This window comes from Camelus dromedarius, chromosome 1 (assembly GCF_036321535.1).
Source record: "Camelus dromedarius isolate mCamDro1 chromosome 1, mCamDro1.pat, whole genome shotgun sequence".
NCBI classification, from domain to species: domain Eukaryota; kingdom Metazoa; phylum Chordata; class Mammalia; order Artiodactyla; family Camelidae; genus Camelus; species Camelus dromedarius.
The window spans coordinates 11,465,067-11,537,155 of record NC_087436.1 but is presented as its reverse complement, the minus strand read 5'-3'; the positions used below and the strand labels follow the sequence as shown (position 1 = coordinate 11,537,155).

The 72,089-nt window shown below is 39.7% G+C and overlaps 1 protein-coding gene across 2 annotated transcripts; it reads left to right on the top strand.

The window, feature by feature from the left end:
• The first annotated feature begins 43,237 nt into the window (after positions 1-43,237).
• Positions 43,238-65,070, top strand: TMEM192 (transmembrane protein 192). Of its 2 annotated transcripts, none has more exons than XM_031464125.2 (6): positions 43,238-43,410; positions 49,341-49,487; positions 55,180-55,444; positions 57,692-57,826; positions 63,026-63,128; positions 63,421-65,070. In XM_031464125.2, exons 1-6 carry the CDS (start codon positions 43,402-43,404, stop codon positions 63,557-63,559), a joined length of 798 nt encoding a protein of 265 aa, XP_031319985.2. In that variant the 5' UTR covers positions 43,238-43,401; the 3' UTR covers positions 63,560-65,070. The 2 variants fall into 2 exon arrangements, with proteins under 2 accessions (XP_031319985.2, XP_064343761.1); XM_064487691.1 differs by lacking the exon at positions 43,238-43,410 and adding an exon at positions 43,844-43,862.
• Positions 65,071-72,089: the final 7,019 nt, after the last annotated feature.

Below are 72,089 nucleotides of genomic sequence, written 5' to 3'. Positions count from 1 at the left end.
TGTATGTAAATTACATCTCAATAAAGCTATTATTTAAAAAAAAAGAATTACATGAGGGAAATGTATTGAAATGATACCACAGACAGGAAGTTTTTTAGTCCATGTTTTACTCCATATTTACTCCATTTTTTCCCTCTTTCCAAAGGCTAGCCTAGGAATTTTGAAGATCCCTGTTAAAAACTGAAAGAGGAACAAAAAACACATGAAATGTCTTGACAAACGCAGACTGAGACACGTATGAGGTTCCCAATCACCAACCATAGACTGAACAATAGTTTAATTTTCCTGATCTATAAAACTGTGCTAACAAAGGGCTTTTTATTTTAGGAGATATAAACTTAAAACACATTTGCAGGGGGAAGAGGGTGGGAAGGGATAAATTAGGAATTCAAGATTTGCAGATACTAATATATGTATAAAACAGATAAACAACAAGTTTATACTGTATAGCACAGGGAACTGTATTCAATGGTGTAACTTGTGAAGAAGAATATGGAAACGAATGTATGTTCGTGTATGAGTGAAGCATTGTGCTGTACACCAGAAATTGACACAACATTGTAAACTGACTATACTTCAATTAAAATATGTATATACAAAAAAAAATCCCACATCTGCACAAATCCAGCTGGCTTTCTGTGTCTTACTGCTATTATGACAAAGGTAATGACAAGTCTGCTGAATGTGGGTAGGTTAGCAGATGGAGGGGTGGGAAGGACGTACAAAAGGTAAAAGGGGGGTGGGACCATCAGACGTGTTTGCCGGGCTCCATGCCGTTCCTGGGAAGGCTACAGTCCCTGCCGTCCGACCTCAGAACCGTCCTGAGGCATCTGGTCCTCCCCACAAGCCCTGGCAGACCACATCAACTCATGAGAGTCACCAGTCAAGACCCAGGTTATCCTTCTACTGTTACTGTTGTCTAAAGGGTCCTGTTACTTTACACAGTCAGAGTCTAGGGAACGTTTAGGGAAATGTAATCAAGCCTGTGTTTAATACTTAACTCTGAATTTAGTAGGGTATGCTCATGAACACAGACTAATTTGGAAATTATAGCACTGTAGGGTGCAGTTGTGCTGATTTCACTTCTCACACAGGAAAAATTCTACCTCTGTGTTTGCCCTCACCTGCAATCAGTGTAGATTCAGCCATACGTCTTTGAGAAACTTGGATTTAATTTTTGAAATACCATTATGAAGGGTCATATTACCTAATAGTTGTTAGGGCTGGGTACCTGCCTTACAGGTCTGCTTTGAAACACACACACACACACACACACACACACACGGAAAGTGTTTGTTTTTTTATAAACAGTCCATACTATACTACTAATACGTCCACTACTAGTCATAGTCGTGGTATAATAATAATCATGTAGGGCTCAACCTGTCCTTGACCAATATACCTGGAATCAATTATTTAAACATAAAAGAGAGATAGGATTCCTGGTAATGAATCTAATAAAGGATAGCTGGAGCATTTATTGTGATAACAAGTCTCCAAGAGGGGGAAAATGTTATAAAATATAAATATTCACCAAGGATGAAGATGTCTGGACTGATCTATTACCACTTTCTTGCCAAGATTTTCCCATAAGGGCAATATTTAACAGATGTGATGCTGAAATATCATATCCCATTAGCCAGAAGTGGGTCCTATGGACACCCTGCCTGGAGGAGGTTGGCTGGGAAGATCAGGGCTGTGGTTCAAACTGGGTCAGCCAACAGCATCAGCTCCATCATCCCTCCCCTCAGTCCTACCTAATCCCCCTGAACCCAGTGAGGCTCAGTGACAGGGAGAAGCATGGAGATGTTTTGAGGCTCATAGAAAGGGAAGAGGGCCTGCTTCACAGATTACCTAGTAATCAGTTTTTACTTATAAAAGCATAATGATTTCAATAAATATTGGAGAGGGTGTGGAGAAAAGGGAACCCTCCTACACTGCTGGTGGGAATGTAGTTTGGTGTAGTCGTTATGGAAAACCATACAGAGATTCCTTAAAAAACTAAAAAATATAATTGCCATATGATCCAGAAATCCCACTCCTGGGCATATAGCTGGAGGAAACTCTAACTTAAAAAGATACATGCACCCCAATGTCCATAGCAGCACTATTTACAATAGCCAAGACATGGATGCAACCTATATGTCCATCAACAGATGAATGGATAAAGAAGATATAGAAGGAATGGAATACTACTCAGCCATAAAGAAGAATGAAACAATGCCATTTGCAGCAACATGGATGGACCTAGAGATTACCATACTAAGGGAAGTAAGTCAGACAGAGAAGCAAAAATGCCATATGTTATCACTTATATGTAGAATGTAAAAAAATGAACTAATTTACAAAACAAAAGCAGACTTACAGACATAGAAAACAAATTTATGGTTACCAGGTGGGAAGGGATAAATTGGGAGTTAGGGATTTGCAGATACCAACTACTATTTATAAAACAGATAAACAACAAGATCCTACTGTATAGCACAGGGAACTATATTCAATACCTTGTAATAATCATAATGAAATGAATAACTGAATCACTATGTTGTACACCAGAAACTAAAACAACATTGTAAATTGACTATACTTCAATTAAAAATAAATATACATATATATTTAATGAGAAAGGAAACAAATAAAAAAGCTTAATGGCTTCAAGAACAAAGGCAAGGATTTACACTACCTGATTTTAAGACTTACTATAATGCTAGAGTAATCAAGAGAGTTTGGTATGGGAATAAGGAGAGACATAGATATGAATTAATGGAATAGAATAGAAAGTCTAGAAATAGACCACACATATATGACCAAGTGACTATCAACAAAGTTGTCAAGGCCAATTAACTGAGAAAGAATTGTCTTTTCCACAAGCATTCCTGGAACAATTGGCCTTCTGTATGGGGGAAAAAAATGAACCATATACACACAAACAAATGTTAACCTGAATTAATGTAAAGGCTAAAATTTCTGGAAGAAAATAAGAGAAAATCTTTGTGATCTTGGGTTAGGCAAGGTCAAAGCACAAGCCATTAAAGAAAAAAAACTGATAAACTATATTTAATCATAATTTAAAATTTTGATGATTAAAAAACAGAGTTAAGAAAATAAAAAAGCAAGACAGAAATTCTGTTTCCTTTCTTGCTAGTGATCTGGGGATGGTGATCTGAAGAGGCTGGAGGGCTAATGAAGCACTCACTACACACTGTAGATGGGAGGTAGGTTCGTACACATTCTGAAGAGCAATCTAGCAGTGCTTAGTTAGATTAGTACATGTGTAATTGGTGGCCCAGCAGTCTCCGTCCTCTTGGAGTATATACCCCAAAGACGCTCTCATGTGGGTCTCCGAGGGAGCATATATAACTACTTTCATTGCAGAACTGATGGCAGTAGAGGTTGTTGGAAAGCCGTGTGAGTATCTGTCACTGGGGGAAGATTTCAGCAAACTGAGGTGGATGCATAACTTGAAGTAGAAGTAAGTTAGAAGTGAAGTAATGCAAATAAATACAACCACCATGCTGGAGGATAATTTGCCACATTCTTAGTAAAGTTGGAAATGGGCACAATCTTTATGATCCTTCAATGAAGTGAAGCAGTGAGAAGGAAGAGACCAGAGATACAAAAGCAATAGGGATTATCCCAACAACCATTGCTGACTATAAAGAGCAAGAAAAAGAATGAGATATAGTATACATACTGTTATATAAATTAAAAAATACATGCATGCATTATATGCCATAGCCAAGACATGGAAATAACCTAAATGTCCATCAACAGATGACTGGATAAAGAAGCTATTGTATATTTCTACAATGGAATACTACTAAGCCATAAAAAAGAATAAAATAATGCCATTTGCAGCAAAAAGGATGAACCTGGAGATCATCATTCTAAGTGAAGTAAGCCAGAAAGAGAAAGAAAAATACCATATGATATCACTCATCTGTGGAATCTTAGAAGAAGAAGAAGGACGAGGAGGAGGTGAAGGAGGAGGAGAAGGAGGAGAAGGAGAAGAAGAAGCTAATGAACTTATCTACAAAACAGAGACAGACTCACAGAAAGTAAATAATCTTACGGTTACTGGGGAACAAGGGGGTGGGAAGGGATAAACTGGGAGTTTGAGATTTGCAGATACTAACTACTACATATAAAATAGATAAACAAAAATTTTCTTTTGTATAGTAGGGGGAACTATAAACAATGTCTTGCAGTAACCTATAATGAAAAAGAATATGAAAATGAATATATGTGTGTATGTGTATGACTGAAACATTCATTGTGCTATACACCAGAAATTGACACATTATAAACTGACTATACTTCAATTAAAAAAATGCATGCATGCAAAACACAAGTTCATGCAAACATAAGGATATACTTTAAGCCCATTAGAAAGAGATGTGTTTGTGAGGAGGGGGTGGAGAATAGGTGTGGAAATGATGATAAAGAGGAATAAATAAAACAAGGAAGGGTCAAATGAAATAGCACATATGAAAACAGTGAATACTGTAGGAGAGGAAAAAGAATATTCCTTCTACCCTTCTAGGTTCTTGGCTGAGACCCCTCTGTAAGTAAAAAGGCAGATTAACAGGAGAAAAACAGAGGGGTGGGAAGTAGCTCAGTGGCAGAGCATATGCTTAGCACGCACCTCCATTAAAAAAAAAAAAAGACAAATAAAAATTTTTTTAAATGGAGAAAGACATATTTAATTACATAGTAGATACATCAGTTCCACAAAGATATGAGACTCATAGAAGTGAACAAAGCAGGAAGCTCTTACATATTTTAGACGAAGAAAAACTAAATTTGTTTTTTAAAAATTGACAAGAAAAAGGAGTTTGGCCTAGGATAGCAAAATGGGGAAGAAGTAACAGACAAGTTCATCTACACAGCCTTCCCAGCCCCAAATTCCCTGTCTCTGGTGGTGAGGATGCCTTCCACCCTCCTGGTACAGGGAGGGTACGTCTCACATGGGAGATTTATTTTCTTTCAAGACAGAAGGCAGGGAGTGGTTCAGAGTGACTTTCCTGCTTCTACCATTTTCGCAAGCTCTTTGAGCTTAAGATATTTAATTTACCAAAGTGCCATATTTGGGGGTAGTGTGTCCTGAACCCCAACAATGCATATTTAGTGTGCAGAGTAGGCCATTCAATAAATGCTGTTTTCCTTCCTTCCTACATTGTTTTGTGCACACTGAGGCATGAAAGAAGGATTTGAGGGTGAGAGAAAATTGGAAATCCCAAACATTTGGTAGGGGTGCAAATAAATACAATTACCAAGTTGAGAATAATTTGCCAAGTTCTTAGTAAAGTTGAAAATATGCATAATCTATATGACTCTTCAGTTTCATCTCTAGAGAGAATGTCCTAGAGAAATTCTTGCACACATGCATCAGAAGATGTGTTCAGGGATATTAATTACAACATTGCTTGTAATGGTGAAAAACTGGATACATCCCAAATGTTCACCAGCATGTAAATGGATGAGTTTTGAGGTTGTGGTACAAGAAATATTACATCTTTTATGTCTGGTTCTGGGCACAGAGGTCTTGAACCCTTAGAATTTCCTGAGTGATGAGTCTTTAGGAATTCATTAGGAGTCCTTTTGGAGCACACCTGAGTTCGTGCTATGACATTATTATCGAAGCAAACTTGGATCTGCTTGCCAGCGTGCAGTAAAGCCAATCTACTGACACCAGGTTGTACTGAAGGAAAGTACAGAATTTATTACAGGTGCCAAGCAAGGAGAACAGGGAAGCTAGTGCTTAAAAGGCCCTAACTCCCCAGTGGTTTTCAGAGAAAGGTTTTTAAAGGCAGGGTGAGGGAGGGGGCTGTGGGGTATGTGATCAGCTCGTGGACAGTCTTCTGATTGGTGGGTGGTAAGGTCATCAGGAGTCAACATCATCAACCTTCCGGTTCCAACCAGCCTGGGGTCTATGTGCTTGTGGGCTGCATGCAGTTAACTTCTTCCACCTGGTGGGGGTTTCAGTCTCTGCAAAACAGCTCAAAGGACATGGCTCAGGATAGTATCTACAGCCCTGGAGGAGGAACTAAAGATCTTTGACTTATTTTAATGGCTAAACTAGTATTATTTTGTCTTGCTTGACTGTTTTCCTTTGTTTCTGTATTTTCTCACTTCTCTGATTAAACGTACTCTTTGGAACTTGGGGAAGCCTAGGAGACTAAAGTTTTTCTACAGACAAGAGGCAGGTGGAGGACATGGTGGGGTGGGGGAGGTCTGTTCCAGGCAGGTCCTGCTCGGTTACAAAGTGACTTAGGATGGGGACCCTAAGTAGCCTCAAGATGGGTCTGGTCACCAGAAGACCAAGCGATTAAAGGGTGGGGGCTCTCAGACCCACCCACTGACCTAGGGGGAGGGAGGAGGTATTAGGGATTAAACTCTATAAAATTTTTGAACAAGGAGACTCAGAGAGCTTCTGGGTTGGTGAATTTATCACAAGGCTAAGAGGGTAATATGCCTTGAGAAGGCATGGAAGCAAATTTATATATATATATATCTCACACCAATTATAATCTTCACATCTGAAAAAAACTAACCCTGGTAGATTCTATTTTCTTTATTTTACAAAAAAGAAAACTACCACTTCAACCCTATAAGGATGGCTTTTTTTTTTTTTTAAGAGGAAGATAAATGTTGGTCAGGATGTGGAGAAAATAGAAACCTTGTGCCTTGCTGGTGGGAATGTAAAATGATGCAGCTGCTGTGGCAAAGAGTTTGGCAGTTCCTCAAAAAGTTAAACAGGGAAGTGTGACATGGCCCAGAAATTCCACTTCTAGGTGTATATCACAAAGAACTGAAAACAGGAACTCAAACATACACTTGTACGTGGATGCTCATGGTAGTGTTATTCACAATAGGCAAAAGGGGAAACAACTTAGATGTCCCTGTGAATGGATGCACAAAATGTGGTGCATACATACAATGGAATATTATTCATCTGTGATGAAGAATGAAATTCTGATATGACAATGCAGATGAAATCTGAAAATACCATGCTAAGTGAAATAAGCCAGACACAAAGGACACCTGCTTCATAATTTTACTTATATAAGGTTCCTAGAATAAACAAATTCTTAGAGACAGAAAGTCCAATAGAAGTCACCAGGGGAGATGGGACATTATTGTTTCACGGAGACAGAGCTTCTGTTTAGGGTGATGGGAAAGGTCTGGAAATGGATGACAATCATGGCTGCAGAATGTTCTGAATGTACTGAATACAATAGAATTGTATACTTAAAAATGGTTTAAATGGTACATTTTATGTTATATATAATTTACCACAGTAAAAAGAAATCGAGAGAGAGAGAGACAGAGACAGAGACCTGGAGGTTCCAGGAATATTAGGTGGCTTGCCTGAGGCTGCCTCATTCACAGATGCTAGACCTGGACTCAAGCTCCCTCCGACTGGCCCCACAGCGGAAGCCTCGTGCACCGCCCGCCCTTCCCCCTCCGCGCTCCAGTCCTCTCCCCAGGAGAACTGAAACAAGGCGGGGGCGCCTGCTTCCACCTCAGCTAAAACTGTGCGCATCCGGCATGCAGATTTTCGAGGTTCTGCACACGTCCGCAAATGACCTCAAAGGGCCACAAGTATGGATGTGGGGGTTCCAAACAAATTTTAGCAAGTAGGTGAATTCGCAAATGGAGAATCTGCAAATAACGTGTGTAGGGAAAATGGAGTTACTCAGGCTCCCCCGCCGGACGACGCGTGCCCAGTGACTCAGCAGTATTACCCCGCATGCGCGGGACCCACGTACCGTTATGTAATGATGACTTGCGCTGCACACGTGCCCTGGTTAGCCCACAGGTCATAGCTGGCTAGATGCCGGCTCTGTTTGCTTTGATATACAAGGCAGGTGGGACTTTCCACCACCACCATTGAAGCCTGTGTACTCCTTCGCAATAAAGGCATGTCAGAGATACCCACGGCTGAGAGTGCTCTTAAGTCTGCCCGAGTCCCGCGTGAACCTGCCAGGCCTTGAGCGCTTGCAATACAATGAGGATCAGCTCTATTTACAAAACTGTGCTTTTAAGCTTGCAAGGTTTTGGAAGTGACCTCCCAAGGAGAGGTACGTGTGTGGGTGAGGTGCACAGTGCCCTGCTGGCTTTACTTGGATGGAAAAGTCCTCAGCACATGGGGAAACATATCAAGCAATTATTTCCAGGCTTTCATATACCTGGGGAGTCACCCAGGAAGCTTGTGAAAATGCAGGTGCTGGGCCTTAGCTGGGGCTCAGGTGATCTAGGATTGAGCCCAGGAAGCTTCATCTTTAGAAGCAGGCTCAGGTGATTCTGACACATTTTGAAAAGAAAATCTATAGAAATTCTCAATCTGGGCCTGCCTCTTGTTTATACACTGCTGCCAAAACCCATCAGTAATACACCTGCAGTCAAACACAATTGAGATTGTTGGCTGAGTTCACTACAATCATGGAGACCACACACTATGGGGGAAGTATAGGGCCTCCCAGTGAAAAAGAGTTAGAAAGAACTTTCTATGAGAATTTGGCTTGTGTTACACGTTTGGGGGAAGGCTCAAAAAGTAGGCATGATGGGGAGGGATAAATTAGGAGTTTGGGATTAGCAGATCCACAATACTATATATAAATTACATAAACAACAAGGTCCTATTGTATAGCACAGGGAACTAAACTTAATATCCTGCAATAACGGAAAAGGATATATATACACATATATTCTTATATATATGACTACATATATATGTATATAACTCATTCATTTTGCTGTATGCCTAAAACTAACACATTGTAAATCAACTGTACTTCAATGAAAACATTTTTTTAAGCAGGCATTTGCCATGGATTGGGTGTTTGGGAAAGCAAGAGCAATTCTATGACTGGATGTCATAATCACTTTTACGTAGAAGGCAGGAGAATTGAAGCGGGGCTAAAGCTGCAATCAGTAAAGAACCAGCAATTACTCTGCTGGGAGAGAGGGCGTTTACCATGTTTACAACTCCATAGTGACCTTGTTTATGGCTGAGCTCAGACATAATTACACAATGGTCTTATTTCTGTTTCCCTTCATCAGGGACACGCAGTGAGCTCGCCCAAGGCTGGTGCTCCAGGCACAGGCGTGTAGTCAACAGCAGGGCCAGGTGCGAGGGTGTCCTCCTGAGGCTGATGGAAGGGTCAGACCCGCTCCCAGCTATGAAGGGTGGCTTCTCTGTTCTCACTGGTGGACATCAGTTTTTATCCTTTTCCCTCCTTCCATGGCCCTTTTCACCTTCCCTGGTCTCATTTTTGCCAGTCTTACCAGATTCAATTCCAGCTCTCCAGACACTGGGAGAACAGCTCTCCCTCACCAACCCTTTCACAATTAGCTTGTCGAATATACTCATAAAATTTTCCAAGCTTGAATGGACACCAATTGCTAGATTTCCCACGAATACATATACGCTTGTTAGGGAGAATACTCCCCCAGACTCCCACAATAAGATAAAAGAAATGGGATTCTTTTAAGTTCCAGTCCCAAGGGATGAAATTTTGTCTTTTGTATAGTTCTTGGCATATTGTAAATGTTAAGCAAGTATGAAATGGGGTACAGTGATGATCTTGGAGAGAAAAAGGAGGACGCAGTGGCATTAATAGAGTCACAGGTGTTTAATCTCATTTTAAACCGTTAGAAGAACTATAAGCACCTCTAACAAACTGCTCTCAATGGGCTGTAGTAAAAAGATGTGGATTTCATGATCATAAGGTCATTAAGAAAACCAAAACACGCAGTTTAGATATTTAGAAATACAGAATCTATTACTTTTAAAGAATCTTAGAGTGGCCAAATTTGATTTTCCATTGGTTCTAGGTCTGCCTTGAACAGCATGGTTGGGCTGATGGTGATGAAAATGGTAGGTAAAGATTTGTAAAATTGGAGTGTTGAATGGTATGATTAAATATATTTAATATATTATATATTTGAATATATTTAAATATACTGTAAATATGCTAATTATCACTAACTATAAGTGCCTAAATTCTCCATATGCTTTTACTGGCCAGGAAGTAGAAATGTCAAGTCAAACATTTTACCTTGTAAAAAATATTTAATTTGCTCATTAGAAATATTTGAGCATGATCAAAATCCGATTTTGATCATGTTCACATGTTAAGGCTAGGTACTCTCTTTTCTTTCTTTCTGCGGCTTTTACCTCTGGTAGTTATGAAGTACCACCGCTCATATATGTGGGGAACCTTCCTACTCCTCCATCAAAAAATCATAATAAAGTTTTGGAAATTATTATCCCTATAAACCAAGTATCTATCAAAATAACAGACTGTTTTTGTGCCTGAAGAAGAACAACTACTTTTATTGAAAAGAAAAAGTAAAGAATTGGGATGAAACTAGCCCAGGGGAAAAAGAGAAATCACATCAACGTGGCAAATGAAATAGTTCTGGATTCAGAGCAGCTCCTCAAATTCTAGATAGTCTTAGTTCTTCTCTGAAACAATACACTCTTTCAAAATTCTATCTTAAAAAAGTAATTTTTCCAAATATAGAATACCTTATTATCCCCTTACTATCCTTACTTCTTAATGTCTCTATATGTTGTCTTCAGACAATATCTATTTCCAAACAGAAAATGTCTGGAAAGAGAAATATCATAAGCATATAGAGAATCCTCTATTTTTTTGAGGCTAGATTTATTCCAATGTTTATAATCACATTAAAGCACATGGTTATTCTACAAAGGATTCAAGTAAAATATATGTGTTTTAAGATCTTTACTGGTGTGTTGACAAAATACCGATTCAATAAAACAGGAAACCCACATGAAACAGACCAGTAGTGTGCAGATGTAGGCATATTCTGGTTTGTTCCAAAAAACCAAAATCATGGTTGGATAAGAAAAACAACAAGTAAAATCGTAGACTTGCCTGTTTATGACATTTAAAATTGAAGTGTGTACCACATGTTTGCCAGTCTTTTTCATAAGCGTTGGGAGAGGGGTATACATAGATTCCTCTAGTCCCGTTTTACAGACATACAAAAAAAAATGAGACAGTCACCAAGCTCACACTGTGAGATAAAATGTAGGAGTCTAAGCGGGTCTGGAAATGACTGTGCAAAAAACACACTAGACTGGGCATGTTGCAAAGCACAGTTCTCCAGCCTCTGCTCAGTCTCCCAACCATACTTGCACTTGGTTTCTGTCCCTCCAAGCCTTTAAGGTCCCAAGCCTCTTAATTTTCATTCAACTTTGTTGTTGAAATATATGTGATTATATGACTCAGGCCTACAACTCTGGTTTTCCTGGCTTTTAAAGCCAGGTGAATTGTTTATGTAATAATTAAATATAGTAACTACAATGAGGTATAACCTCACACCAGTCAGAATGGCCATCATTCAAAAATCCACAAATGACAAATGCTGGAGAGGCTGTGGAGAAAAGGGAAGCCTCCTTCACTGCCTGTGGGAATGCAGTTTGGTGCAGCCATTATGGAAAATAGTATGGAGATTCCTCAAAAGACTAGGAATAGACTTACCATATGACCCAGGAATCCCGCTCCTGGGCACATATCCAGAAGGAACTCTACTTCAGGATGACACCTGCACCCCAATGTTCATAGCAGCATTATTTACAATAGCCAAGACATGAAACAGCCTAAATGTCCATCAACAGGTGACTGGATAAAGAAGATGTGGTATATTTATACAATGGAATACCACTCAGCCGTAAAAAATGACAACATAACACCATTTGCAGCAACATGGATGCTCCTGGAGAATGTCATTTTAAGTGAAGTAAACCAGAAAGAGAAAGAAAAATACCATATGAGATCGCTTATATGTGGAATCTAAAACAAACAAACAAACAAACAAAGCATAAATACAAAACAGAAATAGACTCACAGACATAGAATACAAACTTGTGGTTGCCAAGGGGGCAGGAGGTGGGAAGAGATAGACTGAGATTTCAAAATTGTAGAATAGATAAACAAGATTATACTGTATAGCACAGGGAAATATATACAAGATCTTATCGTAGCTCACAGAGAAAAAAATGTGACAGTGAATATATGTATGTTCAACTGAAAAATTGTGCTCTACACTGGAATTTGACACAACATTGTAAAATGATTATAAATCAGTAAAAAATGTTTAAAAAATTAAATATAGTAAAATCTCAATAAAGATGTGGTATATATGTATGTGTATATATATAATATATATATTATACATACATACATACACACACTAAAATATTATTCAGCCATAAAAAGATGAAATCCTTCCATTTGTGACAACATGGATGAACCTTGAGGACACTGTGCCAAGTGAAAAAAGTCAGACAGAGAAAGATAAATACGGTATCATCTCATTTATGTGTGGAATCTAAAAAACTAATAAATGAACAAACAAAAACAAAATAAATGAACAAACCAAACTAGAACAAACCAAACTAATACAAACACGTAGGTACAGAGAACAGAGTAGTGGTTTCCAGAGGGGAAGGAGAGGGTGAAGTGGGTGAAGTGGATTAACTGTACAGTGACTCATAGAAGCTACATTTTTCGGTGGTGAGCACTCTGTAGGGTGTACAGAAGTAGAAATATAATGTTGTACATGTGAAACGTATATAATGCTATAAATCAGTATTATCTCAGTTAAAAAAGTAGCCAAATTTCTGTTGAGTTTATTCAGTGAACAGCAACCAAGCATGATAGAAAAGTATAGCATACCCTCATTAGGAGAAGGAGAAGAATGAAAAGGTGCCTCAACTTCGAGACTGTATTGTTGAAATTTACATGTTCATAGATAACATGTATGTTTCTGAAATTAAGCTGATTTTTCTGCAACGCCTTTTGAGAGCAGACGTGTTACGAAATTGCACAATCACGAGAATGACATTTAGGTGTGTTCTCTTTCAGGGTTAACACCCAACAGTTTTATTCAGTCTGTTCATGTGCTTAATTGCCTTCTGTTATTATTTTTTAATGCAAGAAATACAGGCAGAGATCAGTGAATTGGAGCAATGATGTTTGGCTTGTACTCCTTCAAATGAGAACAGAGCCTCCTATTTGTGATGAAGTCTACTTTCACCTGCGCTTCCAGTAATCAGCCTCCGACCACCTGCGCAGGCAGAGTGGCGGCTCAGAACATTGTTCACGTAAACCAAGCCCGCCAAAATACTGTTTTCTAAAATACAAAATAGTTACTAATTACACTGATTGATTTTCTTTTTTTTTTTTCTTATTTTTAAATTTAATTTTTTATTGAAGTGTAGTTGATTTACAATGTTAGTTTCAGGTGTACAGCAGAGCGATTCAGTTATACATATTCGTACATGCATGTATTTTTTCAGGTTCTTTTCCATTATAGCTTATTATAAGAAATTGAATATAGTTCCCTGTGCTATACAGTAGGTCCTTATTGTTTATTTTACATATACTATACACTGATTGATTTTAAATATGTATTTTATCCACCAAGTGTTTATAAAAAATTACTTTTTTTAGGTATTTAATATTCATGAGATAATATGCGTCCGATCCTAGTTATAAAAATGAACGGTTAGAATTACATGGGAAAGACTGAATCAAATTGAACCGGGTCTTGTATTCGGAGAACGTTGCGGTGGACCACTGCCTTCATGTGGCACTGACGAATCGAGGTGTCCAGATGCTGAAGGCAGACTTCAAAGCAAGCATTCTCCTGTTCCGATTTTGATCATGTTCACATGTTAAGGCTAGGTACTCTCTTTTCTTTCTTTCTGCGGCTTTTACCTCTGGTAGTTATGAAGTACCACCGCTCCTCTCCGTACCTGGCCCCCATAGTCAGCCCATGGGCTGTGCAGACCAGCTCCCGAGGGGCTCGAAGAACGTGGTTCTATGCGGGCTTAGAACAATGCTGAGTGCCTCCTCGGCTTGTAGTTTTGCTTTCTCACTGTTTTTCCTCTATAGTTAAGTGCGTTTATTTCTGAAATACTACTCATGTATAAATACTGTCAGTTTCACTCCAATCATTTAACTTGTTCTACCACCAATTCCTGAATTTATTTATTTGACATAATTGCTAAATTTTATCTCCCTGTAAAAGAGGAACTATTTTGTTTGTTTTTTGGTTTTGGGGAAGGGCGGTTATTATGTTTATTTATTTATTTAAATGGAGGCACTGGGGATTGAACCAGGACCTCGTGCATGCTAGGCATGCACTCAGCCACTGAGCTATACCCTCTCCTGCAAAAAAGATCTATTTTGGATTTACAGTATATTTAAATTTTTTTCTCCTTATCTTTTAATTTAGATTTACTTTTCCATTCTCTAATATATTTTTCTCAGTTTAATCGTGTCTTAGCTTTCTGAATATGTGCTACTTCGGGTTTGGTGTACTAGGGTTAGGGTCAAATGTTGGCTTATCAATAAATGTAATTTTAACTAAAAAATATATATATATATATGAAATGTCTTAGCTAGTTTTCAATGTAGTTCACTCTATGTAGCATTGTCCCTCTTTCCATAGCATATTCTCTCTTTTTACATGTATCTTTGTACATTTTCATCCCTTTAAGAAATGAAGCTCACATTTGTAGTTTTAATGTGGAGGTTTAAAAAACTCACATAACTTGGGTTGTTCAGTCCTCAGCACTCTTTGTAGACAATACTAGAAAAATGACTGCATTGCAATGACCTCGTAGCTATGTGTTACCTTGGTTTTTTTAACTATCAACAGAGAGTCAAGGTCCTTCTACCAAACTTGGCTTATGAAATTGGAATTCAGCCCTAAAACCATTGTAATATAGATGAATATGCAAACAGTAACATGTATATAAATAAAAATCAGTTTAAAAGGAGAAAGTTACAGAAAGATTGTTTGAAAAGAAATAACTTGGGGAACCAATAGTTTTATGTGCTATTACTGTCTTTAATTAGGTGTCGATTCCACTCATCATACTGGCTGCCTTTGCAAGGTTTGTGCTTTTGTTCCTGAGGAAATCTCTTCTGGACCTGCATATGTTGGAAGCAATTCCAGAATGCCTGGGCTGATGATCAAAAACCAATTTAAAATAATTGTAAGAATTCAAACACTTGGGGAACAACATGGTAATTAGGACGCAGGGAAACTGATGGTGCTTAGTGCTTACCTCTCTTCCGGCTAGCCTCTATGTATTCAACAGCCAGGTGCTGAATGCAAATATCTTTGCTTTCTGGACAAAAGAAGAAAAAACACAAAGTTCCAGGCTTGTCTTGATTTTTCCTGCTTCAAGACACAGAATCAAACATTTTGAAAAGCTATGGTTCTTTTTACCTGGGAACAATATTGGAGAAAAAAGAAAAAACAAAATGGAGTACCAGAACATAGTGTTTACCCACTGCTGGAGGGGAGGAGGCTGCCATCAGAGAAGGCACTTCTCCAGTTACTGCGCTACCAGCAATAATCTCTCGTAAGGAACAAACGGTGAGTTCTTGTTGTTTTCAGTTTATCTCTGCTTGAGTCCCTTTTGTCCTGCTCTGTTAAGGGGGCTTATGTTTCCACTTTAGATAGAGTTCTTCTATTTTACATTCACTTTAACGTGCCATACTGTATACTTTCATACCAAACAGTATGTCTTAATTATGTGATGACCCCTAAAATGTCAAATTCTTAGAAAGTTTTAAACCAGAATGATTCCCTAACACCACCCACCCCCTTACCACCGCCCCCCCCACCAACCCAGGGGAGGTCAAGGGTTGGGAGGGGGAAGGGAGGTAAGACCACGGAATCTAGACAAGCCAGGAGGGAGCTAAGATGAGAGGAACCTGAGCTTGTGGTATGGCCCAGGGACTGGATGTCTCCAAGAGGTTGAAGAGTGGGGGTTACTTGAGTAACTGAGCTAAAAGGAAGTAGTAGAGTATTTGAAAATGAAATTTCAGAAGTGGGGATATTTTTGAGATTAATATCTTGATGGTGGTCACTGATTGTGACCATGGGAAGTGGTGCCAGGGATCAAGTAGTCACTAGAGATGTCTGGGAGCCTTTCAGTCTTACATTTTAAATTGTTTATTAATGATGGATAAAACAAAGTCGTTTATACACCAACGCTGATTTTTGTATTTGTCCTTGTATTTGATGACCTTACTAAATCTAATTGGCTCTACTCAGCCATAAAAACCGACAACATAACACCATTTGCAGCAACATGGATGCTCCTGGAGAATGTCATTCTAAGTGAAGTAAGCTAGAAAGAGAAAGAAAAATACCATATGAGATCGCTCATATGTGTAATCTAAAACAAAAACAAAAACAGAAAAACAAAGCATAAATACAAAACAGAAATAGACTCATAGGCATAGAATACAAACTTGTGGTTGCCAAGGGGGCGGAGGGTGGGAAGGGATAGACGGGATTTCAGAATTGTAGAATAGATAAACAAGATTATACTGTATAGCACAGGGAAATATATACAAGATCTTATCTTATGATAGCTCACAGAGGAAAAAATATGACAATGAATATATACATACATATATGTTCACGTATAACTTAAAAATTGTGCTCTATACTGGAATTTGACACAACATTGTAAAATGATTATAAATCAATTAAAAAAATCTAATTGGCTCTAATAGATTCTCTTGGATTGTTTAGGGAGATAATGATATTACTGACAAATAGTGACAGATTTGTCTCTGCCTGTCCAATAATCTTACTTACCTTATTCTTCTTGTCTTATTGAACTGGCTAGAATAGCCAGCAAAATGTTGAAGAGTACTAGTTATTATCAGGGCCCACCTTGTTCCCTAACTTTAACAGGACTACTTCTACTGTTTCATCACTAAATGTGGTGTTGCCTATGGCTTTCCCATGTATGCTCTTTATCAAATTAAGAAGTTTCCTTTTAGTCCCAGTGTATTAAGGTTTTTGTTTTATTTCTTGCTATGAAATTGGGAGTGTGTGTTACATTTTATCAAATGCTTTTTCATAATTTATGACGTTAAACATGTTTTCCTCCTGTAATTTCTTATTATAGTAGGTCTTACATTAAAAATGCAGATACTATTTCAATTCAATTTAATAAATATTTTTGAGTGCTCACTATATGTACAAATGTGTATGTATATACATATATGTATGTGTATATATATCCCTCTGTCTATCAAGTTATATTCTAATGAATCCATCTAACTTAGCAATTCTTCTAGGTATTTATGCTACAGATACATGCTTATATGTACCTAGGTTCAAGGGTATTTTACTGAAACAGTTTCCCACGTTAAAAAACATTCAACAATAGGCGGGTGATAAAGGAATGATGACATATTCATGAATAGAACACTGTATAATTATCAAAGAATGAGGTAAACACATGTGTACTGACACAAAATGTTCTGTAAGATTATTAACTTTAAAAAGAAGTGCATCGTTAAAACAGACACATGGGTCAATGGAATAGAGTAAAGAGCCCAAAAATAAACCCATGTTCTTATGGTCAGTTAATCCATGACAAGGGAGGCAAGAATATACAACGAAGAAAAGACAGTCTCTTCAGTAAGTGATGCTCAGAAAATTGGACAGCCACCTGTAAAACAGTGAAATTAGAACATTTTCTCATACCATATACAAAAATAAACTCTAATTGGATTAAGACCTAAATATAAGACATGACACAATAAAACTCCTAGAAGAGAATATAGGTAGAACAATCTTTGACATAAATCATAGCAATGCTTTTTGGATCTGTCTTCTAAAGCAAAGGAAACCAAAGCAAAAATAAACAAATGGAACCCAATTAAACCTAAAAAGTTTCGCACAGCAAAGGAAACCATCAACAAAATGAAAAGACAACCTACTGAATGAGAGAAAACATTTACAAATGATATGACTTATAAGGGGTTAATATCCAAAATATATAAACAGGTCATACAACTCAATATTAAAAAAAATCAATCAAAAATAGGCATAAAACCTGAATAGACATTTACAATTGCCGGGAAATGGAAGCAACCTAAGAGTCCATCACCAGACAAATGGATAAAGAAGATGTGGTATGTATGAATATACAGCAGACTACTACTCAGTCATTGAAAAGAATGAAATTTTGCCATTTGCAACAACATGGATGGACTCAGATAGCATTATGCTAAGTGAATAAGTCAGATACAGAAAGACAAATACTGTATGATATCATTTATATGTGGAATCTAAAAAATAAAACAAACTAGTGAATATAATAAAAAAAAAAAGAAACATACACAGATATAGAGAACAAACCAGTGGTTACAAGCGGGAAGAGGAAAGGAGGGTGGGCAAGGTAGGAGTAGGGGATTAAGAAGTACAAACTACTGTGTATAAAATAAATAAGCTCACAAGGATATAGTGCACAGCACAGGGAATGTAGACAATGTTTTACAATAATTATAAGTGGAATATAACCTTTAAAAATTGTGAATCACGGGCGGGGGAGGGTAAAGCTCAGTGGTAGAGCACGTGCTTAGCATGCATGAGGTCCTGGGTTCAATCCCCAGTACCTCCATTAAAATAAACAAGTAAATAAATAAACCTAATTACCTACCCCCAAAAACAAAAAAATAAATAAGATAAATACTTCTTAAAAATTGTGACTCACCCTTTTGTACACCTGAAACTTATATAATCTTGTACATCAACTCTACCTCAACTAGAAAAAAAATTAAAAAAGAAGTGTATCATAGATCTATTGTGCAGATGATGTGTATGTCCACGGCCTACATATATACAAAGAGAAGTGAAGGACACTGATGGTGAATGTTATGTGTCAACTTGACCAGGCTAAGGGATGACCAGGTAGCTGGTAAAACACTATTTCTAGGTGTGGCTGTCAGGGTGTCTCTGGAAGAGATTAGCATTCGAATCAGTGGATAGAGTGAAGAAGATCGCCCTCAGGAAGGTGAGTGGGCATCATCCAACCCATTGTGGGATGACTAGAACAACAAGGTGAGGGGAGGGTGAATTTGATCTCTCTGTTCAAGCTAAGACATCCACCTTCTCCTGTCCACAGACCTCAGTGCTCCTGGTTCTTGGACTTCTGGACTCAGACTGGAACTTACACCATCATCCCTGAGACCCCCATTCTCAGGCCTTCAGACTTGGACTGAAGGGCAGCACCAGCTTTCCTGTTCTCCAGTTTGCAGATGGCAGATTGTGGGACACCTTGGCATCCATAACCACAGGAACCAATTCCTATAATAAATCTCTTCTATCTATATCTCTAGCTCTGTCTATGTATATCCTGTGGGTTCTGTTTCTCTGGGGACCCCCAACTAAGACAGATACCCACCAAACTGTAACAGTGGCAGTTACCTCTATAGAGGGAACTAGGAAGGGGAGCAGGCGACTAAAAACCCAAAATACTACTCTACGAACTTCTGTATTGTTTGAACCTTTTGCAATGAGAATTTATTTGTGTATAATTTGAGCAGTTCTAAAAAGAGAGAGAGGGAAAAAAACAAAAGCATGAAACTGCTGTGAAACCAGCAAAATTTTGACAGATGGTCTGTCAGAACTACCAGGAAAAAAATGCAAGCCCTGGGAAAATAACAGAGAAAAAACATCAGGGAAACAGCCTTGGTTAATTAACACTAAGAAAGAGAAGGAAGTGAGGGGTAGAAAGATTATCTAAATAATTGGAATCGAAAAGCAAAGCAGGAGATCTGAGAGATCCTGCAGGGCTGTTGACTTGACCACAGCCCATTACATCTGTGATTTATGAAGATCATTTTGTCAAAATGAGAGCATCACACATCTTTCTTACAGGTCTATTTCAGAAAGTCTGGAAGGCATCATTTCATTTTAACACTCAAGAGGAAACCATCATGTGCCAAGAAAGATTTAAATATCTTCAGGGACAAGAGTATGGCTTGCCAGCTTTTAAGGAGCCAAAAATTTGCTTGTCATGCTGAACCAAGATGCTGAGCAGAAAACAGATTCTCAGCTAAAAGGCAGGAACCAAGCACAGTGACATCTGCAAGTCAGGTGTTTTTATTAAGGAGTTTTTTGGTGATTTTTTTTTTTTTTTTGAATAGAGGTAATAGGGATTGAACCCAGGACCTCACTCATGCTAAGCATGTGCTCCACCACTGAGTTATACCCTCCTCCCAGGAATTTGGGTTTTTTAAATTAACACTTTTAAATTTACAAAAAATTATTTGATACATGCTTCTCCGGTCAAAATCAGATCACATCAAAGAGGGGATGGCAGCAGCTTCCTGGAAATTTAGCTGTCCCTTTCACTGGGCTCCCTTGTTCTCCTACATTGCCTGGAGGTTGATAAAACACTTTCTCATACATTAACTCAGGGGTTCTCACAGCAAATGCAGGGCTGGTCCTTTTGATCTTATTTTATAAGTGGGAAACAGATGAAGGGAGTTGCTTCAACAAGGTCACATGAGTGAATGGCAGAGCTGGGATGCAAATCTCTGACTGCTGACTCCAGTGTTCGCCACAGTGACCTCTCAGATGGAGATAATTAATGTATTTGACCTTTCCTGGAGCCAGACTTATGAATTAGTACAAAAGAAGGAACTCAGATAGTTTGGGATGGAGCTAAAGAACTGGAGCAGAACGTGATATAAAATAAGCTTGGGGAACCGATGTAGAGAGGAGTGAATGAGCAGTGTTGATTTCGCTGGAGAGTTTTTTATTTGTCATGATTAGGCTTTTCCAAATGCCACTGCAGAACTTTGAAAGGGGAAATGCCATGATGAAAACTGTGTTAAAGGGAAATTATTTGAAGAATTCAGCCTAAGAGGAAATGGAAGAGTGGTGTATTAGAAACAAGGAGGGTGGGGCGATACAATAAAAGATGATGAGAATCAGAAATATAAAGCACAGAAAGTTTTTGAGACCCTGGAAAGAAGAGCCATTTGGACTGTGAATGAAGAATGAAGAAGGGGTCAAAAGATAAAGTCCAAGATTTGATACTAAGTATGCCGGGCTGGTAGTGATGCTAGGAACCAGTGGAGATGTTGACAACATGGGTAAAAATGACCCAGCCAATTACTGGCATGTAAGGTCTTAGGTGTCAATAATCAAGTGAAAATCTCTTATAAGGAGTTAGTAGTATAAATTTGGAGAAAAGTGAAAAGTGGGTGCTAGTTCTTTATATATGAAAGCCATTTATTTAGTTAGGTGGTCATGACAATTGGGAACCTAGAGAATTGCCCAGGCCTGAGAAACACTGGAGAGGTCCACCTAGTAGCAGCCAGAGAGGGCTCTCTGACCAGCAGGAGAGATGGAGCAGGTAGGGAAGGTTTTAGCAACAGAGCATTAACCAAAGTAGAAGGAAGAAATAGGAGTCATTTGTCTACCCGACAAGATCTGCAAGTCTGTGGAATACTGCCTAATGGAACATGCCTGGTAAACTTTGGATTCATAGCAGACATCCTTTTTGCTTTTGCTAACTTCTTTTTTTAAAAAAAAATTTTTGGATGTACTGGGGATTGAACCCAGGACCTTGCCCATGCTAAGTATGCTTGACCACGCTTGACCACTAAGCTGTACCCACCCCACTTATTAAATGGAGGCAAGTCCTAGGCTGAAAAGCACTCATTCTGGCTGTGAAGAGGCTATTGGAGAAAGGCAGGGTGTTGGAATTACTTCATTCTAAAGATGATTATAAAAGGGAGAAAAGACAAAGCCGAGGATCAAGTTTGAGAGACAGCTCACAACGAAAGAATAGGAGAAAGGTTAGTGAAGGAGAGAGAAGGAGAGAACAGGAGAAGGAAAGAAGAGAACAAAGTAGCCCAGATCTCAGGCTGAGGTAAACTGAGACAGAAGTGCTGTTAAATGAGCCAGCAGACCAAAAACGAGGAGAATATGCAAAAAAAAAAAAAAAAAAAAGATTTCAATTATTCAGTAATCAGGAAATCACTGGTAATGAGATTTTAGTGGGGATAAATGCCAAGTTGTTGGGAGGAAAGATAGTTAGTAAAGCCATAGGAAAACTGTAACCCAGCAAGACAGTAACATAATAATGTCATGACAATTGGTAGGAAAAAAAGATTGAATTTAATTGAAGAAACCTCAAATTAAATGCATAGCACCATGTTAGGTGCAAAAAACAAGTTTTAAGAAGAAACAGATGAAGTAAAGTGAGGGAAAGGTAGGAAACATGGTGGTCCCCAAAAGTCTGATGGGAAAAATCTGGGGCAAAGAAAAATTCAGGGTTCAAGTATGGCTTTAAAGGGGGATTGGTAATTACTAATCAGGTCCAAGATTGGCAATGCTGGTCACATGACACGTAAGTGTAAGTTTGGAGTTGGGGGCAGTGAGGTGAGGGAGAAGGGTCTTATGAGGGGTCTGCAGGAAGTGGTCAGCTATTGGGGACAGACCAGATCATTTCTAGTGACACGTTGCCTTTGAGTCAAAACAGACCTGGGTTTGAAATCTGGTCCCAACACCCTCTAGCTGTGTGTGAGCTTAGGGAAGTTGCTTAACTTTTTGGAGCTGTAATTTCCCCTCTAAATTAGCTGTCTCATAGTGTTATTGTAAGAGTTACATGAGATAATGCCTTGTAAAAGCAAGTGCCTGCCATTTGGTAAGTACTTAATAAATAGCCAGTATTGTTGGGGGAAAATAGGTTCTTGTTTCACCCAGGAAAGAATTCAAGAGCAAGGCGTGGTAAAGTGAAAGCAGGTTTATTTAGAGATGCACACTCCACAGACAGAGTGGGGTCTGTCTCTCTCAGAAGGGAGAGTGGCTTAGGAGATACACGCTCCATAGGCAGAATGTGGGCCATCTCAGAAAGGTGAGAGGAAGAGAAGCCGAGAGCTGTGGGATGTTTAGTTTAAAGTAAAAGCAGATACATACTCCATAGAGTGCAGGCTGTCTCAGAAGGCAAGAGAGAGTGACAGAGTGAGAGTGACCACGAGGTGCACAGTTGTTAGGTTTTGTGGGCTTGGTAATTTCATATGCTAATGAGCAGGATTATTCCAACTACTTTGGGGAAGGGGAGAGGATTTCCAGGAAATGCCCTCTCCCACTTTTTGATCCTTTATGACCAGCCTAGGCACTGTCATGGCCCTGTGGCTGTGCCATGTGGCTCAAGGACTACAGGAAGTCAAATCTTCTGCCATCTTGGTTCTAACCAGTGTGTCCTGTCCTCAATGGATGTGTCATTCCTTCAATGGTTGTGCCCTGTCCCCTTCCTTGCCACTTCAGTATTATTAATACTTAGTGCATAAGGACAGAAACGTGGGTGTGGGGCACAGGGTTGGATGGCATCTGAGGCACTAGGGCACTGTGGTTCTGAGGGAATGGGGTAAGGAAAGGCAGAAGTGGGGAAAACTTAGAACTCAACAGTCAGGCAGAGAAGACAGCCTTTGATACGTTCTAGAAGATACCATCAATAGTGCTATCAAAGAGGATCTGTACTACTGTATATAGCACAGGGAACTATATTCAATTTCTTGTAATAACATACAATGGAAAAGAATCTGAAAAGAAAAAATATATATGCATGTATATGTAAAACTGAATCACTTTGCTGTACACCAGAAACTAACACTGTAAATCAACTACACGTCAATAAAAAATGTAAAAAAAAAAGAGAACCCTTAGAAAGCAGCTGAACAGCATTTCAATTTTAATATATTTATTATAAAACTAATACATATGAGCTATACACAAAATTAGAAAATCCATAAAATATAAAGAATGAACTTTAAAAGTAAAATTCATACTTGACTTTGGGAGATAGCCATTATTAAAATGGTGGAGCAATTCCTTGCTTTTGTTTTCTGTATACATGTGTGTATGAATGTAACAAACTGAATCCTAGTTTTTTCACTTGACATTATATTATAGTTTTTGTCCAGACTCTAACCTATGGACATTCTTTACTGCATTTGTCAAATAGTACATTTATCATTTGTTCAACATCATGTGTTAGTAGTTCAATGCACTATTGAACATCTGAGAATTATCAATTTTCTCTAAATATGGAGAGAGATTAATATCTGTGCGTCAGTTAAAGCACTTGCATAATAGTCTATTGTGTTGGTAAGCCTTAGTTTACTTAGTCATTTAATCTCATACTTGATATTTTAACTTTTTTTCTCTCTCTTTGACATTTATTATTCAAAAAATGTCACACCGAACACATTTGAATGCATGTATTTGTGTGTGTGTTGGGGTGAAATTCCTTTAAAAAAAAAACCTTAAAAAAAAAAAAACTTGAAAGGGGGAGAAATAAAACAAACAAGGGGTAGGGTAGAGCTCAGTGGTAGAGTGTGTGCTTAGCTTGCCTGAGGTCCTGGTCCCAGTACCTCCTCTAAAAATAAATTAAAAAATAAACCTAATTACCTCCTCTCCCCCAAAAAACTAGAAAAAAGATTATAATAAAATAAATAAATACATAAATAAATAAACCTAATTACCCCAAAAAATCTTCTAAAAATTCCCTTAATACAGACAACCAGATTTACCTCTAGAAAGTCTGCCAATTTTCACCCCATCGTCAGATCCTGATGGTGTCTGTTTTATCACACCTCCATCAGTAAATGAACAGTGATCATTTTCTTAAATTCATTGGCAAATTGCTGACCAAAACAATGGTTTCTGCTTTCCTTTTCTTTTTTTTTTTTCACTAGTGAGGCTGTACATATAAATTTTTTATTGGCCATTTGTTTTTCATATAATGCTTTTTAAACCCTTTTGAAGGCAAAATGCCATTCACAGATCCTATTATCAAGTATTATTATCAGAATCCCAGAAATAACTGCTTTCTGCAACATCTTAAGAGGGTTTTGTTTTGTTTCCTTTCAAGCTATAGCCGGGTAACAGAAGCACTTGGTTTCAACTCCCAGCAGCTCTTCATTATTTAAATGCTGAGGTGGAAAGCTCTCGTGAATATCTGAGAGTGTGCCAGGAACAGAGGCTTCCTTATCTTCTCCTGAGTCAGTCTTCACTGCAGCTCACTGAAAGGCTAGGCTGAATAGACTCCACAGTTTTCTACCATGTAGGGTTAAGTGCCACCTCTTTCTTCAAGTTGGAAATAGACATTGGAGGTTAGAAGTGATGACTGTAATTCATTTTCAAACAAGGCGGTGGGTTTATTTCTTTTATTATGGCTAGTGGCAGTAAGGGTAGGGAACTGCAGAAATTTCAAACAGAAACAATCCTGTTTAGATAGAGGAGACCATAAAGATCACTGTAGTGAAAACTTTTTTTTTTGGAGCGGGGAGATAATTAGATTTATTTATTTAATGGGGGTCCTGGAGGTTGAACCCAGGACCGTGTGCGTGCTAACCATGCATTCTACCACTGAGCTATACCCTCCCCCACTAGTGAAACCCTATTTGATTTCCCAAATTTCTCTTCTTGAGGCAACTCTTTCCTGCTTTTCTTACCCTGAAGTCTATCTAAATTATCATCGACAGATTGGTTCTGCTGTGGACAGCTGTCCAAAACTTGGCCAATCCCAATCCTTGGGAATCAGAAAATTCTTTCACCAGGTGGATGGACCTCTAGGCTAATAAAAATTTGGAATGTTTTGGGAGCCAGGTTTTCTGCCATGTGGCTTGGGAAACAGAGAAAGTTGGTCAGCGAGTAGAGAAAAATGGTGCAAAATATTTCCCTTGCTGCAGGCAACCTAGCTCCAGTTCACTGGCAGGCATCCCCACCTCTTTATAATAAACTCTCTCAAGTTTTCCCTCTCTCTTTCTCTCCCTTTCTCCTTTCCTCCCTCTCCCTACCCCCATCTCTGTCTCCAGCTCTCTTCTTAGTGCTGGCCAGGGCTGGTTTCCACTTGCTGGTTTGCAGGCAAGAGAATTCTAAATAACACAACCACCCACATTCTTTTTTTTTTTTTTTTAAACCACCCTACCTGAGAATAAAGAGCATGCTGATTATTTTAAACTGGTGAGGAAAGGATGTATTTCCTCCCCTACTGCCCTTACTCCATCTGCTCTCTTTTCTTTAGCAAAACGCTTGCAAACCATTTACTATCATAGTGTTCTTGTAAATGTAATCAATTTAACTGTAAATGTGATCAGTTCAATTAGTAAATGTGATCAGTTTAATTGCAGGAAGATGTTATTGTATGATTGCCTTGGCTATTCCTCTTACTCAAAAGAATTCGAAATCTTCTAAAGGGCATTCCAATTAATCATTTTTCTAGGTATAATCTTATATTAAAGTAAAGGCATGTTTTGAGACATACTATTGAAATATTCCCCATTTGGGGTGATGAAAACATTCTGGAATTAGATAGCGGCAATGTCTACTGAAATAAATGTGCAGCCTAAAAGTTGAGCGTTACGTTTTATTTGGCGGGAGGACTCGAGCTGGGATGACAGCCTCTCAGATGGCTCTGAGGGACTGCTCTGAAGAGGTAGGGGAGGACCCAGGATATATAGGAGCTTTACAACAAAGACCAGGTAGTTTGAACAATGAAACATTACTTGTTATCTAAAGAAAACCAGACATCTCAAGTTAAAGAATTTAGTGCTTTTCTATGTATGGGAGGAGGCAAATATTTGGGTTCATTGGATTCATTCCTTTGACAAGCACCTAGCTATCTAGGGCCAGTATCCTGTACTTTCTTATTCTGAGTCCCCTCAGGGTGCACCATTGTGAGTGGCTGCAGTGGCCAGGCTGCAGGCTTGTCTTCACTGGGGGGTGGCAGCAGCTGCTGATGACTTGATGGCTTCAGCATTCTTTGTTTACTGATGTGGTTTGAAGTATTTTTCATTCTCAGTAAACTTGTAAACATGTATTTTTAATATCACTGAATTATCCACTTTAAATGGTGTTATGGTATGTGAATTAAATATCAATAAGAATTAAGAAAAACGAAAACAAACAATAGCAACAATAAAGTTGGCCACAGTGGATAATACATGTTTAAGTTAAACATAGTGTGCTGTACATTTTAAATATCTTTTCATTTTACTTGTCAATTATACCTCAATAAAACTGAAAAAAATCATGAAATAAATAAATAAATTAGAACATGATATAATAAAATTCGTTGATGATATAATACAGAAAAAAAAAAATCTCTCAACTACCATGCCAAAATGCCTCTAATTCTTTTATTGGAGAAACTGATCCAGGTACACAAAACATCTTGATGCAGAACCAAACGCTCTAGCCTTAGTGTTGATGAAAAAGACAATGATCATCATAGTTGAGACACACTAATTAAGGTCTCACATTTTAAGACTGTCTTTAGATATTCCAATATGTCAACCTCCTAACACAATGCCTAAGTGCTATTTCAAATAATAGCTCACCTGATTTATTTAGTACTGTTGACTGAAATAAACGCGCAGCCTTAAAGTTAAAAGTTATGTTTTATTTGGTGGGAGGACTCGAGCCGAGATGCTAACCTCTCAGATGGCTCTGAGGGGCTGCTCCGAAGAGGTAGGGGAGGAGCTAGGATATATAGGAGCTTTACAACAAAGACCAGGTAGTTGGAACAATAAAAGATACTTGTTATCTAAAGAAAACCAGGCATCTCAAGTTAAAGAATTTAGTGCTTTTCTATGTATGGGAGGGAGCAAACCTTTGGGCTCATTGAATTCATTCCTTTGACAAGCACCTAGCCATCTAGGGCCAGTATCCTGTCCTTTCTTATTCTGAGTCTGCTCAGTGTACACCATTATAAGTGGCTGCAGGGGCTGGGCTGCAGGCCTGTCCCCACTGGGGGGTGGCGGCAGCCGCTGGTGACTTGGTTTCAGCATTCTTTGTTTACTGATATGTTTGCAGTATTTTCACTCACATTGCAGTATTTTCGTTCACAGTACCCACTAAAGAGCCTCTTCATATGTGAAACGGAAACAACCATCTATCTTTAAGCACTTAGCCAGAAACACTACGTACTTATCCACTTGCTGAGAAAGATTACACTCTAAGAGGCCACTGTCCATCCTCCTAGTGGAGGAGCAGCACTGCTCAGTGGACTGGATGAGAACTGCACCTCTAAGTGCAGGTGTGGTCCCGGGAACTTGCAACCAGATGGCTCAGCTGTCGTGAAGCCAGTCAGTTCCATCTGCTGGACAGCTTACAGTTCCGAGTGCAACACAAGATGCAACCAGGGTATGCATGGAGCAAGGAGGAGGGAAAAGGGCTGAGCCCGAAGATGGCAGAAAGCCCCACACCTCCCCAGATCCCTACTAAATTCTACAGTCTGCAAACACCTGGTGTAAATTGGGTTCTTGCAGCAATCAGTGAAGGGAGAAAGGCCGGGAGGCCCCAGCTAACACTTGGGTCCCTACTGAAAGCCTCCTCTCCTCCAGCTGGCCCTCTCTTCCTGACCTTTGGAGGCGGGCATGGTGAACAGGTGATGGACCACGTCCTCAGCCACTCTGACCAGCCTCCACTTAATCTCTCTGCTTCTGTCTTACAAAACTGTGTTATCGACAAAGGGCAGGACCTCAAATTCTAGATGTCTGACTGCTCAGCAGCACAGAAACAAAGTTGTGAGGCAGGTGTGAGAAGTCTCATCCCATCTCGGGAGCAATGAATCGAAGTATCATTATGTGATTTGCCAAAACCACACTCTGAATTTAGCATTAGTGCCATCTGAGTTTCTGCCAAGGAAAAACATCCAATCAAGGTGATTGAGCAAAGTGCTTTTCTCCTGCTATGATCGTGCTGAACTTAATCAAAAAGCATTTGCAAAGGACTTAATGATGTGCGTTGCTGTGCTGGATACACACAGAGAGATCCCCGTGCCCCTGGCCCCCCTCCAGCAGTTCACAGGAAAGAGAAGTGGGAAGGGCGAGGGGGAGACAGGAAGGAAGCAACAGGTCAAAAGTTCCTCATTTGTGCCCAGTCCCATGTCGAGATTTCACATGTGATTTGATCCTTACGGCACCTTATGAGACAATATAATTTTGTCCGTTTTAGAGATGAGGAAAGTAAGGCTCTGAGGGAAAGTTGTAGAACTGGATTTCAAGCTGTGTTTTCTGACTCCCAGGCTCTTTCCTCGACATCGCAGTGCCTCTGAGAGGAGGGCAGACAGGCTGATGTGAGAAGTGTCCTTAGAGGAAAAGGACCCCTTAAATCAAGGAGACAGTGTCCCAGCATTTGGGGATGGAAGGCAGAAATGATGTATGGAATATAATTTGGAATCAAAGGAAGTATGTTTTGTAGACATCCTGAAAGACTTCTTTACTCACACATGAAAACTTGAGGCAAAAATGCTTTGCTTAATCTCTAAGTCTTGGGGTGCAGCATGGTGGGGGAGGTGCCTGAGAAGTGGCTGCCCCTTCCCCACACTTGCAGGCTATTAGGAGAGCCCAAAATTGCCCTTGGGATTTAACTCTTCTGGGCAGTGAATCTGCCACAGACCTAGGGGATTCTAAGAGTAGGAATGCAGGGCGTGTGCAGGATCCGCAGAAACCTGTCCAGGCGAGGTAGAGTGGAAAGCAAACTAACAAACTGGCTTCCCTGATGCTAAACCTGGTTGCTGATTCATTCAGACTGAGAAGTCCTGAAGCTTGCTTTTACTGCCTTACAGACTCTTCCCTTATGCTCTCTCCTCCTATACATGCTTTACTGAGAATACCTTTAATCCAGAGGCTATGCTCCAGGAAGGAGGTAACGGACTGATAATTTAAGAAGAATGGACAGACCCTCCAGAGTTCCTCCGTGACACCAGGAGGATTCATTAAGGTTAAGAGGAATGAAACACCCTGACTGTTATCACCTTTTCTGTTCCATCCAGTTTTTCTATGAATCTTCAAGACCACAACCCCAAGAGGGATTCACAGTCTTTAAGGCATTAGCCACTGTAACTCCCCTTTGCCTGGCAAAGCAATATAGCTGTTCTTTTCTGATTCTCCCAAAACTCTGCCTCTGAATCTTAATCTGGTTTTCCGGGTATAGAGGCCAGTTTTGCGGCAATACAGGAAACGGCTGCTGCTGGTGGCCCATTGCAGGAGGCCAGGCCAGGACCCTGTCACCATGCAGCTGGCCTCTCCCCACTGCTTTTCTGTACCTCTGCTCACCTGCCACCAGCATTCTTTTCTGTAATTCCACCATCCCTCTCTCTCCTCCTCCTCCTCCCCACATCTCTCCTTCTATCCCATCCTTCCTGAGCCTATGTATTCCCACCCCCCACCTTCCACTGGCATCCTGTTTTTACACCTTCTCCCTCATTTCTGTATGAGTTCAATTTAACCACCACTTGTTGCACGGTCAGTTCTGGGTTGGGTGTGTGGATTACACTTTACAGCATCTGAAGTTTAGGCAGGGGTCGGGGTGGCGAGGATTAGGCATAACCCTGAAACTCTTGGTGACTACAGATTATTATTATATTTGGAAGTCAGACCCCAAAACGGGGTGAACTGGGATCTAAAGAGATGAGAAAAGCTTTCATCTTTTTAACCTTCTACACTCTAAATGTCTGCTTTAAACGTCGCTAATTTCTCACTCACTAAAGGATAAGGGTCGATTTAAAATGTGTTAAAAAGTATGAGAAAAGGATAGAAATTCAGGCTGGTTACTTTCAAGTGTCTGGAGGAAAGCTGAGGTTAGGAAAAGAAGAGGAGCCATCGGTCAAGGAGCATTAAGGAGCAGGGGAGCATCAGTGCGTCTTCCTCCGCAGCTGGACCCTGATCAGGGCTGAGGAAGCCCTCGCTCTACCACTGCCCTTGTCTGCAGGCCTGGAGGATTCCTCCCCACGTTCTCATTATTATTTATTCTCCTTATTTCTTTATTCTTCTTAATTTCTTCAGCTACAATTTCCCATCTTTGATTCACTACATTTAATTCAAACCATGTTACAGGCATGCAGACTATGAGGTGGGTTTTTAAGTCATTTTCCCCCCATTTTATTTGTCTTGGCTACTTTGCAATGATGCATAGAGAAACAACTTCATCTTTTAAATATATATTCTATTTATATTGTTGGATATTTATGTCTAAACCTTTCCAAATTTATGTCTATTAGACTTACAAAGCATAATTCTTTTTCAAGCTATTTTTTATGGTAAAAATAACAGAACTGTTACAGAAAATGCACCAAGAGGCACAGGTGTATTTAAAGAAGGAAGTAGACAAATGTTCCTTTATTGCATTGTTTGAAACATCAAATAACTGAAATCAAGCTAAGTATCCATTATTTGAGGACATTATTATTTGAGGATATATATTACTTGAGGATGTATATAAGGACACATGTTATTTAAGTTAAATAAACTTTGATATTCATAATTAGTATCCTATTCAACAATTTTTTAAAAAAATGAAGTGCATCTATATACATTATCCAGAAAAACTCAGCTCTACAACATAGAAAAAATAATTATGATATAATTTTATTCATGAAAAATGTATGTGTAATAGAAAAACCAAATGCAAATGTATGTTATAAAAGTATACAGAAAAATGTCTGCAAGAATACACAAGCCAAACTGCTTATGGTATAGTCATGAATTACCTGTTTAATTAAATGTTTAAAAATTAAGTGTATCCCCTCCCAACAAAAAAAAGAAAAAAAAGAAGCTCAAAAACTATATTAAAAAAAATTAAAAGTGTAAACAGAAACAAAAAGAAAAAGAAAAAGAAAATAAAAAAGAAAAACCAAAAAAATTGAAAAAAGAAAAAAAAGAAGAAAACAACAACAAAAGCAAAATTAAGTGTAAACATTTCAAAGTGTGGAAAAATTTAACCTGGAAAGAAAACATTCTTCAACATCCTCAGCCCTACTCAGCAGAGGTAATCATGCTGGAAATATATATATACATATATATATATGACTGCAAATTAAAAATTTTTAACTTAGCCATATCATTCTGTAGCACATAAAGATCAGCACATACAGATCAACCCCTATGCTTTTTAATGGTAAGTTTCATTGGTGCAATATTTTATTTAATTAGTCATCTACTAATGATGTTCAATTGTTACTGTATTTAACGAAGAGAGGAGTTTAGAAGCAATGTTCCAACAAATGTCGATAAACAAATATCTTTCTCTTTTCTAGTATAACAGTAGGAAATAGCCCTAGAGTCAAAAGATGAATATTTAGACACAACATTGTAAAATGATTATAAGTCAATAAAAAATGTTATATTGTTAAAACAAAACAAACAAACAAAAAATATGAATATTTAAAAGTAGGATAAATTTTGATTCGGCAGGCTAGAAAGATTTGGCCAAATTGTTCTCGGAATGGTGCGATATTTCACATCACTCTAACTGTCTCTAACAGTGTGTGATCTCACCCATACTTTTCATCTTTGTCAATCTGATAAGTAAAATGGCCTCTTTTGTTGTTTTAATTTGCATTTTAAAATTTATGGGTGTGGGAGGGAGGGTGTAGCTAAGTGGTACAATTCATGCTTAGCATGCACGTGGTCCTGGGTTCAATCTCCAGTACCTTCATTAAAATAAAACAAATAAATTAATTAAATAAACCTAATTATCTCCCCCCAAGAAAACATTAGCTCTTTATCATGTGAGTTAGAATCATGCAATGATTCATAATTACACAGTGAGCAGTTTTGTGTGTGTATTCCAGACTTTTTTAAACTATATTTTTATTGTGATAACATATTTCTAACATGTCATTTGCCGTGTTCCTCATTTTTAAGTTTACAATTCAGTGGCATTAACTACTTTTGCAATGCTATGCAGCCATCACCATTATTTATTTCCCAAATTTTTCATTTCCCCAAACAAAAATCTTTACCCGTTAAACAATAAATAATTCCTCACTTCCTCCTTTCCCCAGGCCCTTTGTAACCTCTAATGTACTTTCTTTCTCTATAAACTTGCCTGTTCTAGATGTCTTGTGTAAGTGGAATCATATAATACTTGTCCTTTTGTATCTGGCTTATTTCTCTTAGCATAATATTTTCAAGGTTCATCCATGTTGTAGCATGTATCAGAACATCATTCCTTTTGATGGCTGGATAATATTCCATTGTGTGTAAGGACCACATTTTACTTATCCAAGTCATCTGTTGATGGACACTTGGGTTGTGAGTGAGGAGAGGTGCTGGAAGAGAGAGGCCTGGCCTTCACAACCCCACTTCTGCAGAGATAGCCTAGTGTCCCTGAGATACCCGAAGGGTTCAGGCCAGGTGGCAGGGGCTGGACTGGGCTGGACTGGCATGGGAATGGCGAGAAATGGAATTGTGAACAGAGGACTTGGTGGGTATTTGAGCATTGTGTGACTGCCTTGTGTTTATCCCCATGCACCTGAAAGGAACAGCTCAGCTCTGAAACTCTTGGTTCCATTTTTTTACATTTGTGGTGTTTTCAGAGTCTCATCTGCCAAAGGTCTTAATTTCAGTGGCAAGAAATTGTAATTCCAGCTAAAAATTACAGGAGATTTAAGTTCCCTGACTCCCTTCATGTGTAATATTTATCCTATGTGTACATAAACAGTTTAAATATATATGTACATGCACATATAATCATTATTTGCCTTTAAGCAGACTATTATTATTTCTTTTCATCCTATTTAATGATGTTTATATTTCCTATCCATAATTCCAAAATAAACATGGAGAACTGCAAAAAAAGAAAGAAAGAAAAAGAAAAAGGAATGTTTCACCTTTGTTTGTTTTGAGGGGAGGTAATTAGGTTTACTTATTTATTTATTTTTTAGTGGAGCTACTGGGGATTGAACCCAGGACCCTGTGCATGCTGAGCACATGCTCTACCACTGAGCTGGACCCTCCCCCCTCCACCTTTTGACTATTGTGAACAATGCTGCAAGGGACATTGTCAGACAAGCACCTGTCTGAGCGCCTGCTTTCAATCTGCTTGGGTGTATACCTGGAAGTGTAACTGCCGAGTCATGGCAACACTGTTTAGCTTTTTGAGGAACTGTCAAACTGTTGTCAGCTACATCGCTTTACATTTCTACCAGCAATGCATGGAGATTCCAATTTTCCCATATTGTTGCCAACATTTGAGATTTTCCATTTTTTCATAGTATAGTAGGAGTGACATGGTATTTCACTGTGGTTTTGATTTGCCTCTGCTGACTAATGATGTTGAGCACTTTTTCATGTGTTTGTCGGCTATTTGTATATCTTCCTCAGAGAAATGTCTGTTGAAGTCCTTCGCCCATTTTTTATTTGGGTTTTTGGTTGTGTGTGTGTGTTTTGTTTTTGTTTTTTTATTTTTTGCTGTTGTTGAGTTGTAGGAGTTCTTTATATATTCTGGATATTAAACCCTTATCAGATTCATGAGTGTCAAATATCTCTCATTCTGTGGATTGTCTTTTCACTTTCTTGATAGCACCTTTTGATGCACAGAAGTTTTTCATTTTAATGAAGTCCAATTTATCTTTTTTTGTTTGTGCTTTTGGTGTCATATTTAAAAGAACAACTGCCAAATGCAGAATCATGCAGATTTGACTCTATATTTTCTTCCAAAAGTTTTATAATTTTACCCCTTAAATTTAGATTTTAATCCATTTTGAGTAATTTCTTAATATGGTGTGGATATTCAGTTTTCCCAGCACAATGTGTTGAAGAGACCATTCTTTCATTGAATGATCTTGGCATCCTTGTAGAAAATCAAATTAGAGATGTGTGGGTTTATATCTGGGATTTCAGTTTTATTCTACTGGTCTGTATGTCTAGCCTTATGCTAGCATCACACTGTTTTGATTACTACAGTTTTGTAGCAAGTATTGAAATCAGGAAGGATGAGTCTTCCAAATTTGTTCTTTTTCAAGACTATTTTGTCTATGCTGGGTCTCTTGAAGTTCCATATGATTTTTAGGGTAAGTTTTTCCATTTCTGAAAAAAATATTGTCAGGATTTAGTGACTGAATTGAAACTATTTATCACTTTGGATAATATTATCATCTCAACAGTATTCTTGCAGTCAGTGAACATGGGATGTCTTTCCATTTATTTAGGTTTTCTTTAATTCTTTTCAGCAATGTTCTTTAGTTTTCAGTGACAAGTCTTGCAGCTCCTTGGTTAAATTTATTTCTAAGTATTTTCTTCTTTTTGATGCTAGTGTAAATGGAATTATTTTAATAATTTCTTTTATTTTGTAGTGTTTGTTGCCAGTATATAGAAATGGAACTAATTTTTGTGAGCTGATTGTGTATCCTGAAACTTTGCTGAATTTGTTTCTTAGCTCTAATGGTGGGGGATGGGATATAGCTCAGTGGTAGAGTGGGTGTTTGGCGTGCATGAGGTCCTGGGTTCCTGGGTTCAATCCTCCACTAAAAAAAGAAAACAAGCTCTAATGGTGTTTTTTGTGGACTCCCTAAGGTTTTCTAGATGTAATATCATGTTTTCTGTGAGTAGAGATAGTTTTACTACTTTCTTCCCTATCTGAATGCCTTTTATTCCTTTTCCTTAATTAATTTCTCAAGCTCTGTATACTTTCATAGCATATATTTGCATATCAAAAAAAATTTTTGTATTATATGTGTACTCTTTCCTCATGAAAAAAATTTATAGCATGATGATTATTTTGCAACCTGCTTTTATAACACACCAGATTATAGAGCTGCTTTTTTTGGCCAACATATACAGATCTATCTCATTTTATAAATTGTTGGATAGTACCCTAATTATAGACACCAAAGTTTATTTACCTATTCCACAAATAGTAGATATTTAGGTTATTTCTAGTTATTTGGAATTTGGCATTTATATTTTAACTTAACACTGTCTTTTTTTTTTTTCCCCATGCAGAAGTTTCAAATTTTTATGTAGTCAAATTCATTATACTTTTTTTCTCTGGTGCTTCTGGGTTTGGGGTTATGCATGGAAAGTCTTTCTTTACTGCAAGACTATATTAAAATGTTCTTTTTTCTAGAATGTGTGGTAATTTTTTTTTTTATGTTTAAATCTTTAAACCTCTAGGAATTTATTTTGGCTTAAAAATGTGAGAGCAATCCAGTTTCATTTTCTTCTAAATATCTGTCTGGTTTTACCAACATCATTCACTAAATAATCCATCAACCAGGGAGTACTTATATAAAAGAAATATAAAGTTCAAGTTGAAAAAGTACTAGGACATTTTTACTCCTAGAAGGGCTATATAGACAAAGGCTTGCATTCAGTGCATTCAAGGGCAAGTCTCCTGAGCGAAGGTGAAACTTATCAACCGAAACTGAATTAAAGCCAGATTAGGGAGCTACTCTTCAGCCTAGAGTGGGAGACTATGGCTTCTAATTTGAGTGCCTTGCTCCTTCCTTTTATTCCAAATATCCCTCCTTTCCTACTTTTTTTTCTGTGAAATACAACTCAGTCACCACCTCATCCATAATGAAATATTTCTTTATTCTCCAAAAGTTTCTGTGTTTTCTCCTGCTCTACTTCAAGCACACATCAGAACATCCAGGAACACTTTTCAACTGTCAACTCTGAGAATAAGAAGCTGAAAATATGAAAGGTTTGACAGGAGATACTGGAGAATTGGGCTGATGCTGGAGACCAGAACACTGTATTAGAGCATAAGTAGGAGAAAGCTGGGGTCTAATGGGCATATGTGAGTATAATGTACTCAGTCCATGTAGAAATTAAGCCAAAATACAAATCTGAGAGCAGCATTTACAAAGACTAGCCAGGAAGTAGGGAATAGAAACAGGAAACATAGGACTTACTGATTTTTTAGTTTCCCGCGGTGGCTATCAGTGCCCTACATTGAAGATTTTAGTTATTATCAATTGATGAATGAATGAGGGAGTGCTGAACATGAAGTTAGACTCCAGTTTCCCTGTGATTAGCAGGTGATCTTGGGAAAGTCATTCAAATGCTCTTACCAATTTTCTTCATTGTAGAATGCAAGCAATAATATTGCACAGCCCCACTTCTGAGGATTGTCATTAGGACCAAAATAGACATGTTGTTTCAAAATGTGTAAATGCGTTTCAGAAATTGACACAACATTGTAAACTGACAATACTTCAATAAAAAAGAATGCAAAAAAAATGTGTAAAGGCTTCATAAGTTGTCATGTTCACATCAATGTTGCACCTAGGATCCTTCTTAGAGAGAGGCAGGGCATGCGTATGTCCATGTACAAATTTACAGATTCTTTCTTTTCGTCTTCTGTTTTTCCTCCTTTTTAACATTCTAAGTAATTTAATTTTCACTTACTTTAAAGGATAAATTTATCTCTAGCTTATACTAACAAAGATGCTATAAACAGCAAATTACACATCCTGGTCTATCTCACTTCTTCTCAAACAACTTCAGAGACTGAAGCTGCAAGCTTTTCTAAATATTGGAAAATCAAAATAATCATTTTATAAGTTATTGGCAGACACTTTCAAATGTGTTTTATACCTCAGCACATAGAATTGGAATTGTGTTTCAGAAGAAAATTGTTACTTCTTAAATGTCTAGAACTTGATTAAATGAGATGTCACTGCAGAAAGCTGAAAGCCCCATCTTCTGGTTATTTCTGAAATAAGGAAATCCTCCGTGGAAATGCTAAGAGTAACCTGGCTGCATTGCAGAGCCTGGGACTTAACATTAGAGTAGAATCAAGAAGGGGCAGAAATCTGATGAGACTAGCTCTCAAATTACTAAGGAGTAGTCTTGATTTCCATGAAGTTTACAAAATTCATTTCATCCTGAGTTTCTGTAAATTTTTTTTTCTAAACTTTCAGAGAAATTTTGGTTTTGGTCTAAAACTTCACATGTTTGGTATCTATCCAAGGACAAATTATTTTTGGAAGTTTTAGCAAATTTGTTCTCCCACTCCCGAATTGGTCAGTGAAACCAAAATAAAATTTTTCTGCCTTCAAAAACAAGTGTGTTTTTTAAATGTCAGGAACAAGAACTCCCGGAGAACACAAATCAATAACATGGGAGGAAGTGCTGGATAATAAGTCTCAAATTTTGTGGATTCTGAGGAGCTCTGATAGAGCTTTCTAACCCAAATTTGAAATGTTTGGTTACATTTGGACTCTATTTGGTTACAACTGGATTCTATTTGTGTCTGATAGACACAAACATTTCTAGAATAAATAAATGGAAACTGGAATATTTCTAATTGCTTGTAATATCCTTAAATTTCTTTCTAGAAAAAACTTTCTAGAAAAAGTACACAGACCAAAAATAATTTGATGCACTAAAATAACTGTTGACTTACTTTTTTGACTATTCATTAAGAGGGAGATTTTCAGTGACACATCTCTGGATATCTAAGAGAGACTTAGCTATAAAGCATTCCAAAGCCAGAATTTGAAATATGTGCATTCCTGATAGAGGTACAGGGAAACTTAAGAGAATTGTAAAAAGATCTAGCTTGGACCAATTCAATCTAAAATTTGATTAAAAGGGCAAGTTAAAATCAGTATCAGTAGATGAAGAGATCCCTCTTTAAAGTCAATATTAAATATTAGACACCTATTGTTTACATGATACACATGTTAGGCTGAACAATATATAAAATAAAATATATATTTTATGACAAGACAAGAAAAATTAAAAAAATTTTCTCTGCCTTTGGCCTCCTCTCTCTCCTCTACTGTCCACTGTGTATCTGCATTACGCATCGACCAAACCTCCCCTTTGGCAGAAATACCTCCTTTACCATAAGAGCAACATTCTCTTAGCACCAACAAGATAACTCCTTAAAGGATAACATTCTTTCTTAATCTTGTAAGAAACCATTGTGACCCATGACCACTGCTCATTTGGTACACATAGACCTGGATTGTGTAAACTGTCAATAATACATAATTTACTGTACAGCCCTCTGTCTTAAAACCTTACATAACTGTGCTTTGACCTCTAGTGGGCGGGACAGTTCTCAGAACTTTCTGAGAGATTGTTCCCAGGTTATAATCCTCAAGTTGGCCTGAGTTAAAAGTTTCCATTTCTTTCTTAGATCGACTGATTAATTTTTCATCAACAAATGGAAGTTACAGTGAGTTAAAGACACACTTTATTTGATGTTGGGGAAAATGAGATATTTTAACACATTAATATCTGTGATAAGGGCTGAGCACTATGTTGGCAACTGTGCTGAGGGTGACAACACTCACAGGAGAGACGACGCCTCAGACCTGCACCTTCACCAGGTGAACCATTTGGCAGAAAGAAAGATTCTCTCCTCTTACCCCTGATAGGTAAACAAGTGCAATAATCTGTACCAAAAATATTTTAACCTTGCAAAAATGAAATGTCAGGCATTTTTACAAATATAATTTCTTTACAGGGCTATATTTATTTAGATTGCTTTGACTACCATTAGAGCATTATGCAGACATAAGATTTTAATCATCTTTCCTGATAATGACTAAGTTTTAATGCCCCATACATACTAACTGAGGCTTTGGTTCTATAAAAATATTTTTGGAGGGTGCATTTTGGACAGAATTCCACAGAACCGTATTCCTGCACCTCACCCGTGGTTTCTGATTATATTCATTGAGCATGGATATTGATGACTTTTAGTGGCAAGTGTATATTTCTCTTTATTTCTAACTTTTGAGCTGGACACAGTAAACATAACATAGCACCTACTCCTGCATGTCTAGGCCTAAACAAAATGGTTAAGTAAAGATAAATCTTGTTCTACTTCTCCCTTCTAAATATTCACTTTTAATTATCCATAGAGCACCCTTTTCACCCACTCAGTCTAATTCCCAGAAGTCAAGGTCCCCTATGGAAGCCCATCTCCTAGGCTGACAACCTCACTCGCCACCAACCTGCTCCTATAAAACCTCATGAAGTTCAGAAACCTATTTTTTGACAACATTGCTCCCGTCTGGTTTATACTGGGTAATCTCAGATTATTTCTACCCTAAACTAAGCAAACCCTTTAGCTTAACAAGTACACCATCATCTTTGTCCCCCCAATTTTTTTTTTTAATTTTAAAACAAAAACATGACTACTATTTGCTGAGTGCTTTGTAGGGACCACGCTGTACTTGTGTAAGGGTATTACCTGCATATTTCATTTTGTCAAAAATTTCTCTGAAACATAGGCAGAACACTCTGACATAAATTTCAGCAATATTTTTTTTTCAAACCAGATCCTAGAGTAATGGAAATAAAAGCAAAAATAAACAAATGGGGCCTAATTGAACTTAAAAGCTTTTGCACATCTAAGGCTACCATAAACAAAATGAAAAGACAACCTACAGAATGGGAGAAAATATTTGCAAATGATGTGACCAACAAGGGACTAATTTCCAAAATATACAAACAGCTCATAGAGTTTAATATAAAAAAAAATGCAATCCAATCAAAAAATGGGCAGAAGACCTAAATAGACATTTCTCCAAAGAAGACATCCAGATGGTCAACAGGAACATGAAAAGATGCTCAATATCAGTAATTATGAGAGAAATGCAAATCAAAACTACTATAGTATCACCTCACACCAGTAAAAATGGCTGTCATTAAAAAGTCTACAAGTGAGGAGGGTGTAGTTCAAGTGGTAGAGTGCATGCTTAGTATGCACAAGGTTCTAGGTTTAATCCTCAGTATCTCCTTTAAAAATAAATAGACCTAATTGCCTCCCCTCACCAAAAAATAAAAATAAAATATTTATTTTTTAAAAAGTCTACAAATGATAGATGCTGGAGAGGGTATGGAGAAAAAGGAACCCTCCTACACTGTTGGTGGGAATGTAAATTGGTGCAGCCACTATCGAGGACAGTATGGAATTTCCTTAGAAAACTAAAAATAGACTTATCATGTGATCCAGAAATCCCACTCCTGGGCATATATTGGGGGAAAATTATAATTCAAAAAGACACATGCACCTCAGTGTTCATAGGAGCACTATTTACAGTAGTCAAGACAGGGAAACAACCTAAATGTCCATTGACAGATGAGTGGATAAAGAAGATGTGGTATACACACACACACACACACACACACACACACACACACACACACACACACACAATGGGATATTACTCAGCCATAAAAAATAAAATAATGCCATTTGCAGCAACATGAATGGACTTAGAGATTATCATATTAAGCGAATTAAGTCAGACACAGAAAGACAAATAACATAATAAGATGTCGCTTATAGGTGGAATCTAAAAAAAAGATACAAATTTTATTTACAAACCAAAAATAGACTCACTGACATAGAAGACAAACTGTGGTTACCAGGGGGTGGGGGGAAAGGATAGATTAGGAGTTTGCAATTAATAGATACATGTTACTCTACATAAAGTAGATAAACAACAAGGACCTACTGTATAGCATAGGGAACTATATTCAATTTCTTATAATGAGCTGTAATGGAAAATAATCTGAAAAAAAATATGTATCTGTATGTAAAAATAAATAGAGAAAGCCAGGTGAGGAGGAGGGGAATTCTCTGAAATTGGAAATAGTAATAGTTTCATTTTTACAAATGAGGAAACTGAGCCCAAAGAACTTATATAAAGTGTCCAAGATCACAGCCTTAATGAGATGCAGAATTCAAAGCTCCATGACTAATTCCAGAGCCCTGGCTTAACCAGTTTACTGCACCTGTTAAAATACATGTCTTGACATAATAACTAAATGTCATGTGTGACCCTTGATTGGGTGGGAGATGGGGGGATTGTGGGGAGTGGGGGAAGCAGCAAAAAAGACATTTAGGGGACAATTTAGCAAATTCTTTTACCATGGATTTGTAAATATGTAATTACTATTAGTTTTCTTGTGATAATAATTTTGTAGTTAAGTAGGAAAATGTCCTTATTTTTAGGCAATGAAGTATCCAGGAATGAAGTTTCATTATGTCCTCAACCTTTCAGATGATTTAGTTAAAAAAATGTGTGACATGCACACAAGGGCGCGCCCTCACACAGAGCAACTGTTGGCATAATATTAACAACTGTTGAATCAATGTGGATGTTCATTCTACTAGTCTTTCTGTTGCTGGTAGATGTAACTGGTGTTCCAGGTTCTTTCCCATCCCAGAAAGAATTTAGAGACAAGACACAGTTGTTAACAGAAGTAAAGTGAGGATTTATTAAAGGATGGATAGTGCACACCCAAGGGGAAAGCGGGCAGGTAAGCGGCTGCCCTGAGTTTCTTTGGCAAGTTGGTTACATAGAGTGTAAAAATGAATGGGCAGAATATTCATTAGGGAAGGAAGGGTTTGGGATCGTATTTCCTGATTTTTATCCCAACTTCACCTTTCCAAAGAGAGGAGGGATTTTTGTCCTTATTTAGTCTGGATCAGAAGTGTCATGGCATCAGTGCATAATGGGTACTTCTTATCTGCAAGGCTAATTTTATTGTAATGAGCAGAAGGGTACATTTGGACACCTGCCTTTTCTCACCTTTATTTGCTGGCCTCCAGGCTGTGTATCACCCCCAAAGGTGTGACCACTTATCAGTCCAGAGGTTCCTGCTTTTCCTTCTCTGCTTAGGGACCCCTTGTGCTTACATGGTGTATAGTTTCCTGCATTTGGCCTGTGTCTCTCTTTCTGCCCAATTCTTGCCGTTTGGTCTGTGTCCTCTCCTTTCTCTGTTCATAACTAGCTAGATATCTGCCTGCTCTAACATTTCTACATTTCCATAGGTTTGAAAATTTTAAAAAGAAAATGTTGAGGGGAAATGCATGTTTAGACAAAGCTCTTAAGAAATAATTCATATAACCTCAGGATATTTTAAAGATTTAAAAATTTCATGAGATTTTAAAGATCAGGTGGAGTCTTACAGCATCTTCTCTTTTGCTGGTATTTAAACGATTTTATTTCACCAACGGTACGAACAAGATTACACCGTATACAATGTACAAATACGCATTAAAAGTATGGAAGTGTATGTATTCATGTATTCTAGTATCAGCATTACCTATGGGGATTAGTATTAACAGAAAATTTTACTTACATTTTCACAACGATCATGTATTTTCAGAAAATGTTATAAAAATGTAGTTCCATTTTTTAAAAGTCCTAAACATTTCTTATTGCCTCATGTCCCACTGGTGGAATCTGTAAATACTCATAGAAATTAGTCTTTCTTCTGTTCGTGTTTTGAGCGATAAATGGGAACCTAGGATTCTATCGCTGATTCTATGCATGGGGCAATGCTGCAAACAAAAATTAAGTAAGACGGAGAAAAGTTAATGTTTTACAAAGCAGCAAGTGGCTACTAAAAATATTTCAGTTCTTGGACTTGGAACGCATCCTTTAGTGCCAAAATCTCCGCCAACCTGGAACGCAAGGGGAGGTTGCGGGGTCTCCCAGAAACACAGACCGTCCTAGCCGCAGCGGAGGCCCTAGGCTGGTCTTCAGGAAGAGGCACGCCCCTTCCGCATAGACCAATCGGGAGCGAGGTGTCGGGGCCGCCCCCTCTGCATCGGCTAATAGAAGCGAGGCGGAGGGGCCAGGAAGGCCTCGGGCCGCGGGGCCCGTCCTCTGCGCCTCGGCTAATCGGCAGGGAGGGGCGGGCCCTGGGGCGGGTTCCGGAAGGCGGCGCGAGGCGCAGGTGCGGAGGCCGGGCTGCCCGGCTGCGGCCTCGGGCGGCGGGGCTGCGGCCTCCGGCGGCGGGCAGTATGGAGGACGTGAGTGCGCAGATGCAGATGGCGGGCGGCCGGCCCGGATCCCCAATTCCGGAGCTGGGCGCGCTGGGCGGAGACGGGGGTGGGGACAGCCTTGGCCCGAGGGGCGCCTCCTGCGCCGTGCTGCCGGGGCGCGGGGTCGTGGGAGGAAGCACCCGGGAGGCGGCGGGGTCCGCGCCGCGCCGGCCCTGGGGTTGTTTTCCTAGCGGAGGCCGGGCGGTCGCCTAGCCCCATGCGGGCGTTTGTCGGGTCCCGGAACTGGGGCGGCCCGCGGTTCGCATGTGGGGCGTCTGGCCGCTGGGACGCAGGACGTCCCGCTCTTCGTGGACCCGGGGCTTGGCCCTGAGGGCTATGAACTGGAGCGGCAGCGGCTTCCTGGGTAGACCTGTCCCTGTCATCGCCCGGAAACCCTCACTGGATATAAACAGTGTCGTGATGTTTTGAATCGAGTCATGGTAGGAATGAAGGGATTTTTAAATCTCCTTCCTTTAATGGATCCAAACCAAATTGCTAAGAAACCAGTGCCCTAGTTACAGTGGATATAGTGTATATGGGAGTGAAGGGTAGTTAGAAAAATCTTTGCTTAAGTGCATTAAAACATTGTTTAGAGGAAGCATGTGTTTGTGCTCAGAATTAACTGGGTTGCCCATTGACACGAAATAAATTCTTGCCTAGAAGAAATGCAATGTTGACAGTTATATTAAAGCACTAATTTGGGTTAATGAAGTAATAGAAATATTACTGTAATCTTAGCACTGAGTGAAGTGCATCGGGCAAGGCACATGAAACACAGTTCCAGTCCTACAAGACTTTAGATCCTTGTGCAAATAGTGACCAATTTCTAATGATAAAACTAAAGAATTTTATTTTTTCAGTTGAGAAAATGGAAAGTAACTGTAAGCCCTGAAAGTAGATTTAAGACTTGTACATATTTAAAGAAAAATGGATTTTTTTCTAAATTTTTAAGGGTGAGATTCAGGAGCTGACAATGTATGGAGAAAATGAGTATCTGAGAGGAACATGAGACTCTTGGAAAAATTTTTGGTTAGGGCTAAGCTGCCTCGGGTTCTTGGATCTGTAGCTTTTAGCTTTAGGATGAGTACAATCCTAGAAATTTGTTTCACCACACAATTGGAGAGTAATGTTTCACCAACAACTACATAACTAAATCACTTTAGATCTGAGTAAGTTGCTTGCTTTTGGTATTTTTGTGGGTATGATTTCTACCACGAAGTAAAAGGCTAAAAACCATGTCTTAGGCCCAGACACTTAAATGAGTTAAAAGAGGCAAAGGTTTTTTGTTAGGGTTCCTTGCTTGCAAGCGGGCAAACCAACTCAGGCTACTTTAAGGAAGAAAGAGATTTATTCCAAAGGATATAGGGTAGATGAACACCTAAGCCTCTGAAAGGACCCAAACAAGGGCAGCTCAGCAGATCCAGTGACTGGAATTCTTTCAGTGTCTGTGGTGGGATGGGGCTCCCTCAGTCACGGCCTCCCTCCCTTTGCTGCTCCCAGAGACAGTTGGATTGGCCCCGCCCTCTTTGGTTCCATGACCACCCCTAGGCCCGAGGAAGGTGAGGAGCATCAAAGGATGATCCCCTTGAGACATAATGCAGAGGTAGACATTGGGTCCCCAAAGGAGGCAGAAGTATTGTCATAAAAGAAGAGGGAAGAGATGGTGTGGGCCAAAAACAGACATCTATCTTCTCCAGGTAGCGATGTACTTATTAATCGTGGGAATGAAGAGATTGGCTCAGGGTCATCTTCCCTTCACCTGTCACTTGCAGATGGCGAGTTACAGAGAGTGACAGGGTGCAGGGTGCTGTTTGCATGGTTTTCCTACATTTCCTTTAGGATCCAGAGGACAGTGTATTTGATATAGCCACCAAATACATTGTATTTCTTGAAAAGTGAATAAGTGACATAGAGGAGAAACTGTATTGCTCCCAACCCCTTCAGTGCAGTCAGGGAAAACAAAAGGCCTGCTCATAAAGGAAACAATACAAGGCAGCATGACTAATGGTCCAAATTAATATTACAGGTATTACGTTTTATAGGAGTTTTAAATGTAGAAAGAAAACACTTGGCAGGACAAGTTTTGTAGAGACCATAAGTCTTGATTGGACCTTGAATGATGAGTTGGATTCTGAAAAAGAGAAGAGAGGATATTTGTGGAGCAATCCAGAAAGCTCATTTTGGCTGGAGGAGAAGTTGCATGAAGGGGACCTCGTGGGAGATAAGGTGGACTATTGTCTTAGAGTCAAGGTACTACCTTTTTAAAAAATTTCCAGATCCCAACTGTTCAGGAAGTTGGGCCATCTTTCAAAAGAGTTGAGTGAATACTCAACACACATATTGAGCACCTGCTGTGTATCAGGCACTAAGGGTACAAAGAACATGGCATAATGCAGAGTCCTGCCCTTCTGAGGCATATCTCATCCCAATCGCTGGGATACCTCGTGCTTAGGACTGTGAGTTATAATAGTGTAAGAGAGTAGTGGGGACTTCTTTTCCTGGCCAACATGAAGGATCCTGCCTCAAAGAACCCAAAACCAGTATATAATGTATGAATTGTCAATTTTTGCGATAGTGGACATCAGATAGTGAAGGACCATGGTCTCTGAGGGATGGGGAACAAGTGTTGTGAGCCCTGTGCTTGCCCCAGCTCACTGCCTTGAGAGAGCTTGGGGGCTGTGACTGAGGAAGGGGGACCAGGCGGGGCTTTAGGAGACCCAGAGTTGAGGGAGGTGCAGCTGAATCTGGGGAGATGGAGGCAGCTGGACTTCACAGGACATAGGGCCCAGAGAGCAGAGCGCTGTGCAGAAGGAGAGCTCAGGAGAGATGCAGAGTCCCCGCACGTGTCCAGCTGAGTCCTGATCTGCTTTCTTCCAAGGAAACTCTCTGAGGACTGGCAGAGAACCACCTGGAAGGATTAGAAGGAGCAGGGCCAGGAATAGTACCTGTGCTACCAGCCTGACAGGAAGCCTCGTAATCACACGGTACTAGGTAGAGTGTTCAGAAAAGTCATGCCTCACTTGTGGGGAATAATTAGCATCAGGCCAAACATGGTATGGCCCCACCTACAGAGCACCTTAAAAGAAAGACCAGAAAGATCAAACTGTTTCAAATGACTGAACTAAATCCCAGAACAAAGCTCAAGAATATTTACAGGAATACAAATACGTCCAGCACTCAGAGGGGTAAATTTTGCAATGTCTGGCATCCAATCCAAAATTACTAGGCTTCTGTAATTACGTGATATGATGGAGGTATTAGCTAATGCTGGTAACAGCTAATGCTGGTGGTCATCATTTTGCAACATATAAGTGTATCAAATCAACTCATGGTACACCTTTAACTTATACAGCGTGACATGTCAATTATATCTCAACAAAGTGGGAAAAAAATGATCACGGCACGCAAAGAGACAGCGGAATATGACACATAATGAGTCAATTAAAACTGATTCAAAAATGATGTGCTAGGAATAGCAAACCAGGACATTAAAAGATTACAACTCTTTCCTATATGATCCAAAGGTTAAAAAGACACACAGGAGATATAAAATAGACCCACTCAAACTTGTAGAAATGAAAACTACAACGCCAGGGGACAAAGGCAGTAGGAACAGTGTGGAGGCATCAGAGGAGGCAGCATTTTTACTGAAACAAACCTTTGACAGGTGAAGAGGCCCAGGGATTCGGAGGGTTTCTGGACAGACTGAAACTGAACAGTCAGCATCAGGTGGAGAGAGGCGGTGAGAGGCCGATCCAGACAAGTTGCTTGGGACGGGACTGTAAGGCAGACAGCCGGACTAAGAATTCGGACTCGGTCCTGAGGATAATGGGGAGGAAGCCAAGGTATAGGGGGAGAGAAACTTGAGTGTTCATTTTGGAAGAACTCTGGCTCCAGTGAGAAAGGTCACGAAGGTCTGGAGATGGGAGGGTCCTAGTAAAGGCCACGAGACCTGCCACTAGGGCCTGGACTGAGGTGGTGAGAACAGAAAGAAAAGAGCAGATCTAGCAGTTAGAATGGTAATGAAGGCTGCTTGGGGAACAAAGGAAAGCGAGAGTTAGCGGACGCCAGGGCTGATACTTAGTGACCTTTGCTCCGTGCCAGGCAGTGTGCCAAGCACTTTTATGTTCACTGATGCCTTTGTCTTCCCAGCAAAGCTGGGAAGCAGGTGCTGCTCCCTCCTTTGTACAGGTGGGGGCGCTGAGGCGGAGAGGTGGGAGGCTTGCCCACAGCTCGAAGCACTTATGTTTGAACCCAGGCTGCTCATCGGGGGAGCCCACCGTTAAGCACAGCACTTACTGCCTCTGGTCAGAGTGGTTTCTCCCCACGGTGCTTGATAATCTCTCTGATTAGCCCAGATCTTTGCTGATATCCTAGCTGAGTTAGAGGAAGGCAAGGACAGGTCTGCAGCATCTGTTCATTCATCCCATGTTGGCTGAGTGCCAATCATGAGTCCCTGTCGGGTGCTAGGATTGCAAAGGTGAAGAAGTGGGGAGTTAGTGGATCCTGTGACGTGATCTTGTGGGGAAGACAGATAAGACAATATGATTGTGGAGGTGAGCGCAAAATGCTTGGGAAGACATGGGCCGCAGGTGGCAGGGGCCGTAGGGGAGATCCAGATGCTTGGGTGCTAGGGAAGGCTACCTGTGGGAGCTGCCTCAACTGGAGGGACAGCCTCGAGGGGTGCACAAGCCACGGAGGCAGCACAGCTCCTAACTGAGAAAGCTAGAGGCAGGGGAGTCTGGAAGGGAACAGTCTGGAACAGTCACAGCAGACTGAACAGGAAGCTATCCAGGCATTGAATAAAAAAACTGCAGCAGCGTTGAATGGCTGCAAGTGGAAATTGAGAAGCCCACCCAGATCTGGTCATGCCCCAGATTGCTGTGTTATCTTTAAATCCTGGTGCCCCGCAGCCCATCCTTAACACCACTGGTCCCCCTTCCCAAGTGAGGAGCCCTTATCCTCTGACTCCACATCCTGTTCTCAGGCTTCCCTTTTCCCACCAAGTCTTCACTTCCCTCTCATTCTAGTGCAGTTAGCTAACCTAAATTGGTTGTGTCCTCTGTGCTGATCACTCGCTAATTTATCATGTGCTTCCCCGCAGTATTCCATTCACTGTATTCTGCTGTGTAGTCTTGTGTTATTCAGTCATGCACGCCTTTATCCCTAACCTCTCTGATGCAAATGTCATCTCCTTTTGACTGTGTCTTATTTTCCTTTGTCTCAGGAACAGTGCCTTGTATATAATAGTTTTCAGTAGGGATCTGAGATTGAGAGATTGTCACGTGCACCAGAGACCTGAAGCACTCTTCCTGTCAAGACAGTACCTTTAAACACAACTCACTAGATTTTTCGGTTGCAGCTCAGCCTTTCTGGCTACTTCAGTGACATTGCAGCTAGTTGTTTCCATTGAGAAGCTGTTATCTACACTCTGAAGTCTATCAGGGGGGTCTGTTTCTATTAGTACTCCACAACACTTCCGTCATACCTGAAAGTTTGTTCTAAGACCTCTTAAAAAAGACTCCACCAACTTTCCAAAATTTTGTGGAACGCCGAGATACCGTTTAAGAATTGCCATCATATGTAATTATTTTATCAATAATATAAAAATGTTAATTAAATCAATATGTAAGTTTTGAGGCCTTGAAGAAAATTACTTGCTTTAATCTTGTGTATTTGAAGACAAATGAATTAAGATTTCCTCGACCTATTTTAATAATTGTTGTTTTTACCAGTTTGTATGCAGTAGTCATCAAGAGGCTCATGGTAGTTCTTCAAAATTGGCTTTAGGTAGGGAGTGGGTTTTCTTGCCTCTATTTGTGTAATGGATTTTGAAATTTTACAGTTTAGTAGATTTGGCTGGGAGACATAATCCAAAAAGTGGTGATTACAGCTTGCTTCCTTTTTTCTGCACCCAGGGTTCCTTGGATCTCATCCAAAGCATCGAAGATGACCCCCTCCTGGACATCCAGCATCTCCCCCATCACTCGTTACATGCTCATTTTAGACCCAGATTCCACCCTCTTCCTACAGTCATCATAGCAAACCTTCTCTTGCTAATACATGTAAGTTGGTTGGAAGAAAGTGATCCATCCAGAGGTGACGTTTTTAAAAAAAACGTGTAAGCTCTTCAGAGAGCAGTTTGGCTATATCTATCAGCACTTAAAGTGTGCATGTTGTTTTACTCAAATCTCGACTTCAAAGAATTTATTGTAGACACACCTGTGCACATGTGAGGACACTGTTTATGACAGCAGTGCCGTCTGTGATGTGAGGAAACTGCAGACTACCACCATCCAGAGGATGCTCTGTACATCCCATCCACATGAAGGAATGCGTATGCAGCGTTGAAAGAGAAACTTAGAAACCTGGGGTGGCTGTGTATATATTGAGACTAGCCTTCACAATTGCATTGTTGAATGGAAAAAAATGTAGTTCGCAGTGGTGTGCGCATTTTAAAAGGGAGTCAAGAGGGCTGTTGTTTGCATGGGTGATATTGTGACTATGAGACATAGATTTGGAAATTCAGATGACTGAAATATAGTTCTCATATTGGTTTGGTCTTTGTCCGGGAATGTCCGTGGTTCCCAGCTCATAGCTCCCAAAGCCCTTGGAATTTCCTGAGGGATAAGAACAATGGGAGCATCTTTTGTTATATTTTTTGGTCTCTGGTTCTCAGTTCCTGAAATCCTTTCAGAGTCAGAGGTGAAATGGGTGTCATGATATTTATAACAACCCCTCCCCACCACTGCTGGGTTCATGTTAATGAGGTGACTTTGAACAGCACCTAAGGGTGGGGGCTGGTTGCCTGGGGAACCAACTAGAAATAGAGGATTGCAACTTTCAGCCCCACCCCCTGACCTCTGAGGAGGGGACAGGGTCTGGAGATTGGATCAACCACCAGTGATCAGTGATTTAATCAACCGGGCCTGTGTAGTGAGACCTCCATAAAGTCCCAAAAGGAGGGGTTCAGAGAGTGCGGGGTGGGGAGCCAGAGCCCTTGTTGTGAACTGCCCTGCCGGGCCCCAAACTCCACTAGGACAGAAGCTCCTGTGTTTGGGACGTGGCCCAACGCACTCTTCATCAGGCTGTTGATTTGTAGTCTTTAATATTCTTCGTACAAAGCTGGTGATCTAGTGAGTAAACAAGTTTCCTGAGTTCTGTGAGCTGCTATAGTAAATGAATTGAACCCAGGGAGGAGTTGGTGGGAACCTTTGGTTTGTAACTGGTTGGTAAGAAGCACTGGAACAACTTGGACTTGGAATTAGCATCAGACGCGGGGGCAGTCTTGTGGGACTGAGCTTTTAACCCCTGGGATCTGATGCTGTCTCCAGGTAGATCGTGTCAGAATTGAGTTGAATTGTGGTGCACCCAGCTGGTGTCAGAGCATTGTCCCCCCCCCCCCAGCCTCCCCAACACGTTGGAATTGGTACTAGAAACTTAACATGTATTCCTTTATTCTGTAATGGAATATTTCCAGACGCGTTCACAAGACCCTTTGGATACTAGTTGCACTGAGGGCCTCAGTGGAAGGGACACCTAATATATTTTACTGTTTACTTTTTTGGACTATTTGAAAAAACAAATGTTTAACCCTATTCATGTATTACTTTTTCAGTCATAAAAACAGAAAAGATACAGATAAATCTATATATGTTGACACAGAAGTTTATCAATTTATCTATACACCTAGGAAATAATGTGAAGCAGAGAAATCAGTTTACAGAACAATAAGTATGATGTTGCCCCATGTTTTATATGACAAAATTACAAATCCCTGGGGATTTTCCAAAACAGATATAGTGACTACTAGGTGAATAAATCCTTGAGATCTAGTGCACAGCATAATGATTATAGTCAACACTTAAGTATTATAAATTCGAAGTTGCTAGGAGACTAGGTATCTTAATTGTTCTCACCACAAAAAAAGAGATGGTAATCATGTGGCATGGTAGAGGTGCTGGCTAAAGCAGTATATGAATGTTTCAGATCAACCCGGTGTACACTTGAAAGTTACACAATGTTATATGTCAGTTATATTCCAATAAAAATAAGCAAACAAATAAATAAATACATAAATTCAGCATCATAAAAACAAAGCAAAACACATGTATGAATGGTTTTGCAGGCTTTTTGGTGGCTCTGCTCCATGTCTGTTCACTGTTTCCTCCATTTCAGTTATTGCAATCTCGGGCACTAGCGGGCTGTAGTCATTTGTTCTTCGCTGCAATGTGAAAAATCGAAAGAGGGCAAATTCTCCTTGGGTGTTCATGAGGTGGGTGGGTGTGGCTGGGGGTCTGCCCCAGCTGCTGCTCCAGTAAGTGCACCGAGGGAGACTTAAACTCAGAACCGAGTACACTGAGAGGTGCACCTGCTTTCTGCGTGTAGACCTAGTAAGTGGCCTGGTTCTGCCATGCCTTCCTGATCCCCAGGTACACCTGAAACGCTTCCTTTCTGCTTCCTTTTTGTATACTTTGTATAACATACTTTGTGTATGACACACACACATCACTTTAACAAAAAACATTGTATTTTAGATCGCCTGCCTTTGATACTATGGGAGTGATTGTCCTAATTTTGGAACTAAGAAAGTCTTAAGTGTTAAAGAGCAATAAAAATGAATGTCTTTATATGCTACTCTACGTAAAATGGATCAGTTGGGTTCAATGTACAGCATATTACAGTAGGGGGAATATATTGACTTTTCCACTTTTTACTTTATGATGATCAGCATCCTGAGTTGCCATAGCAAATATTACTGCTCTTGAAAAATCACATGTATTTTTAAAAGATTTATTACATAATAAGATTGGTGCTTGATGGTGGATGCTAATGACAGCATTTAAATTTTTCTTTATTTGATTTTTTTTAAAGTACAGAATAATACTTATTGTAACAAGTGAAATATTACCAAAGTACGCAAAGATATAATCTTCCCTTCTCTTTGCTTCAGCCCTTCTCCCTGAGTTCATAAATCGGGTCAGTTTGTTGTATCTCTTTCCGTGTCATTTGTTAAGTTCATACATGTATGTACAAAAAGATTAACATATCATAAAAGGATGTCCCCCACTTCCCCCACAAATTGGATAATATGGTATTTATTACTCGACAGCAGTGTTTCTCAGACTTGAACATTCATCAGACTCCCTGGCAGGCTTATTAAACTACAGATTGCTGCTTGCACCCCCCAGAGATTTTGATTCTGTGTGTCTGGGGTGGGGCCCGAGCATTTGCATTTCTAACTGATCTGGAGACCACAGTTTGAACTTGCGCTTTTTTTTTTTTTAATTGAAGTATAGTTGATTTACAATGTTGTATTGGTTTCTGGTATACAGCATAGTGGATCAATTATAGATATATAGATATATATATTCTGTTTCATTATGTTATTATAAGCTATTAAATATAGTTCCCTGGGCTGTACAGTAGGACCTTGTTGTTTATCTATTTTATATATAGTACTTTGTATCTGCAGATCTCAAATTCCTAATTTATCCCTCCCCTCTTTTCCCCTTTGGTAACCATAAGTTTGCTTTCTATGTCTGCAAGTCTATTTCTGTTTTGTAAATAAGTTCATTGGTGTCATTTTTTTTTAGATTCTGCATATAAGTGGTATATATTTGTCTTTCTCTGTGTGACTTCACTTAGTATGATAGGTCCACCCGTATTGCTGCAAGTGGCATTATTTTTTATGGCTGAATAATCCCTTATGTATATATACCACATCTTCTTTATCTAATCATCTATTGATGGACATTTAGGTTGCTTCTGTGTCCTGACTATTGCAAATAGTGCTGCTATGAACATTAGGGTGCATGTATCTTTTCAAGTTAGAGTTTTCTCAGATATATGCCCAGGTGTGGGATTGCTGGATCATAGTGTACGTCTATTTTCAGTTTTTTAAAGAATCTCCATACTGTTTTCCATAATGGCTGCACCAAACTACATTCCCACCAGCAGTGTAGGAGGGTTCCCTTGTCTCCACACCTTCTCCAGCATTTATCATTCATGGACTTTTGAATGATGGCCATTCTGACTGGTTGAGTTGATAGCTCATTGTAGTTTTGATTTGCTTTTCTCTGATAATTAGTGATGTAGAGCATGTTTTCATGTGCTTGATGGCCATCTATATGTCTTCTTTGGAAAAATGTCTTTTCAGGTCTTCTGCCTATTTTTTGATTGGATTGTTTGTTTTTTGTTATTAAGTTGTATGAAACGTTTATATATTCTGGAAGTTAAGCCCTTGACAGTTGCATCATTTGCAGATATCTTCTCCCAGTCCATAGGTTGTCTTTTTGTTTGTTTATGGTTTGCTTTGCTGTGCAAAAGTTTATAAATTTAAATAGGTCCCATTTGTTTATTTTTACTTTTATTTCCATTGCCTTGGTAGACTGATCTAGGAAAAGGTTGCTACAATTACGTCAGAGAATGTTTTGCCTATGTTCTTTTCTAGGAGTTTTGTGGTGTCTTGTCTCATGTTTAAGTCTTCAAGCCATTTTGAGTTTATTTTTGTGTATGGAGTGAGAGTGTTCTGACTTCATTGATTTACATGTGACTATCCAACTTTCCCAACACCACTTGCTGAAGAGAATGTCTTTTCTCCATTGTATATTCTTGCCTCCTTTGTCAAAGATTAATTGACCGTAAGTGTGTAGGTTTATTTTGGGGCTCTCTATTCTGTACCTTTGATCCAAATGTATGTCTGTTTTTGTGCTAATACCATGCTGTTTTGATTACTGTAGCTTTGTAATTTTGTGTGAAGTCTGGGAAGGTTATTCCTCCAGTTTTGTTCTTTTTCTTCAGTATTGCTTTGGCATTTCTGGGTTTTTGTGATTCCATATAAATTTTAGGATTACTTGTTCTGGTTCTGTGAAAAATGTCCTGGGTAGTTTAATAGGGATGGCATTAAATCTGTAGATTGCTTTGGGTAGTATGGCCATTTTAACAATATTAATTCTTCCAATCCAAGAACATGGTGAACTACTACTTAACAACTTAGAACTTTTAATTTTAACATGTCATAGACACCCATCCAAACTAATACATAGAGCTGTAGTTAATTCTTTTATAGGTGAATAATATTCTGTTATATGAGTGGCTGTGCACGCATATACTTGGGCAGTTTTCCATTTTTGCAAATATAGAGAATACTGCAGTGAGTATTTATATCTATATATCCTAGGTACTGGTACTTTTACTTCTGAGGGCTAGGGTCCTTCGGGGATTTCTAGGTCAAGATCATTTCCAAGTTATCTTGAAACTGAAAGAGCAGTTCCCAAACCGGTCAGCAACATACGAGAATGTCCATACAGATTTTGGCACCAGTCTACTAAATTTTTGTCAATCTAATTGGATAGTTATTCTTCTTCTCTTGAAAATGAAACTAGAAAAAAACTTTTTTAATTCAGGATTTTACTTAGTTACATTTGAGGCGCAAAATTTACTGTTTTTACTCTTTTTAATAACAGAAAAGTGGGCAGGAAACTGTTTAACATTAAGACTCATTTCTGTTAGATGAGATTTGGGGTGATTTTTATTTCTTATTTGTGATTTTATCTGTTTCCAGGATTTCCTGCAAAAGTTTTCCCCAGATTTTCTTTTTTAAAAGTTGGTAAAAATGGCAAAAAAAAATTTTTTTTGAACTCATAAAAATAAGACAGTGAAAGTCATAGGTGTTAGAATATGTGCTGGGATGGTGATTACTGTTTCTTAAATCCAAATATTGAATATTAATTCTACTGCTTTCCTTTCCACCAGGTTGTGTTTGTTGTTTTAGCGTTTTTAACAGGCGTGCTTTGTTCTTACCCCAATCCAAATGAGGACAAGTGCCCAGGAAACTATACCAACCCACTGAAAGTTCAGACGGTCATAATCCTGGGAAAAGTTATTTTGTGGATTCTGCATTTCCTTCTTGAACGATACATCCAGTATCACCACAGCAAAGTAAGAAACAGAGGCTATAACAAGATCTACCGGTCGACGAGGCATCTTAAAAGCCTTGCGCTGATGATACACTCAACTGGTAAGCTCCCCACCTCCCCGTTCCCAGTCTCTCTCGGCTATCCTGTGGCTTGCTTGAGTAGCAAGAATAGCAGCAGAAAGAAAATGTTAAGTTTGATTTTATAATCAGATATCTTCTCTCATTTTTGTGCGAGTGAGGTGGCCTCTAAAATTTGGATCACCTTAATGTCTTGAAGCTTTTCTGATATTTTCCTTTGAAATCTGTGTTGGTTATTGTAGGGGAGGAAAAATAGCATTCCCTCTACCCTTCTAGGTTCTTGGCTGAGATTCCACTGTAATAAAAGACAGATTAACAGGAGAAAAACAGCAGATGTTTAATAACATGAATACTTTTATACAGAGAAGAGACCCAGGAAAACCGAGTAACTCCCTGAAATGGCCTAAGCCATTACCTTAAATATCATTTTCAGCTAAAGACAGAAGGAGGATGTTGGGAAGGGGCAATTATGGGAAGTTTTCAGGAAAAGCACAGTAAACAAGAGTAAGGGTGTTATGCAGATTTAAGTCCTTGCCTTCTCCATTGATGAGAGTGTCTAGAGATTTAGAGTCACCCTCCTCTTCCTGGTATAGAGAGGGAGACACCCTTATAAGTGGAGAGTTCCTTTATAAGTGTAAATCTCTCTCACAAAAGGTGACTCCTTTTCAGTTTTCAGAGATTCATCTGTGTCTGATGTTTCTTAAAACCAATCAGCTTAAAATAATCCTAATGCCAAAGAGGCGTATCTTGGGCTGGCGTTTCCTGCTCGTGTTCATTGTGAGCATGGTGTGCACATATCCCTGTGTGAAATGTGGGCTTTCCCCTCCCTTGGTACCAGCAGGCTTTTCCATCTCAAGGAGATAGAAAACTATTGCTATGTATACTTGTAGGGTAAGAGGGAATTTAAATGAAACTCAGTGTTTTTCTTGCAATAAGAGAGCAACTATTATAAGATGTTATAAAATGGAAAACCTGAAAAACAGTTTCTGAAGGCAAGGTCAGAAAGTTTGTCCAGAACTCAGAATGCTCATGTGCCCGCTTTTCTTTATTGCTGCAGACATTGTAAAGGCTTCATGGAATTAAACTGAACTTCTTCAGATATTTTTGCCTTATAGTCAACGTTTTCACCTTTTAAAAAAACTCTCTTTGTCAATTTGAGTCTAGAATAAACAGTTGAACATTCCAAAACCAAATTAGAAATTAATTTTTCTCCATTAAAACAGAGCTACATAATTTAATGTTTTTTCCTGTGTTCTGGTAGTGCATTTTCTTAAAGGGCAGACCGTGAGTTCATCCACTTAGTGAGCTTCTCAGTGGGAGCGGGAGGGCCGACCAGCAGCAGAGGAAGAAGCCTTGTAGAGGGATGGACGCATCTCCCAGGGGGCGGCCTTCACCTCCCAGAGGAAGAGGGGCGGTTTCTGACATGCCACCGCTCACATGCAGTACTTGTTTTTGGCCAGAAGGTGTTACTATAACCTTTCCTCCCCCAACAAAGTGAAAATAGGAAACCTATTTGTACACTGACCAAAATAATGTTCAGTTTCTCCAGTGATGGTCTGGAAGTAGTATTTCTGAGGCCCAACGAGAGATTGTCTGATCTTTTCCTGTCCTCTGACTTTCAAATTCTTGTTACACATGTGACCCTTAATCACAGTCTTTCCAAACAATTGGACCCTTAGTTTAACCACAGATGGCATCACTTTTACGTCACTCATACAAGGACCCAGAAGATCAAAGACCTTTTCTTTGACAGTCTTTAGAGTAAAAGTGCAGAATGAGGTTAAAATGGTCTTCAAAAATAACAGATATGCTGCGCAGGGGGGAAATGGCTCGTATTTATTGGGTACTTCCAGGCCAGGCACCACTCTAAGTATTTTTCACGTATTAACTCTTACTCCTCACAGCAGTCCTGTGAGGAAGGTACTTGTACTCTCCTTTTCAGGCAAGGATTGGAGGAGCGAAGGTGTCAGGGCATCTGTCCAAGGCCAGCAGCGCATCCAGGGTGTTTTCCTGGATCCCTGATGCGCTGCCCGACCAGAAGGGACCACTGGGTCCTCCTTGGAGGTCACTCCTTGGTTTTTAAGAAAGTCCAGATTCTTATGTGTTCGTGTTAGGGGGCATCATTTGTTCTTGGCCATGCCGGTTTCCATCGCCTCCCTCCCTTCGTCGCGGGTGTGACGGGGTGGGTGCTTGTGGCGTGGGCTCCCAGGACACTGACACCCACACCCGCACCAGCACCCGCACCCGCACCGACTGGCTTTCCTCCCGCAGGCAACACGGCGCTCCTCCTCGTCCTCTGCCTGCAGCACTCCTTCCCTGAGCTGGGCACGCTCTACCTGGACCTCATGCTGGCCATCCTGGCCCTGGAGCTGCTCTGTTCCCTGGTGTGTCTGCTTGTGTACACAGGTGAGAATCGCACGGAGCCTGTTCTGATCCAGAAAGGCCTTTACTGCTGGTCGCAGCCCCACTTGAAGCCCCGCCATCACCTTTCTGGCTGGAAGAACTTACTACCTGACCCAGACCCTACTGAGCACTCATCTCTCTCCTTGCTGAGCACATCCAGACTCCCCTAATTTCAAACCACCAGGAACTTACCATCGAGTCACAGTTCCAAATCTGTGTCATCGACAAATTTTTGTCAATGAGAATGACAAAAGCTTTTCATAAAAAAAGAAAATGAAAAAAAAAGATTCACAAACTTTTGCATCCTCAAAAGGCAACTGAGACATAAGTCTGGCTTTAAAATTTAAAAATAACAAAATGTAAAACAAAAAAATAATACATGCAAACTGCATTTAGCCCAAACTTGCTTTGGATAAACCATTTAAGAAGCTCCTTCTTTCTAAATTTAGAGCTGTCTGAAGATTGGTGTTTGTGCCTCTCTCCAAACTCTCTGTGGTAAAATTAAGTAAGCTTCAAATATGTTAACATGAAAAATAAATAGAAGGATACTTTAAAAGAAAAAAATCCAGGCCCAGAAGAAATCAAGATTTCATTCCTGCTGCAATATTGACATGCACTAAAATCTTTAATAGCACCTGATTTGGTGGCATTGAGCAATAGTTGCTTTGTGACAATAAAGTACTTTATCTGTCCATTTTGAAAGATCATTTCCCTTATGAAGGGAAAGTGACATGTGCCAAAATTGTGTTTCATTTTACTAATTTTTTTGTGCTTCTTTTGAGGCCTAAAGTATTTAGAATATGAATGGAGTGACTAGTTTTTAAATCAGTAATGTCACGCCTTTTTTTTTATTGAGGTATAATTGACATGCAACATTCTGTTTCAGGTGTACAGCATGATTTGATAATGTGTTTATATTGTGAAATGACCATCGCAATAAGTCTAGTTAATGTTGTCACCATAATCACAGAATTATTTTTCTTGTGATGAGAGCTTTTTAAGATGTACTCTCTTTACAACTTTCAAATATACAATATAGTTTTATTAACCATAGCCACCATGCTGAACATCACATCCATGGGACTAACTTATGTTATAAAAAGAAGTTTGTACCTTTTGACTCTCTTCACCTATGTTGCCCAGTCCCACCCCCCTACCTCCAGTAACCACCAGTCTGTTCTCTGTATGGATGAACTTTAGCTTTTTTTGTTTTTAAAGTCCACACATAAGTGAGATGGTCTATGAGCTTGGTTTGTTTGTTTGTTTTTAGATGCCGCATCTAAGTGAGATCATACAGTCTTTGTCTTCCTCTGACTTATTTTACTTAGCATAATGCTCTCAAGGTCCATCCATGTTGTCGCAAATGGCAAGATTTCATTCTTTTTTATGGTTGAATAATATTCCACTGCACGATCACGCATAGACACACACAACATCATCTTTATCCATTAGTTTATCTGTGAACACTTAGGTTGTCTCCATATCTTGGTTATTGTAAATAATAACTACAATGAACATGGAAGTGCAGATATCTTTTCCAATTAAGTGTTTATATTTTCTTCAGATGAATATCCAGAAGTAGAATTGCTGGATTACGTGGTAGTTGTATTTTTAATTTTTTGAGGAACCTCCATACTGTTTTCCATGGTGGCTGTACCAATTTACATTCTCACCCACAGTGCACTTTAGTTTTAAAGTAAGGTTAATTTCTTAGTGTATAGGAAACAGCTCAATACTTCAGTAACGTGAGCCATGTTTCAGAATGAACACCAAGTTATCTTGTTGACTGAGGTCAGCTCCAGCCTGTGACATATCTGTCAAGAGTTGTAAATGGGGGTTCCAGTTTAGAGCTGAGTGTGGGGTTTATCTAGCATGTTATTTTATAGTATCTCTAGAAATTTATTTACTGCAAGGAATGAAAGCCCTCTGTAAAGTATCAGGTGGGTACTTTTTAAAAAGAATTTTCTTCAATATGTATATGTGCTCTATGACACAGAAGGAGGTGACGACTTTATTCCAAAGATCATGTGAATGTCTTCATGTAAATAAGGGGAAATTAATACAGTTAATATGTAGTCTAAGATTTTTCTCTCTAGAATTTACTCTTTTATTTAGAGGATTTACTGTAACATTTAAAATTAATTATACAGGGGGGAGGGTATAGCTCAGGGATAGAGCACGTGCTTATGCTTGAGGACCTGTGTTCAATCCCCAGTAACTCCATTAGTAAAAATAAATAAATACAAACCTAATTACCTCCCCCCAAAATAAAATTAAATTAATTGTACCACAAATAAGATAGTAATGTTAAAAACAAAAGAACAGAAACCTGAGACCATTTAAAAGGAAATAGAGGAAGCAGATGTTCCAGGATTCCTGAGGGGAACTAATTTTTACATTTGGGCACAAATATATTATTAGCTCCATGACACCCAAACTGTTTTAATCCATTGTCTTCCTTATTAAAGTGAATTGCTTTGGTCTGTAGTCAAAGGCTTATTAGAAGAATATTTCACCCTTATTCATAATAATTAAAAATGTTTTATCTGAATAAAGTACAGCATTAAACATTGTCTTTTTATAAAGGTAAACATTGAAAATAGTAGAACTTGTGAATATGGCTGCATATGTTCTTCTGGAGCCAAAAATTACCCAGACAAATAGGTGGGAACATGAAAAAAAAAAAAACCTCTTTAAATCTCATATTGACATGCTTCCTACTTTCAGAAAACCTGATAATTGGTAATTCAGGTTTATAAAATAAACAGAAGATGATTTACATAGGGAAGGTTTTAGTTTTTATTTTATTGACATATAGTCAGTTTACAATGTGTCAATTTCTGGTTACAGCACAATACTTCAGTCATATAGGAACACACATATATTCATTTTCATATTCTTTGTAACTATAAGTTACTACAAAGTATTGAAAGTAGTTCCCTGTGCTATACAGTATACAATTGTTGTTTATCTGTTTTATATGTAGTAGTTAGCATCTGCAAATCTGGAACTCCCAATTTATCCCTTCCCACCCTCTACCCCCCCCAACCATAAGTTTGTTTTCTATGTCTGTGAGTCTGTTTCTGTTTTGTAAATAAGTTTGTTTGTCTTTTCTTTCTTTTCTTTTTTTTTAGATTCCACATATAAGTGATACCATGTGGTATTTTTCTTTCTCTTTCCGGCTTCACTTTCACATTCTCCAGGTCCATCCATGTTGCTGCAAATGGCATTATTTTATTATTTTTTATGGATGAGTAGTAGATTTTAGTTATTATAATAATTATAAATTTACTGGACTGAAGCCCTGGGACCCTGGCTCCCTGGCTTCCCACTCACTGCCTCTGCGCCCCAGCTCGTGGCCCCATCTTCTCTCTTGCTGAGCTCCCTCCGCCCGCGTGGTGGCGCCCGCAGCCCAGTCCCCGTCTCCCATCGCATGGGAGCCTGGAGCCCGGGACATGCCCGCTGAGGGGCTTCTCATTTCCAGCTCTCTTGGCCACCACCTAAAAGTCAAGGGCTTCTCGTTACATCCCCTCACTTCGATTTTCCCGCATCTTACGGCCTCCTTCCTCCTAGTCCTTTCTGATGAAACCCCTGTGTATCTCTAAACCTCACATTTCTCTTCAACCTCTGCTTGAGCTTCCTCAGCCTCCTCCTCAGCTGAGTCACTTCAGAGTCATCTGTGGGGCCTGGCAGTTCCACGACAGGCTGAACATGTGGCTCAGCAGCCGCACTTCTGGGTACATGTCTGTCTACATCCGCACAAAGGTTCCAAACGGCGCCATCTATAGGAGCCAGAAGTGGAGACAACCTGAGTGGTGCAAGGATAAACTTGATGACCAGACCTGTCCTGTCCATGCAGTGGGTAGGATTCAGCCGAGAAAAGGGAGGAATAGAAGGACAGATGTACTGACACGTGCAATGTGGATGAACCTTGAAAACACTGTGCTCAGATTTAAAAAGCCAGTCATGAATATTGTATGATCCCATGTGTATAAAATACCTAGAACACGCACATCTATAAAGAGGGTAGATTAGTGCTTGCCTGGTCCTGGGGGCGGGGTACGTGGAGAATGACTGCTCCCGGGTACCGGGCTTCTTTCTGGGGGGACGAAATGATTTACAGTTGATTGTGGGGATGGGCGCACAACTCTTAGAAGGTATCATTGAAATGTACTCTTTAAATGAATGCCATGGCAATTGTATCATACCTGAGTTATATCTCAAAGGTGGTTACAAGAAAGGAAAGAATCATATGTGGAGTTTTGAAAAATAATGCGGGGAGGGCGTCTAACCTGCCCCCCACCCCCACCCGCATGCCGAATACTCGACCCACTTGGAGCTGCACAGACCTGGAATTCTCAATCCTGCCTAGGGGAGGGGGGCAGTCACTGCCTTCACTGGGACCTGGCTCAGCCTTTGTTTGTCATCTCTGCTGGCTGTGTCCCGGGCTTGTGGTGCAGGTCGGGGAGAGCCCAGGCAGTGGCTGTTACTCGGACATGCAGGTCATCCGGCTCTGACTGTCGTCAGATCTGCGAGGTGGGAAATTGCAGCCTTCGTGGTTTCTGCATATTTACCTCTTTGCAGCTGGCGTCTACCTATTTGCCTTGGCCTGCTGGGGCTGCATGGCAAATACCCAGCCTGGGTGTCTACAACACTGATTTTCCCTCCGTTCTGGAAGCTGGAGCCTGAGATCAAGGGGCCTCAGGGCTGCTTTCTCCCGAGGCCTCTGGCTTGGCAAGTGGGCGCCGTGTTCTTGCTGTGTCCTCACGTGGCCTTTGCTCTGTGCAGGTTCATTCCTGGTGTCTCTTCATCTATCGGATCGGCCTCCCCACCCACTCCTGCCAATTGCTCTGTTTAACTTTGATTACTTCTCTAAAGGTCCTGTCTGCAAGGACAGTCATTGAGTTAGGGCCTCATGTTCATCCGTGGTTCCCAGTTTGCCCAGTTCACCAGCTCCTCCCCGTGTCTCCATCTCCCAGCAACAGACCCTGGTGGCTCCTTCCTGCCTCTTTTCCTGCCTCTCTGCATCGACATTTCCAATCCCTTTAAGCAGGTTTTCCCTACTTTTTAATTCACTTTATGAAGCAATTTTTGGGCATGTTATTTGAAAAAAATAGCCAGTTACTAATGTACTTTGAATAAATGGAAAAAGAACATTTTTCATGATTAGGTATTCTGACAATAATATCTTTATTATTTTAGTGAAAATTCGGAAATTTAATAAAGCCAAGCCACAGCCTGATGTACTTGAAGAAGAAAAAATCTGTGTTTACCCCAGCAATATTACCTCGGAGACAGGATTCAGGTAAGTGCAGAGTAAAAGACTAGAGAAAGCGAATTTAAAGTTTTTTGTTTTTTTTTTCCTTCTGGAAACCCGAGACCATCCTAATGCTTGGCGTTGAGGGCTCGGTGTGTATTGGAATATGTTTAGAACTGTATGTGACCAAGTCTAATGGAAGAGTCTCACTGGGGGCTACTGCTTCAGCTTTTACCATGTACGGAAGGGTAACAAATGCCGGGTGCTGTACTGAACACTAGGGGGGGACTGTTTGCAGAGAGATGGTATGTGTAACCCACTCCATCTGGGCTCTTTGCAGGACTCTCTCGAGCCTGGAGGAGATCGTGGAGAAGCAGGGGGACATCATCATGTACCTGAAGCGCCACAACGCACTGCTCAGCCAACGGCTCTTGGCTTTCACGTCCTCCGACCCTGGCTCTCAGCCACATGGGCTTTGACAGCGGTTTCAGACGGACCCACCCCCTGACAAGCCGTCTTAGGGAACTGCAGCTTTGCCAAGTGACGTTTTACAGCTTTTGTTGGAAACCTAAATTGGGTTCTCACTTGTGTGGCTGTAATAAGTAGGACTTGAGCGTCATGTGAAAGGCACTTTGGAGAGCCGCGGTAACTCAAGGGGAATGTCTGTTTTGCACATTTTGGAATTATTTAACTGCCTGGTTTATCCGAGGCATAGGTATAGTTTAAAGTTCTCCTTGACTAACCCTTCTTGCAAACTCATTGCAACCCTGTAATAATTTGGCATTTTATGGAATAAGTCTGACAGGACAACCTGTTTAAAACTGGGCTTTGAGCAAAGAAGTTTTCCCCGCTTTTAAACTGGTCAAAGAAGCCATTGTTCCTCATGGTTAGTGTTTTTTTCCCGTGGAGCCTCATGCATTTCATATGCTTGTGTGGTGTTGGATGCCTCGGCCCTTGTACCTTTTCTAGAGAATTTCTTCACTGTAGGACCAAGGTCTCACTGAGGCATCTACTTTGCAGCTCCTACAGGTTTCCATTCTCCAGAAATAAAGTCTGAAGATGACTTGGACCAGTGTTAGACCGGCCAGTGCAGCTGAACTGCTTAGAGAAGACTGCAGGCTCTCTCTTTATTTTGGCCCTTCTTGGAGAGGCTGCCATGTGTTTCAGTATTGACTGTCATCAGATCGGTACGTTCAGTGACAGGAAAGATGTCTGTGGCTGCAAGTTTGTCTGAAAGAAAAAAAAGAACACATTTTTCAGTCTTAGATTATACTTAATAAAAATTATGATGGGGAGAAAGTATCATATCATCTTATACGTGGATATTAAACATATCTAATTCTCCAGATAAAATGAAGCGTTTTTATGAGTAGATGACATTTTTCCTGCAGTTTTCCTAGCGTGTCCCTTTACTTTATCAGTTTGCTATTGGAACCTTCACATGCTGCCTCAGAGAGACTTCAGGCTGAAAGCGTAGCGCGAGGGAGGGGATGTTTGTGATTATGTATGCTGCTATTTTTTTTTCTTGTATTTAGCTGAATAATCAATATTTGATTTAAAAATCCTTGAGCTATACATATATTTGGCAAGGGGTGTATTCACTGGGCCATACCATACTTTTGAAGGGCAGACGTCTGTCTCCTTCAGATACAGCCACTGGGAAACATTCTGCAGGTTTTCTGCTGAGGGCAAGGTGATTGTGTGTCATCTGTAACCAACACCGTCGAGTCCCCAGAATGACAGTGTTCACAAACTAAAGCCAAAATTGTGTTTTTCAAGTTCAGATTGTATTCAAGTTTCCAGACTTTTCCTCCTTCTCTTCTTTCTTTCCTTTTTAGTAAGCATATCTCAAAGCCATTGCCTTCTGTGGAAATCTGTCTGTGTTCTGGAAGAGCTTTTTCCTTTAGCTGTTTTCCTTAAAAGGAAAACCCCGTAGTAGACGAGGAATTCTCGTTTATTTTTAAATTAAATTTGGATCTTATAGTCAGTTTCTAAGGTTTATGAGATGAATTTTGGTTTACGGAGAAAGGTACGGTTTAAAAGTTAGAATACCCAGGTTCTGCCTGATGTGACGTCTGTATAATCACCACTGCGCTTTCCAACCCCAATAATGAACATTTCAAACAATAAAAGGAAATGGAATTATGAGAACTAGCAAAAAAGAATGAGCAGAACTGTTTACATGTTAAGCGTTCTATGCACCAGGCAGGTGCTGTGCCAGCACCATGGGTACAAAAGTTACTAAGACAGACCTAGTTTGTAGCTGACGTTCTAAGGAGAGGACTAAGGTTTCCAGGATCGGTGGTAAATGAAATGATGGCAGTTAGCCCAGGGTACCACAGGGATCCGGGTCAGAGAGCTCCCTGGGGGGACGGGCTTTAGGAATTCCAGGCAAATGCATGAGTAAAGAAAAAGGACGAGCAGCTACAGATGATGTCAGCACTGTCTGCAGCTTGAGCCCGATGTGGGCAGGACATGGGAGGGGCGGCTGGTGGCAGATTCTGGGGGGCCCTTGACGCTCCCTGTGCCCAAGGGGTCTGTGCTTGGATGGGGTTCGCTGAAGGGTTCCAGGCAAGGAAGTGGCAGTGGGTTTTAGTTTCAGGAGGATCAGGCTGTGCAGCGTGGGAAAGCGGGCAGCAGAGTGACATGGCCCTGAAACAGGGCAGGTACAGTCACTTTATCAAGGGTGTATGTGTATCTATCCATGATATGTTTCTGTATTTTTAATTTGGGGGTTTACTTCAAATGACAATAGGATCATGACTTATTGAATGAATACTAATGCAGGTGAGCTTTTTTTTTTCCCCCATACCCTTTGGTCTTTTTATAAATCTTTGTGTGATGTTCTTGTGTAAGTCTTTTTCTTATTATTCTCCTAGGATATTTTTTTTTCTTAACAGGCAGTCTTCCTTTATTTTTTTTAACATTTTTTATTGATTTATAATCATTTTACAATGTGTCAAATTCCAGTGTTCAGCACAATTTTTCAGTCATTCATGGACATATACACACTCATTGTCACATTTTTTTCTCTGTGAGTTATCATAACATTTTGTGTATATTTCCCTATGCTATACAGTGTAATCTTGTTTATCTATTCTACAATTTTGAAATCCCAGGCTATCCCTTCCCACCCTCCACCCCCCGGTAACCACAAGTCTGTATTCTCTGTCTGTGAGTCTATTTCTGTCCTGTGTTTACGCTTTGTTTTTGTTTGTTTTTGTTTTTTAGATTCCACATATGAGCGATCTCATATGGTATTTTTCTTTCTCTTTCTGGCTTACTTCACTTAGAATGACATTCTCCAGGAGCATCCATGTTGCTGCAAATGGCATTATGTTGTCGGTTTTTATGGCTGAGTAGTATTCCATTGTATAAATATACCACGTCTTCTTTATCCAGTCACCTGTTGATGGAAATTTAGGCTGTTTCCATGTTTTGGCTATTGTAAATAGTGCTGCTATGAACATTGGGGTGCAGGTGTCATCCTGAAGTAGATTTCCTTCTGGATACAAGCCCAGGAGCGGGATTCCTGGGTCATATGGTAAGTCTATTCCTAGTCTTTTGAGGAATCTCCACACTGTTTTCCATAGTGGCTGCACCAAACTGCATTCCCACCAGCAGTGTAGGAGGGTTCCCCTTTCTCCACAGCCTCTCCAGCATTTGTCATTTATGGATTTTTGAATGACGGCCATTCAGACTGGTGTGAGGTGATACCTCATTGTAGTTTTGATTTGCATTTCTCTGATAATTAGTGATATTGAGCATTTTTTCATGTGCTTTTTGATCATTTGTATGTCTTCCTTGGAGAATTGCTTGTTTAGGTCTTCTGCCCATTTTTGGATTGGGTTGTTTATTTTTTTCTTATTGAGTCGTATGAGCTGCTTATATATTCTGGAGATCAAGCCTTTGTCGGTTTCACTTGCAAAAATTTTCTCCCATTCCGTAGGTTTTCTTCTTGTTTTACTTCTGGTTTCTTTGCTGTGCAGAAGCTTGTAAGTTTCATTAGGTCCCATTTGTTTATTCTTGCTTTTATTTCTTCTAGGAGAAAATTTTTGAGATGTATGTCAGATAATGTTTTGCCTATGTTTTCCTCTAGGAGGTTTATTGTATCTTGTCTTATGTTTAAGTCTTTAGTCCATTTTGAGTTGATCTTTGTATATGGTGTAAGGGAGTGTTCTAGCTTCATTGTTTTACATGCTGCTGTCCAGTTTTCCCAACACCATTTGCTGAAGAGGCTGTCTTTATTCCATTGTATATTCTTACCTCCTTTGTCGAAGATGAGTTGACCATAAGTTTGTGGGTTCATTTCTGGGCTCTCTATTCTGTTCCATTGGTCTATATGTGTGTTTTGGTACCAATACCATGCTGTCTTGATGACTGTAGCTCTATAGTATTGTCTGAAGTCTGGGAGAGTTATTCCTCCAGCCTCTTTCTTTCTCTTCAGTAATGCTTTGGCAATTCTAGGTCTTTGATGGTTCCATATAAATTTTATTATGATTTGTTCTAGTTCTGTGAAATATGTCCTGGGTAATTGGATAGGGATTGCATTAAATCTGTAGATTGCCTTGGGCAGTGTGACCATTTTAACAATATTGATTCTTCCAATCCAAGAGCATGGAATATCTTTCCATTTTTTAGAGTCTTCTTTAATTTCCTTCATCAATGGTTTATAGTTTTCTGTGTATAATTCTTTCACCTCCTTGGTTAGATTTATTCCCAGATATTTTATTACTTTGGGTGCTATTTTAAAGGGGATTGTTTCTTTACTTTCTTCTTCTGTTGATTTATCGTTAGTGTAAAGAAATGCAACTGATTTTTGAACGTTAATTTTGTAACCTGCTACCTTGCTGAATTCTTCAATCAGCTCTAGTAGCTTTTGTGTGGACCTTTTAGGGTTTTCTATGTATAGTAACATGTCATCAGCATATAATGACACTTTTACCTCTTCTTTTCCAATTTATTGGATCCCTTTTATTTCTTTCTCTTGCCTGACTGCTAGGACTTCCAGGACTATGTTGAATAGGAGTGGTGATAGTGGGCATCCTTGTCTTGTCCCAGATTTTAGTGGGAAGCTAGTCTTCCTTTATATATAAGGATAGTCTTCAGTTTGTATTTGTTGGAAATATTTCCTAATTTGCTTCGGGTTCTTTTGCTAGGTGCTCTGCAAACACCACAGCCTGGATTCTGTCCCCACAGTGTTGGTGGAAAGTTCACTGCACATCGGGTGAGAGTGGCACTGGCTTGAGGGAATGTTAGCATAGCCAAGCTTCTGCTGGAGGCCTTTTTCCCTCTTCCAGGGATTCTAGCCAAAGTCTTACTTAATTCAAGTTAATTCCTTTCCCTTTTTTTTCTCCAAGGCAGGATTCTCCAACTTCAGCACTGTTGACATTTTGTGTTGGAGGATCTTTGTTGTGGGAACTGCCCTGTGCATTGTAGGTTGTTTGGCAGTATTTCTGGCTCCTGGGATGCCCATAGCAACCTCCAGTCTCCATACATAAGCATTTCATTTCATTTAACACTTGATGTTCAATTGAGAACTGACATGCCTGACATGCACCAGAGGGTGTTGGAGGTGTTGGGAATGCAGGGGCCAATCAGAAGAGGTTTCTGTTCTCGTGGAGTCTACATTCTACTGGCTGGAGTGGAGTGCTGGAGGGGGAGGTGGAAGTGAACGCTGTAGACAGATAAGCCAACTGTTGGGTTTGATGGATATGAATCTTCTGTAAATTAGACCACGTGGAGTATTCTGATGTTAATGTCACTTGTGGAAAGAATTTAGCTTTTGTGTTTTGTAGCCATTCAGAAAACTGAATGGCAAACAAAATGAACTTAGTGTCCTCCCCCTATCCTTTTTCATGGAAGACACCGTTATTTAGTGATCTCGCAACCTGACCAGAGATGCTTTTCGGAGTCTTGAATACAAAACTCCTATCTGTCAGTCTCATGAATTCTTGAGGAAACAAACCTCAACTATGTGATAATCACAAGTCAGAAGAATCTCAAAACATCCCCTGGGTTTCCTGAGGAAGAGTGTTTCCCTTCAGGCTTTTGTTCACATGTCTTTCTCAGTGAGGCCTTCTCCCCACACTCAGCCCTCTGTCTCCCTTATCCTTCTAGGGGTTCAGAATATGTCACCCCAAAATATGCCACTTTGGCATATTGATTATTTTGAACTAAAGTTACCTGACAACCACTACAAGAAGGAAACTCTGTCCCTCCTTTGTTCCTGTGAAATCAGGGGATAAACCTCCCATGTAAAAGGTACCCTCCCCATACCAGTGAAACGGAGCAGGACTCTCTAGGGCCCTCCTGAGTACAAAAGCCCCTCCATGCCCTCAGTTCTTGTTTGTATAAAAAGGCTTTAGTTTCCTAGGCTTTTCCTAGGCCTTTCCTGAGTTCCAAAGAGCAGTTACTTATTAGGGAAAGGAGGGAGTGCAGAACCAAAGGGAAAGCAGTCAAGAAACAATAGTACAGCAATAAAACAGTCCTAGTTCCTCCTCATGGGATACACATAACAATCTGATGCATATGTTTGAGTTCTGCAGGAACTAAGACCCCCCACCCCGGTGGAGGACAGTGACTGCATGCTGGGCACAAGCATGTAGACCCCAGACCTGGAGCCAGAAGGTAGATGATTAAGATTTCTGAAACACCACCCTGTTACCTCACCACCAACCTGTCAGAGGACAGGTATCACCACAAACCTGTCATGCACCCTGCAGCCCTCACCCCAAAGGTTGCCTTTAAATTAAAACTCTTCCCTCAAAGCCATCAGGGAGTTCGGGACTCTTAAGCACAAGCTTCTCGCTCTTCTTATTTGGGGCCTGAAATAAATGTTGGACTTTGTTCACCACAACGTGGTATCAGTAGATTGGCTTGACTGCAGGTGGGTGAGCAGACCCAGTTTGGATCTGGTAACACCAAGAAGACATCCTTATCACCGGATGGGGAATTTAGGGCCAGGAAGGCTGTGTAAACAAACCTTGCAGAGGGGAGGAAAAATAATTTTCCCTCTACCCTTCTAAGTTCTTGACTGAGAACTGTCTGTAAGAAAAGATAATAAACAGGAGAAGTTTAATAACATGTATACCTCCTGTGGTCATAGGAGACCCGAGAAAACTGAGTAACTCCCCCAAATGGCCAAAGCCACCACCTTAGATGCCATTTCCAGCTAAGGACAAAGGATGTTGGGGAGTGGGGGAGCTGGTTACAGGAGGCTATAGGAAAAGCACAGTCAACAAGAGCAGGGTTGTTATGCAGATGTAGGACTTTGCCCTCTCCCTTGGTAGGGCTTGTGAAGATGTAGAGTCATCCTCCTCTTCCTGGTACAGAGGAGGAGATGCACTTATAAATGGAGATTTCATTTATAAATGTAAATGTTTCTCACAAAAGGGTAGCTTCCTGCTTTGGTTACTTCTTTGCATCTCATTTTTTATGGGGCTCCTACATGTACAAAATTAAATCTGTTTTTCTCCTGTTAATCTGTTTTATATTTATTTTCTTATTAAACCAGCAAAAGAAACTAGGAGGGAAGAAGGGAAGATTTTTCTGCTGCTACACCTTTTTTTTTCCCCCATTGTACTTTCCACCCTCCATATTATATAATTTACTTATTTACTTTGTTTTTCTCTCCCCTGACTAGAAGGTAATGTATTCATTTCAGATGTAGCATAGATTTCAAAGTGAAAATATACAACCATTATCCAGCATGATACACAAGTGCACAAAGACATGCAAAATCATGGCAGGAGTGTTGATAACAGTGAAAATGGGAGAGGAGTTTATCTCAATATGATAAAGGATGTATGAAAATACATACAATGAGATAGTTTCATGTAATTAACTACATATACACATACATATATACTGATTTGGAAGATGTCCGGTCCCATATACAAAATCAAAAATAAACTTACCAGTATGGGAAAAATATTTATAATGTAAGAGTCAAGTATTCCTATTTAAGATTTTCATTTTGAAAAGATATAATGCAACAGAAAACAGACAAAGATAGTAGGAAACATCAAATAAGTTCCCATTAACATAAAAATTAGGACAAAAATGTCCACATATTATTATTCCTGAGGTTTCAACAAAACATTCAGTTAAGAAAAAGAATATGAATCTTTATAGATTGAAGAGGTAATGGTAAAATTACCATTATTTGCATATAATATGATTGAATACCCAGAAAAACTCCACAGACATAAATACAACTTGAAGTGCACTAATATTCTCATTAGAGGGGTCCCAGAAAGAGAAGAGGGAGAGACAGGACCTGAGAAAATTTCTGAAGAGATAATAACTGAAAATTTCCCTCGCTTGGGAAAGGAAACAGTCACCCAAGTCTAGGAAGCACAGAGAGTACCACACCAAGGCACATAGTCATCAAACTGACAAAAATTAAGGATAAGGAGAAAATATTAAAATCAGCAAGAAAAAAGCAACAAATAACATACAAGGGAATTCCCATAAGGTTATCGGCTGATTTTTCAGCAGAAACTCTACAAGCCACAAGGGAGTGGCATGATATATTTAAAGTGATGAAAGGGGAAAACTTAGAACGAAGAATACTCTATCCAGCAAGACTCTCATTCAGACTTGATGAGAAATCAAAAGCTTCACAGATAAACAAAAGCTAAAAGAATTCACCACCACCAAACCAGCATCACAACAAATGTTAAAGGAACGTTTCTAGTCATCAAACCATAAGAAAACAGAACAAAAAGAAGAGGAAAAAAAATTTAAAAGACCTACAAAAGATCGCTTTGGCAATTTGAGGTCTTCTGTGGTTCCAGATAAATTCTGGAATTGTTTGAACTAGTTCTGTGAAGAAAGAATGTTGTGAGTATTTTGATAGGGGTTGCAGTAGATCTGTAGATTGCTTTGGGTAGTAGGTAGTACAGCCATTTTGATCATCTTGATTCTCCCAATCCAGGACTACAAGGTATCTTTCCATTTCTTTATATCATCTTCAATTTCCTTCATCAGTGTTGTACAGTTTTT

Excerpts from the sequence above, each read along its gene's own strand:
- TMEM192 (XM_031464125.2), top strand. Across the intron at positions 55,445-57,691 it reads GCTGATGATACACTCAACTG|GCAACACGGCGCTCCTCCTC; the intron begins GTAAGCTCCCCA and ends TTCCTCCCGCAG. Across the intron at positions 63,129-63,420 it reads ACCTCGGAGACAGGATTCAG|GACTCTCTCGAGCCTGGAGG; the intron begins GTAAGTGCAGAG and ends GGCTCTTTGCAG.